The sequence below is a fragment of the Lolium rigidum genome, chromosome 6, assembly GCF_022539505.1.
Source record: "Lolium rigidum isolate FL_2022 chromosome 6, APGP_CSIRO_Lrig_0.1, whole genome shotgun sequence".
NCBI lineage: Eukaryota > Viridiplantae > Streptophyta > Magnoliopsida > Poales > Poaceae > Lolium > Lolium rigidum.
In genome coordinates, this window is record NC_061513.1 from 293,501,813 (window position 1) to 293,573,540 (window position 71,728).

Consider the following 71,728-nt stretch of genomic DNA (forward strand, 5'->3'; position numbering starts at 1 on the left):
ATTACAAATAGGCCTTTGGATCACCTAGCGAAGATTACAAGCATTGAAGAGAGCTGAAGGGGCGCCACCGTCCTCTCCCCTCCATCACCTGAGCCGGGCAGTAGAGCTTGTTATAGTAGATGGACGGGAAGTCGTCATGCTAAAACCCCGAAAGACCAACACAGGAGAGCAGCAACCAACGCCAAAGATGAGAACCGTAGATCGGAAGAACCAAACCTATGACCACACTGATGAACACGAAGACTGACCGAATCCCATGATATCCACCAAACATAAAACTCCACACGCTCTCCGTCAATGCTAGACGCACCACTGGAGCCAGGATAGGGCGGGGAGGACCTTATTATGCCATCAGGATGTAGCTGCCGCATCACCATCCCAAAGAAGACACTTCAAAACCTAAAATAGAAAACGAGAACCGTTCCACGGACGAGAGACCGAGGGCCGCCACACCTCCAAGGCCTAAAAGACCATCAGAAGCGAGGGTCGGCAGCTCAACCGGCGAAGGGCACAAGAACCCTAGCCACTGCCTACGGATCACGAGAACGTGCTATACTTGACCTCTCGTACTGTTTCGCTCTACTTTCAGCCTACAGAAAGTTGATGAATTTTTTTTATGCATAGATGTTGTTTCTAGAATATACGTTTTGACCGTTTATTTATACTGCTAGGTGAAATTCAAATATATAATGGTTTACATGCATGTATGCAAAATTCATGTATGCTACTTAGATGTTTCTCTGTCTAGCTCTGTGTTTTCTTCTAGCCATCACCCTAGCATGTTGTTGCTAGTAAATTTAATTTTATTAAGACATAAAATTCCATTTTTTTACTACGCTGATATTACAATTCAACGGCCTGCTGCTTTTAATTATATGGACCCTAGCATGTTTGAGGCTTGGGTTTTCTTCTTCAACTTCATCTCTTTTTTTTCTCTTTAAAAGATCTCTCTGTTCCGCACGACTCCCCTTCCTGCATGGCAAGCACATTATGTAGCCTCAATGTTCAGTGCCATGTGAGTGAACTCGCCACGGATCCCCCGTCCCCACGAGCCTAATGTTGGCAACCACGGCTTGGATCTGAAAGAGGCAACAGATTGATTAGAGAAAGAACCAAGCTAAAATACAACCTAGAGATGAGATGTTGTTGATGAGGTGAAGAACATACCCGCGGTTGGGGAGAGCTGATGGAGGACTCTGACGCAGCTTCAGGGAGTGTGCCAGGTGTGTTTGTATGACCAATCGAGAGGATATTGGTGTGGCTATATCCATCACTTTCGCGTGGACACAGTGGGGATCAGAGGTAGAAGTGGGAAGAGAGTGTAGTAGTAGGTGATGGGATTTGGTGAGATCTAGGGAGACGTGTGGCAGAAATTGTGGGAAGTGGAGACATGGTCACAGGGAGAAGTGTTCCCTTTATTTAGGAAATGAGATTGAAAAGTGTGCGTAAGAATTTGTTTTACGGGCCTTAAAACAGATGCGACCAACTAAGTGGGCTAGAATTGGAACTCAGCGAGACATTGTTGCCGAGCCACAGCAAGATGTGCTTGACCACTCTCTAGCATTCGGTCAACTTTTATTTTGGGTCGGCCCACTGTGTTATTGGGCCAGCCCACTTGCTTTAAGGTGGACCCCACTTACTAACTAGTCCGACCCTATAACAGGAAAGTGGGCCCCACATGCTTATTTTGGGCCGGCCTACTAACTTATTGGGCCAGCCCACTTGCTTTAAGGTGGACCCCACTTACTAATTGGGCCGTCCCTAAAACAGAAATGTGGAACCCACATGCTTATTGGGCCGACCCACTAATTTATTGGGCCAGTCCACTTGCTTTATGATGGACCCCACTTGTTTAGTGGGCCGGCCCGTTTGCCTGTCGACCGGTCAAACAAAGGCATTTGGCCCGGCCCACATTATTACTGGGTCGGCACATTTATCATGTTGACCGGTCAAACGAAGACATTCGGCCTAGCCCATCTTTTCAGTGGGCCCGCCCAGCTATTCTTTGACCGGTCAAACGAAGGTATTCGGCCCGGCCCACGTGCTTAGCGGGCTAGCCCATTTAAATTTTGACTAGTCAATCTTAGAGGTTAGGCCCGACCCACATACCTAATAGACCAGCCCAGTTATATAGTTGACCGGTCAAACTAAGTCAGCTGGCCTGACCCGCAAACTAAATGGGCCGGCCCGCTTAAGGCGTGGCAGGCCTTGTGTGGGTCTACCATCTAGCACGGGGTTTCAGCCGGTTAACGGCGTTAACCGTCTGCCACGTGTCAGTTTGCATGATGTCAGCAGTCAACGGTCTCCCGAAAACACTTCTATAACAGTCCGATTTTTCGTGGCGGAAGGGCGCCCAAACGCGACGAACCGAAAAAATCGTGGTAGGACTTTGCCTGATGCAGTTTGGACCACAGAACTCATATTGTCGGGTTAGGCCCATAGGTGACGAAAAAGGGGCCATACTTGACGAAAATTGGGCGTTGAGTATCAGAACTTTTCTTGTAGTGAGGCTCTGCCATGGCCAATCCGAGCTCGCCGGCCACAAATCCGTAGCTCCCGCGACAAAACTCGTCTCGCCGAAGTACCACCAACGCTAGATTAGGCCACCTCAAATTCCTTCCTAGTAATCCGAACATCTCCCCTGAAGTTTGGTGGGCAAAAAAATGGAGCTCATCACCAGCCCCCATGAAAACCACCACAGATGAGGGGATGAACCTGCTCACTGGAGCTAGAGGAAAGAGAAGGGAGGGCACCACTCGCCGAACATGGGGAGGAGCAACAACCGGCGTAGCTACGGGGAGGAGAAGCTGGCGGTGGAGGCGGAGATGAATCAGCGGCGGCCTCGCGTGCGAGAGTCGGCGCCTCGGCGGCGGGATGAGTAGTGGCGGCCAAAGGAGATCCATATCGATGAAGGAGAGAGGAACACTAAGCTCACTAGAGCAGGAAAAGGGGAAGGACCATGGTGCTACGCACCAAAACTGTGGCTACAGCCATGGGGATGAGGAGCTGTTCTTGAAGATTTTCTACGCGGTCAGGGAGTACGACAACTACTTCATTGCCAAGCAAGATTGCACAGGTTTGTGGGGCTTCACCTCAATTCAGAAGTGCACTGCTGCAATACGCTGTCTTGCATACGGAGATCCTCAAGATACAGCCAATAACTACTTATGGATGGTAGAGTCGACATGTACAGAGACTCTCTACAGGTTTTGTCGAGCCGTCATAGCGGTATTTGCTAAAGACTATTTGAGAGCACCAAGAGAAGACTATACAGCTCGGGTCCTGCAAAAAATGCAGCAAGATAGTTTTCTGGGATGCTCGGAAGCATTGGCTGTATGCATTGGGGCTGGAAGAATTGCCCTTTTGCTTGGCAGGGGATCTACAAGGAGCATACTGGTGAGTGCAGTGTCATTCTTGAGGCGGTGGCAGACCACGACCTTTGGATTTGGCATGCACTTTTTGGCATGGCAGGAATAAATAATGATATCAACGTGTTGCAGCGCTCTCCGGTGTTTGTCAGGCTAGCTGAGGGAAAAGCTTCTGCCGTGAACTTTGAGGTAAACGGCCACGCATACAACAAGGGGTACTATCTAGCTGATGGTATATACCCGACGCATGCTACATTTGTGAAGACAATTCCCTCTCTAGCAAAGGAGATGGAAGCTTATTTTGCAACATACCAGGAAGCAGCACGCAAGGATGTTGAGTGTGCTTTTGGGGTGCTTCAGCAGCGTTTCGCCATTGTCAGGTACCCTGTTCTCACTTGGTCTGAGTGTCATATGTGGGAGGTGATGAACGCCTGTGTGATCATGCACAACATGATCATTGAGAGCGAGCGCGACAAACCTGTGTAGGATGATCAACCATTTGATTATCAAGAGCCACTTGCTGAGGTAGAGCATGTACCCCAAGAACTTGCTGCTTTTCTTCATATGCACAATGAAATTCGAGATGCAGGTGTCCATGTACAACTTAAAGAGGATCTAGCTGCGCATTTGTGGGCGAGGAGAGGCCAACAATGCATGATTTTATTTCAATTTGTTTGGTTGTATGAATAATTTAAGTACTATTTGTTTGATTGATTGTATGAATAATTTAAGTACTATTTGTTTGATTGCATGAATAATTTAAGTACTATTTGTGTCATTGTATGAATTATTGAATATAGTATGAATAAAATGTTATTGATATGTTGTTTCAAAATATTGTAAAAAGAAAAAAAAATTGGAGACCGTTGTTTGGGAAGCATCAGTGTGGAATACCGTCCCCAAATAGAGGATGCACTGCCGACACCCCTATACAGCGGTGTCGACGATCCTGCCGGCAACTATATGAAGGCGCATGTGAAGATGCTCTAAGATAATAGCACTATGGCAGCCTAACTGTTGCTATACATGGTGATGAGATGGCTTTGTGTTTTTTTTTTTAAACACGGAGCGCCCCGAAGGGCGTAGAAGCTTTCATTCAATCCACTCGGTGGGTGTACAATTTTTTACAAAGGACCCCATGAAATGAGAAAATTTTACATAGGCCCCTGGTATTTGCAGAAAAGACCCCACTAAAAAGTATGCAAACGCAATCGGGTCCTTCTCTTTCCCCTCCGATGAGCTTGAGATCAGCAATGTCGCCGTCGGACTCCAAAGCGGGGACGACACCACTTGCTTCAAAGCCAGCGATGAACGCGACGACGAGACCTCAAAAGGGGCCTCCGGTGGAGGTTGAAGTATAGCCGGACTTCACCGGCGTGGATGACGAACGGCAGAAATGCCGCCGATGTGTTGCTCAAGAAGATTGCTTCTGAAGAACTCCGGCGCCACCTCCTCTTCTCAACCACCTTGCACACCCTTGATTTCGTCGCCACCATGACGCTCGGGACCAGAGAGAATAACAGAGGAGATTGGGTCGAGGGAGCAGCACGGGCGTACCGAAACCGTGACGAAGAAATCGGCCTGCCATCAAACCCGACGAACCTGCCATGGACTCGGTGATGTAGGCGTAGATGATGGCGGCTACGGCATACCCAGAGGAGCTTATTGACGAAGCTGTCCTCAGGTCTTCTTCTCCCTTCGCCCTTCCACCATGGACAAGCTCGGAGAAGACGAAGATCTGGAGTTTGGTTGTTGCTGCAACACAACCAAACCAGACGACGGGGGAGATAGTAGATGGCCACTGCTCCAGGATGCCTCTCCATGGAATCAGCAACAGCGGCTCCTTCCTGTGTCCTCCCTTGACGCCCACTGATACGTCTCCGACGTATCGATAATTTCTTGTGTTCCATGCCACATTATTGATGATACCTACATGTTTTATGCATACTTTATGTCATATTCGTGCATTTTCTGGAACTAACCTATTAACAAGATGCCGAAGTGCCGCTTGCTGTTTTCTGCTGTTTTTGGTTTCGAAATCCTAGTAACGAAATATTCTCGAATCGGACGAAATCAAGACCCGGGTTCCTATTTTCACCGGAAGCATCCGAACACCCGAGAAGGACCGGAGGGGGCCACAGGCCACCCGGACCATAGGCCGGTGCGGCCCAGGCCCTGGCCGCGCCGCCCTATGGTGTGGCCACCCCTTCGACCCTCCTGCGCCGCCTCTTCGCCTATATAAAGCCTCCGTCGCGAAAACCCTGATGCGAAAAACCACGATACGGAAAACCTTCCAGAGCCGCCGCCATCGCGAAGCCAAGATCTGGGGGACAGGAGTCTCGTTCCGGCACCCTGCCGGAGCGGGGAAGTGCCCCCGAAGGCTTCTCCATCGACACCGCTGCCATCTCCACCGCCATCTTCACCACCGCTGCTGCTCACATGAGGAGGGAGTAGTTCTCCATCGAGGCTCGGGGCTGTACCGGTAGCTATGTGGTTCATCTCTCTCCCATGTACATCAATACAATAATCTCATGAGCTGCTTTACATGATTGAGATTCATATGAGTTTTGTATCACCACTATTCTATGGGCTACTCTAGCAATGTTATTAAAGTAGTTTTATTCCTCCTGCACGTGTGCAAAGGTGACAGTGTGTGCACCGTGTTAGTACTTGGTTTATGCTATGATCATGATCTCTTGTAGATTGCGAAGTTAACTATTTCTATGATAATATTGATGTGATCTATTCCTCCTACATATGCATGAAGGTGACAGAGTGTGCATGCTATGCTAGTACTTGGTTTAGTCTTTTGATCTATCTTACACTAAAGGTTACTAAAATATGAGCATTATTGTGGAGCTTGTTAACTCCGGCATTGAGGGTTCGTGTAATCCTACGCAATGTGTTCATCATCCAACAAAAGTGTAGAGTATGCATTTATCTATTCTGTTATGTGATCAATGTTGAGAGTGTCCACTAGTGAAAGTCTAATCCCTAGGCCTTGTTCCTAAATACTGCTATCGCTACTTGTTTACTGTTTTACTGCGTTACTACTGCTGCGTTACTACTGCTTGTTTACTGTCCTGGGCAAAGCACTTTTCTGGGTGCCGTTGCTACTACTTATTCATACCACTCGTATTTCACTATCTCTTCGCCGAACTAGTGCACCTATTAGGTGTGTTGGGGACACAAGAGACTTCTTGCTTTGTGGTTGCGGGGTTGCATGAGAGGGATATCTTTGACCTCTTCCTCCCCGAGATCGATAAACCTTGGGTGATCCACTTAAGGGAAACTTGCTCGCTGTTCTACAAACCTCTCGCTTTTGGAGGCCCAACACTGTCTACAAGAATAGAAGCTCCCGTATACATCAAGCACTTTTCTCGGCGCCGTTGCCGGGGAGGAAAGGTAAAAGGCTCTCATACACCGGTCCCGTGTAAAGTATTTTTCCGGCGCCGTTGTGTGTGTGCTCGAAGCTATTTCCTTTAGATCCTGCAATTGCATCTTTTTGTTTCTTGTTTACACTAGTTTGGCATAATGGACAACAATGAGCTTCTTATTCTATTTCCTGATTTAAAACATGGATTGTTTGATGCGAAAATTAAAAAATCTATGGAATCTTATTTGCATGCTCGGTAGTAATATTAGTATGAACGCTTTGAACACCATTGTTGATAATAATGTAGAAAGTTCTAAGCTTGGGGAAGCTGGTTTTCATGATCTTTTTAGTCCCCCAAGCATTGAGGAGAAAATTTTCTTTGATGATACTTTGCCTCCTATTTCTGATGATTATAATGATAGTGGTCTTTTGGTGCCACTTACTGCGGAGAGCAAATTTTGTTGTGATTATACTATGCCTCCTACACTTGATAATGATAGCTACTTTGTTGAATTTGCTCCCACTACAATTAATAAGAATGACTATGCTTATGTTGGGAGTAGTAATTATTTTATGCATGAGACTCATGATAAGAATTCTTTATGTGATAGTTATATTGTTGAGTTTGCTCATGATGCTACTGAAAGTTATTATGAGAGAGGAAAATATGGTTGTAGAAATTTTCATGTTACTAAAATGCCTCTCTATGTGCTGAAATTTTTGATGCTACACTTGTTTTATCTTCCTATGCTTGTTACTTTACTCTTCATGAACTTGTTTATTTACAAGATTCCTATGCATAGGAAGCATGTTAGACTTAAATGTCTTTTGAATTTGCCTCTTGATGCTCTCTTTTGCTTCAACTACTATTTCTTGCGAGTGCATCATTAAAACTGCTGAGCCCATCTTAATGGCTATAAAGAAAGAACTTCTTGGGAGATAACCCATGTGTTATTTTGCTACAGTACTTTGTTTTATATTTGTGTCTTGGAAGTTGTTTACTACTGTAGCAACCTCTCCTTATCATGTTTTTGTGCCAAGTAAAGTCTCTATGGTAAAGTTGATGCTAGATTTGGATTGTCTGCGCAGAAACAGCATTGCTGTCTGTCACGAATCTGGGTCTAATTCTCTGCAGGTAACTCAGAAAATTATGCCAATTTACGTGAGTGATCCTCAGATATGTACGCAACTTTCATTAGTTTTGAGTTTTTCCATTTGAGCAAGTCTGGTGCCATTTTAAAATTCGTCTTTACGGACTGTTCTGTTTTTGACAGATTCTGCCTTTTATTTCGCATTGCTTCTTTCGCTGTGTTGGGTGGATTTATTTGTTCCATTACCTTCCAGGTAGCTTTGAGCAATGTCCAGAAGTGTTAAGAATGATTGTGTCACCTCTGAACATGTGAGTTTTTGATTATGCACTAACCCTCTAATGGGTTTGCTTAAAGTTTGGTGTGGAAGAAGTTTTCAAGGGTCAAGAGAGGAGGATGATATACTATGATCAAGGAGAGTGAAAGCTCTAAGCTTGGGGATGCACCGGTGGTTCACCCCTGCATATTTCAAGAAGACTCAAGCTTCTAAGCTTGGGGATGCCCAAGGCATCCCCTTCTTCATCGACAACATTATCAGGTTCCTCCTCTGAAACTATATTTTTATTCCGTCACATCTTATGTACTTTACTTGGAGCGTCTGTTTGTTTGTTTCTATTTTTGTTTGTGTTTGAATAAATTGGATTACATCATGCTTGTGTGGGAGAGAGACACGCTCCGCTGGTTCATATGAACACATGTGTTCTTAGCTCATAATATTCATGGCGAAGTTTCCTCTTCGTTAAATTGTTATATGGTTGGAATTGGAAAATGATACGTGTAGTAATTTGCTATAATGTCTTGGGTAATGTGATACTTGGCAATTGTTGTGCTCATGTTTAAGCTCTTGCATCATATACTTTGCACCCATTAATGAAGAAATACATAGAGCATGCTAAAATTTGGTTTGCATAATTGGTCTCTCTAAGGTCTAGATAATTTCTAGTAAGGTGTTTGAACAACAAGGAAGACGATGTATAGTCTTATAATCCTTGTAATATGTCTTTTATGTGAGTTTTGCTGTACTAGTTCAGACTTGTGTTTGTTTCAAATAACCTTGCTAGCCTAAACCTTGTATCGAGAGGGAATACTTCTCATGCATCCAAATACTTGAGCCAACCACTATGCCATTTGTGTCCACCATACCTACCTACTACATGGTATTTCCTGCCATTCCAAAGTAAATTGCTTGAGTGCTACCTTTAAACAATTCCAAATTTATCACCTCTGATTTGTGTCAATGTTTTATAGCTCATGAGGAAGTATGTGGTGTTTATCTTTCAATCTTGTTGGGCAACTTTCACCAATGGACTAGTGGCTTCATCCGCTTATCCAATAATTTTGCAAAAAGAGTCGGCAATGGGATTCCCAGATCCCAAATTAATTAACAAAAATAGACACCCTCCATGGTATGTGATTGTTGGACGGCACCCGAAGGATTCGGTTAGCCATGGCTTGTGTAAGCAAAGGTTGGGAGGAGTGTCATCATAATAAAACTAAAATAAAAAGGCACTCCTTCATGGTATGAGATTGTTGGCGGGCACCCGAGGGTTCGGTTAGCCATGGTTTGTGAAAGAAAGGTTGGAAGGAGTGCCATCCAAAAATAAAATAAAATGGGAGCCGCTCTTTGAAGGTTTGTCTGGCAAGGGGGTTAGAGTACCCGCTACCATTCGTTGACAACAACATACACCTCTCAAAACTTTATTTTTATGCTCTCTTTATGTTTTCAAAATCAAAGCTCTAGCACAAATATAGCAATCGATGATTTCCTCTTTGAAGGACCATTCTTTTTACTTTTATGTTGAGTCAGTTCACCTATCTCTCTCCACCTCAAGAAGCAAACATTTGTGTGAACTATGCATTGATTCTTACATACTTGCTTATTGCATTTGTTATATTGCTTTGCATTAACAATTATCCATGAGATATATATGTTATAAGTTGAAAGCAACCGCTGAAACTTCATCTTCCTTTGTGTTACTTCAATGCCTTTACTTTGAATTATTGCTTTATGAGTTAACACTTATGCAAGACTTATTGATGCTTGTCTTGAAAGTACTATTCATGAAAAGTCTTTGCTTTATGATTCACTTGTTTACTCATGTCATTACCATTGTTTTGATCGCTGCATTCATTACATATGTTTACAATATGATCAAGTTTATGATGGCATGTCACTCAAGAAATTATCTTTGTTATCGTTTTACCTGCTCGAGACGAGCAGAACTAAGCTTGGGGATGCTGATACGTCTCCGACGTATCGATAATTTCTTGTGTTCCATGCCACATTATTGATGATACCTACATGTTTTATGCACACTTTATGTCATATTCGTGCATTTTCTGGAACTAACCTATTAACAAGATGCCGAAGTGCCGCTTGCTCGTTTTCTCGTTGTTTTTGGTTTCAGAAATCCTAGTAACGAAATATTCTCGGAATCGGACGAAATCAAGACCCAGGTTCCTATTTTCACCGGAAGCATCCAGAACACCCGAGAAGGACCGGAGGGGGCCACGAGCCACCTGGACCATAGGCCGGCGCGGCCCAGGCCCTGGCCGCGCCGCCCTATGGTGTGGTCACCCCTTCGACCCTCCCGCGCCGCCTCTTCGCCTATATAAAGCCTCTCGTCGCGAAAACCCCGATGCGAAAACCACGATACGGAAAACCTTCCGCAGCCGCCGCCATCGCGAAGCCAAGATCCGGGGGACAGGAGTCTCCGTTCCGGCACCCTGCCGGAGCGGGGAAGTGCCCCGGAAGGCTTCTCCATCGACACCGCTGCCATCTCCACCGCCATCTTCACCACCGCTGCTGCTCCCATGAGGAGGGAGTAGTTCTCCATCGAGGCTCGGGGCTGTACCGGTAGCTATGTGGTTCATCTCTCTCCCATGTACCTCAATACAATAATCTCATGAGCTGCTTTACATGATTGAGATTCATATGAGTTTTGTATCACCACTATTCTATGGGCTACTCTAGCAATGTTATTAAAGTAGTTTTATTCCTCCCGCACGTGTGCAAAGGTGACAAGTGTGTGCACCGTGTTAGTACTTGGTTTATGCTATGATCATGATCTCTTGTAGATTGCGAAGTTAACTATTGCTATGATAATATTGATGTGATCTATTCCTCCTACATATGCATGAAGGTGACAAGTGTGCATGCTATGCTAGTACTTGGTTTAGTCTTTTGATCTATCTTACACTAAAGGTTACTAAAATATGAGCATTATTGTGGAGCTTGTTAACTCCGGCATTGAGGGTTCGTGTAATCCTACGCAATGTGTTCATCATCCAACAAAAGTGTAGAGTATGCATTTATCTATTCTCGTTATGTGATCAATGTTGAGAGTGTCCACTAGTGAAAGTCTAATCCCTAGGCCTTGTTCCTAAATATCGCTATCGCTACTTGTTTACTGTTTTACCGCGTTACTACCGCTGCGTTACTACTCGCTTGTTTACCGTCCCGGGCAAAGCACTTTTCTCGGTGCCGTTGCTACTACTTATTCATACCACCCGTATTTCACTATCTCTTCGCCGAACTAGTGCACCTATTAGGTGTGTTGGGGACACAAGAGACTTCTTGCTTTGTGGTTGCAGGGTTGCATGAGAGGGATATCTTTGACCTCTTCCTCCCTGAGATCGATAAACCTTGGGTGATCCACTTAAGGGAAACTTGCTGCTGTTCTACAAACCTCTGCTCTTGGAGGCCCAACACTGTCTACAAGAATAGAAGCTCCCGTAGACATCACCCACCACCACGGTGGCTTGAAGGAGAGAGGAACAGGGGAAAACCACCCAGATCCAGAGAGAGGCCGACGAGCTTTATTGATGGGGCCGCTGCAGCACCGTCGCCACCCGCCTCCGTCTCTGACCACCAGAGCACCGCGAGCAGCAGCAGGGCCATAGCAGGCTACGGTGAGCAGCTCGAGCTCCACCGCCTCCACACCCCTGAGGTCATAATGCCAAGATCCACAAGGGTAAAACAAGAAAACACAGAAAACCTAATCCTAGACCTATCCTATCTACTCCGGCGCGTCTCCGCAGCCAACTCCGGCCGGCTATTCCGGTGGAGCGGCCTTGGATTGGCCCGGTCAAACGAGAGAGGCGACCAGGTACTGTAGCAACGCGAGAGCTGGGAAGGGGGAGAATGAACGTAGTTAGATGGCTTTGTGTAGGCCCAGCCATACTCCTCCCGGAACCGCATTTTGCCCACGCGGCACTCGCTCACACTACCCACGCACTCACGTGGTAGGCGGCACCCTTGGGCCCTTCGCCGCCGGCGTCTCCGCCGTGCCCCAAAACGCAGGAAACCCCCAAATCCTCCAACCCTACTACGAACCCCACCTTCCCAGGGCCTACCCAGCACCCTCCACCGCCACCGCCACCGCCCTCCGGTCTCCTTGCCGCGCCATTCCGACCGCGCCGAGGTGAGCTCTCCGGAAAACACGCACTGCATTGCCGCGTAGTTCCTCCGCACGGCATGCTAACACAACCGTAGTTAACCCTCTTCCGCCATGGATTCATCTCGTCTTCAGCTCGGTGCGTCCGTGTCTGGAAGGCGTGGCAGCGCGGGCGCGATGGAGCTCGCGAAGCAGGGGCAGCCGCCGCTGCCTTCGGCTGCGCACCGGCCCTGCCCCGCCCTGTACTGCCCTGACAACTGGGGCGCGCAGCCGCCCAACAGCACCTACCTGATCGTGCCCATGGGCCACCAGCCAGCGCAGCTTGGTGCGCCCACTCCCGGCGCACCTCACCCCGGGGGCCGGCCTCTGAGCAGGGTGTCGTTGAGGCCGCCACAGCAGGTGCTCAATGTTGATTTTCCAGAGATGCTCATGCCGCAGCGGTCGCCGCCCTTGGCCGGCAAGAAGATGGCCGGCAAGCGTTCAGCTCAGAAGGAATCGCCGGCGGAGGATCATTCGCAGGTGCAGCTGCTTGACACAGTAAGATCCAAGTGCAGGGAGACTCTGACGGCTGCCTTGAGTATGGGTTCTGACCGCCAGTTCCGGCAGCAATCTGTGCCTGACGCTGTTGTTGGACCTTCTGAATCCATGCCACAACCCAATCCAAAAAGGGCCAGGATGTCTGATTCTGATGATGTTCATGCTGGGGCTAAGGCATCTCAAATTCGGCCGGAGTCAGGAAGAGCAATTACCACCGGTGGAACAAGTGAAGAAGAGAAGGTCAGGGTTCATCAGGCCCAAAGTTTGGCATCTGAAATTGAAGAGGAGCTGTTCAAATTGTTTGGGGGAGTTAATAAGAAATACAAGGAGAAAGGTAGATCACTTCTGTTCAATCTGAAAGATAAAAGTAACCCTGTGCTGAGGGAGCGGGTCTTGTCTGGGGACATAACACCTAGATGCCTATGTGCAATGAATATCGAAGAACTTGCTTCGAAGGAGCTTTCGGAGTGGCGCATGGCTAAAGCTGAAGAGCTTGCAAACATGGTTGTTCTTCCTGATAGAGAAGTGGACGTTAGACGCTTGGTGAGGAAAACACACAAAGGAGAATTTCAAGTTGAAGTGGAAGAAACTGATGCCATAGAAGTTGGGCTTGGGGGTGGTTCGCTTTCTTATGCTCAAGCCAAATCTGTTGATGAAACAAGCGTACTCAAGGAGATCAAGGAATCGGACAACAGTCTGCAAGATGGAGTTGCCGAGACATGCAACAGTAACACATCAAGAAATTCAGAATATGCAGCAAATGAGAAAAGTGTTCTGATGCAAGAACCAATGGTTGATGATGTGCAGGTCACAGAGAATCTTCCCCAGATCATGACACTGGATGAATTCATGCAGGTACTTGATTCTGAACCACATTCTGAAGATCAGTCCACTGGAGCTCTTCAAGATGATCCTAGTATTGGCAAAGCTGACAAGGCTTTGAAGTCAGGAAGTTTTCCGATAGCTAAAGACAAGGCTGCTGCACTGAAATTCCAATTTCATTCTGATTTGCGATCCCCACAAGACAATTTTGAGTCCAAGTTAGAATCAACTATAAACAAATCATTTTCAATCATGAATACAGTTTTAGAACCAAACAGAGATGTGACAGTCAAATCCCCCCCTGAAAAGGTGGATGATGAAACACCAGATACTGTAAATGGCTCGATTGCTGAATCCACTATGCAGTGTAAGATAACTCCTGATGCCGCGTTCACTTATGACAGTATATGGGAGGGAACAATTCAGCTTAGTTTGACTTCACTCACAAATATTGTTGCTATCTTTAAAAGGTTTGTTCATCACCTTGCTTATAGTAATTATCCGCAATTAATAAATGCTTTTGTGAGATACACTATTAACTACAAGAAGTACTACTCCCTGTCCTAAAATGAGCTGCTTAAGTTTGTCTAGATACGGTTGTATCTAGACATATTTTTAGTTTGTAGATACATCCGTATCAAGAAAAAGTTGAGCAGCTTATTTTGGGACACAGGGAGTGCTTTCTTTTGTTATTTTTTATTTTCAACAAACGACACACTAGTTAATCCTGTGTAGGATCACATGCCCTTGCTTGCATCTCAATGTTTTGGAGGCATCGATATTTAATTATTATGTTGCTTTTCTTTTGCAGTGGTGAAAAGCCATCTACAAATGAGTGGCGCCGCTTTCTTGAGATCAAGGGAAGAGTGAGGCTTAGTGTTTTTAAAGAATTTCTTGAGCAGCTTCCAAACTCCAGGAGCCGTGCTATAATGGTAACTAATTTTCTGCGTATGGTTTCATACATCCTTTTGTCGGTTGGATGACTATGTCGTTTGTTAAAATTGGCAATTCAATACTCTTTCAGTTACTGACACATACATATTCTTGTACATGTTGCCTTGCAAACAGTTGTCTCTATCGCCTTGATAGAATAATTGTGATCTTGAATGTGTTTAACTGTGGTTACATCGTTCCTGCATAAAGTGAATTGTCTGTATCATGTGAACTTACGTGTACATGTTCACAGTCTGGGCACTGGGATGTCATAAAATGCAAGATTATATGCAATCATTTGCTAATGCACTCCGTCAACAAAGTTCAATTAGATAATTTTTGTAGCAAAATAACCATATTATTTTTAGTTTTGACATACTGAACTTGAGAGGCTTTGTATAATATACAGTTAGGATGCGGTTACAAACAGTATGGTACTGAAAGCGATCTGGACAAAAAAACATTCAACAGGAATAAAAGGGAAAGTCTTGATAAGAATATTATGTCCATGTTTAGCATTGCTGTTGAAGTGGAGCATGTAGAGTAATCTTGCATCTGTCCAATGTGGTAGTTAATCTTGACTACTGTGTCTGTACTCAGCACATATTTGAATTCTGTTGCATTTAGCAATTTCTTGTCTTCACGGGATCTCTCTTATTGCTCCGTAATTCGTTCAAATTTGTACATTTGTGTTATTTTGCCACATGCAACAGAACAAGTCTGGCGCTGTCTCCATTTCGAAAATATGCAACAGAACGAGTCATTGTAATATTTGGATCTACTCTCAGTGAACAACTGAACATATCTAAAGACTAAATTGAAAAGGAATAAAATCACACCGATTATAAATTCTGCAAGCATGTGCTACTGGTAAGTTACTGAATACCCGACATGCCTCGGCCACTAAATATTTAGCACCACTTTTCGGAACTGTCCCCTCATTTTTAGGGTCATGGTCTCGTGGACAGCGGCAGATGCCTAACTTCGGTAATTATTATGCTATAAATTAGTTAAAGCTAGCTGCCAAGTTTTTAGAGGTAGAGTTTGTGAGACCACGACCATGAAAATAAGGTTATAACTAACCCCACTTACTACCTTTGTTTCTGAGATATAGGGTTATTCTTTTCGTCCAAGTTACTTTATCATATCCAGTTTTATAAATCTATTCTTTCTGTTTTCATGACGATTTAAAAATAATTATCTAGTCTACTATCCCCTCCTCTCCTGTAGTCTTCCACAAGTCGCCTCCCATATCTATAGTCTCTCATCTAGTCATCTCCACCCAGTTTAGCTGATTTGCCTCAGCAATATTTACCCCTTAAGATTATAATGGGGGCAAAGTGCCGCAGAGAGGATGGAATTAAAGGGATGAGGAGAGACTATAGATTAGAGGGATGACTTAGGGCTTAGTTGAGAGGAAGCGCAGATAATTCTCATTGCGACTACAAAGATTCAAAGCGTAGCTTTATATAGCTTCCTGGGAACAATAAACAAATTTTTTGAAAGGAAAGCAAAAGATTTTCCTGAATTCATGGAGAAAGAAGAAGCAAATGGTTCAAGGTTTTATGCCCGAAGGCAGTAGACCCAAAAAAAGGGGATGAGGAGAGACAATAACTTGGAAACAGTTCTGTCTGTAAGTGACTGAGATCTAACTAATATGTCTTTTTTTTTAAAAAAAAAAAGTCAGGCGTCTAATTTTCTGCAACGATTAACTTGCTGATATCAAACTTTGGTATTGTTCTGTCATACTTTTACATAATACGCATCTTGTCCTCATGTTCTTCCTTTTTGACAAAACACTCTTGTCCTCCCCTCTCTTCGATGTTGCACCAAGCCGTCATGTCTTTGTGTGTACACAACACTAAAGCAACAGCGGCTCCATCTCCTCCCTATCCCTCTTGGCCTCTTCCCATTCAAGAAGCATACCTTCTGCTTTGCCCCTTTCTACCTGAAGCCATTTGAACTTTGCCTCACCCCAGTCCTCAACTTTCTCATCATCCTCAATTCTCTCTTTGTCTTCTACGTGCCATCACAAGTCACAACTCTGTTGAATGCTTTTTCCCCGAGTGGTGCCATGCCGTGTCACTGGCTGCCAGTGCATGGCTATAGTGCTAGCATCCCCTGTTGCAGTACCGTTGTTGGTACCATTACTGAGACCTTCCATGACGTTATTGATGCCAAACAGACATTTGACCCATCGCTGACAGAGTAAGCTGACATATGGACCATGTTAGGGCAGTTCTTCTGAACGAATGGCAAAATGCTCTTTGCATACATCTGTCACGGCTAGCTCATGGAGTTTGGTCAACAGTGACAGTAGGGCAAGGTCATAAAACATAGTGGTATATTCATTTTGGTCCCCTGTGTAATTTCATACTGGAACTGGAATCTGTACGCTGGCATTAAGTGTCTCTCACTTAACATGGTATCGGAGGGTCGAGTCCTGGTACACATATAGGCCCCTTTGGGCCATACCTCAGAGACTTCATGCACGTGTTTGTGTTGGCCCCATGGCACACATGAAAGGGGTGTTGATGTATGTATATGTGGAATGCACTGCCAGTTTGCACTTTTGGTTGCGTTGACTAGTGCCTCTCAGCTAACATTAAAATCATTATTTTCTGAGGATTTGAATAATAAATAACTACTATTTAGACTATGGGTAGATTGACATATTCACATTGTATCAAATTATCGAATAATCTTTTCTTATTTCATACCTTTCTGGTTTACTTGAGTTTTATCCTGAAAGTATTGTTTTTCTCCATTAAATATCTGTCACTTGTTTAATGTTTTACAGGTAACCGAGTTATGTTCAAAGGAGGGCTCGCTTGAGAGTGGTCGGCATCATCTCTTGCAGGTTCCTCCCTACTCTCCTGAAAATATCTCTCTTCTCAAATTTTTTTTTTTCGATCGAGTATTTGCACTTGAGTCAAAGAGTAGCACCGTCATCGAGCTCTTGATTTTCTAACCACCTACGTGGTATTCTCCTGCAGACCATTGACTCGTATACTGCAGATGGGAGAGTAGGATTAGTGAAGCCTGCTGAATGGGTGGAGATGTACCTATGTCCTCAAGGGAAAGCCGCTGAGATACTTGCTGACCACCTGCCAAAGGAGCACTCGGGCAGTTTAACTGTGACTGGAACGTCTATTATCGGACTCGTCGTGTGGCGGAGGCCCCATGTCTCACATAAGGTTCCGCCTAACAGGCAAGATGTCCACAAGAGCCCGGCCACAGTTTCTAGTTCGGTTGTGCCCAGGATTTCCCAGCCACCATCTCGCGCTTCCAATGTTTGTCGCTCCCACCAGGATGATGTAACCTCTGACAGTCCTCCAGGCTTTGGTCGTGGTGTTTTCAAGGATTATAATGGTCTGCCTGAATATAATAGTGTTGGCTTATCAAACTTAGCCTCCAACGCAACAACGCCGCAGACCAACAAAAGCCATCAGCACACTTGTCACTCAGAATATCCAAGAATGAGGGAAATGGTTCGCAAGTATGGTAACGAATCTGTTGCAGCCCAGCCCTGGAATGGCGATGGTTCTAACATACCAGAATGGTATCCAAACTCCCAAAGCAATCTCCAGCAGATGCAGATTCCACAAGCACAGTTCCCTTGTCAGCAGCAGCCACAGTACCATCTCATGTTTCAGTATCACACGACACGAGAATACCAAAGCCCCTTGCCCCAAGCATACGCCCAGCACCAGCATACTGCCATGCCCGTGCAGCACCCTCTGACTTACGGGCACCTGATGCAGCCTGCTCAGCAATGCTACTATGGTGTACCAGATGGCACTGGGCAATCCCAATTCGCTGGTGCTTGGAACCAGGGGCTGATGCCATGGAATCTGCGGTAGTGTCGTGCAATCTGCAAGCGTCCCCCGTTTTATGGGTTGCCTCTCGTCAACTCAGTTCATGCTAATGTCAGTTATTATCATGCTAATAGAGAGATAATTAGTCTGTTGCTGGTTGTATGTATGTGTGTTATACCAGACCTTGTGCACCTACTTATGTTTCAGTTTTTAGGAATTGGAATGTATGCAGCTGCAAATTAGGCGCTAACTTGGCAGCTGCAAGAAGTTGAATGCTGAAATAGCCAACGTATGCTTGCATTGTGCTGACTTTCTGGCTGAAGTGTTCATGTTCAACCATCGATCGCTATATATGCATCGTTCAGTTCGCACATATGTATGCACCAAAGGCTAGTTTGGTTGCTCGCATGTGTTATTCCATGTTTTTCAATTTGACCTGCTTGCCTGTTTTCGCACATCGATTGGATGACACCAATGTCTGATGCAGCACGAGGGCATCATTATGTCAGATTGTTTGGTTGGCCACAAGCTGGATTCTTTTAAAAAAATCCACATGGGTTATTTCTTGCCTATACCGTTGGGGTTTTGATTCTCGGTCGTAGATTTGTAAGTGTAAGAGCATCTCCAGTCACGTCCCCAAACGGCGTCGGATCGAGCGATTTGGGGGACGAGTTTTCGTGCCGTGTTTGGAGGACATCGCTCCCCAGCCGCGTCCCCAAACATCGTCCCCAATCAGAAATTCAAATTGTTTGCATTTAAAAGAGATCGTTTCCGTCGAAGTCGTCGCGATCAGAGTAGCGTCGATCATGAATTGGGCGAGCGATCATATTACAGATCGGTGGTGCAAGCTAAATTAAAAGAAGGGGTTGGGCGACGCCGACGCATCCTGAGTCGACGTAGGCCCGTCGATCACGATGAACTCGTCGTGATCTGCCCGGTGTGCATGCTCCGTCTGCTGTGCAGACGCCGAGGCAGAGGCGGACGCAGGTGTAGTAGCAGATGTTGTCGTACACGCGTCTTCCGGCTCTTGCTCCGGGGTTGGGGTTGCTGCCGCTGCCTAGGCCGCCGCCTCGGACGTCGCCTCGGCCACCGCCATTTTGGCTTCAATGTCGTCGAGGATCTGGCCTTTGAAGAAGTTGTGCGCCGCCCGCTTCCAGGGAGACATTCCTTCTGTCGCTGCTCTCAGCAAGGACATGTCGTCCCTGCGTTTCTTGAGCAACATCTTCTCCTCTTGCCTCTTGAGCAGCGCTGCCCACCTTTCGTCGGTCTTTTTGTCGCGGGATAGCAAGGTCGAGGTTCGACGCCTGCGTCTTCTCGGACGACGCTGCGTCGGCCAAGGCGGTCTTGGCAGCCTTGTTGCCAATAGGGCGCCCTGCCGACGTTGCCAGCGGCGCATCCAGATCAATGGCGTATTTCCCCTTCGACAATGACTGGCACGTCAACCGCCATTTCTCGTTCATTTTGAGCTTGCTATAGCAACGCATCAGCATGAAAGACTTATGCCCTTCTGAGTTCTTCCCGTACAAATCCATGGTTGTTAAACTAACCAAAGGAAACGCAATAATTTCAAAATGTAGGCACTACAGATTATGTAAGAAAAAGTCGCACCATTTGGCTGAAGTCGACGCCGCTCTCGCCTTTGGTCTCCATCTCGTGATGGAACCCATGGAACAAGTTCACCGACGCCTGGATGATGGCCCATCGCGTCGATATTGCCTTTTGGCTCCTCTTCATTGTCAATTTGTTGTAGTCGCTATTGATCAGTTTGCGCTCATCGAACTCGGCCTTGATCCTCGCCCAATACTTTCGTACTTTTGGTTGGTGCTGATGATCGAGTCATGGCTCACCGTCGCCCACGACTCGCACAGACATTGATCCTCCAGAGGCGTCCACTTGGGGGCTCGTGTGCCCGACACCATCTTCCCCACGCCGTCCGCGTCAACCTCCACGAGATCATCGGCATCCTCACCGGCACCCTCGTCCTCCTCTTCGTTGCCGCCCTCTTCGTCCTCGTCGTCGTCGTCCTCCTCGACCCCCTCCCCCTCCTCCTCGTCGTCCTCCTCCCCCTCCTCCTCCTCCTCAGCACCGGCGCCGTCGAATTCGAGCAGGCCCCTGCAGCCAGTGAATGGGGCGCCGTCCAGACCGGGTCCTGGCTCGCGCTGGGGCGCTTGCTCGTACACCGACAAGTAGAAGAGGGAGTTGGGGTTGAAGCCGCCATGCGGCAGCGTATCCTGGTAGTGCGGCGACAAGTTTGGCGTCACGCACTCGGGAGTGGCGGAGGGGCCGTTGTTGTAGAACCTGGATGCCGACGAAGAGAGCACTCCCGGAACGTACACCGGCACCGCCGTACTTCATGGGCTGGCGAGGGTGGCAACGATACACCAGGCCACCGCGTGCTGGTGCGTGTGCGCCGCCCTCCGTCCTTTCCACTCCGCCGTCGACAACTTCCGGCGCAGATAGTCTTGGTGCCACTGATCATCGGTCCAACCTTTCGGCTTCTTCTTCTGGCGCCTTCCGCGGCTTCACGAAGGGCGCCTTCGCCCCTTTCGTCTCATTGCCCGGCGGCTTCTTGGCCGCTTTCTTGGCCGCTTTCTTGGCCATTCTTTTTGGGGCTGTCGTCGGCGCCATGGATGGGGAGAGGGTAGCGGCGGCGGGAGGAACAGAGCAGCGACGACGGGAGGGAGAAATGAATCGGCGGGATAGGAGGTCAAATGTGTTGGGAGGGCAGAAATGCGCGGCGGAAGAGGCGCGATGTGGCGGGAGAGGCACGATTTGGCGGGAGTGGGGGACGAATTTTTCATGTGACGCTGACGCGTCGGTCCCGCACCCCTGCCTCGCTTTTCCTTGTGTCAGGTGTTCTCGAGCGTCCCTGTGTAACGGGGACGGGCTCGGGGCGCCGGACACCGTATCAGACCGCGTCAGACAAAAAGAGCCTTTGGAGAACGCGGTTAGAATTTTTTTTTATCCGACGCGGCCCTAAATTCTTTTGAGGAACGGTTTTGGGAGGCGAGTGGAGATGCTCTAAGGACTTGCGATCACGAATTGATGGGCTAACAACGTTTATCAAAGATTGTAGGCCTCGGGAAAACGAAAACGTTGAGGTGGGCGTGTGGGCCGTTTGGGCTTGTGCAGAAGCATACTACTACTCGTCGAGAAACAGCGGTGGGATCCCCAAGAAAAATAAAAGAGCGGCGGGACGGAAGACCCGAGGCGGCGTTCCGGCTAGTGCCCGCGCCGTCGTCGTCGCTGCAGTTATCTCCGTCTCCGTCTCCGTCTCCGCCTCTGCCGCCTACACAGAGAGCGCCGCTCCTTTGTCTTCTAAAGCACAGAAAGCGAGCGGTGGTGCCTCCACCGTCGCTCCGTCCTGACACCTCGCCGCCGCTCCTTCCTCAGCATCTTCTTGCATAATCAATGGTCCCATCTCTATCCCCCCTGCCGATATTACTTGTTTGATTTGAAATGCTTCGCTGTCGATCAATATCTAGGGCGTCCTTAATTTTGGATATATAGGATTCATATTTGGGGTATACTGTAGAACCTGCAGAGGTGCTTGTTATGCTACCGCTTGTTGTGGGTCGCCATTGGAGTATGCTTGCTGCATCCAGCAATGAGTAGTATACTAGTATGGCTGAAAATTCAAGTGCTTCCATCTGTACCGATGTATGTATTCTGGGCATTGTTAGCATATAATGTCCTGTTGTCACAGCGATGGAGGGGATTTCATGGTTTATTGAATTAAAAAATGATGGTCTTCTCTTCTTCCTCCTTTATTTCGCGCTAGAAATTTCGATTGGGATGTCTCATGCTTGTTCTTGGCCTGTGATGCAATAAAATCCACCGCTTGCGTCATTTTAGTCCACGCAATGAAATCTAGTACTCATCCGCGCATTCTTAATTCATGTCACAGGAATGGGGTAGCGATAGCGATGATGGCGACAAGTTTGAGTGGGAAAGCGATGGTGAGGCTGAGCCCTTGTCAGCTTCAGTGTTGAGTAACCTCGGTGCTTCTGGCCCATCCACACTGGTACTACCTTATAGAGCAATGTGTCTTTTCAGCATATTAGCTTGTTTTGTTGTGCTTACAGTCTGGTATTTGTCCATGCAACTGTCTTCAGGGTGCTACTGGGTGGGTCCACGGGGAGGCGCCATCTTCTACTTTAGTCGAGGATTATGTGGGAAAGGGTTTCCCAAAGGAGATGGTCTTGAAGGGCATCAAGGCAATTGGTAATGCCAAATGTAATCAATTTCATTTCATTGTATTGTTTGTGTTTTCACCATTTGTTTCAACCGAAGCTTCTGCTCTCAGGAAACAATGATGTGAATGCGTTGCATGAGCTACTTCTCACATACAAGGTAATTTTTCCATGTGCTTATGTTACTGAGTTTTTTGTCTGATGCTTTTGTTTCATCGTGGCAAAGGGTTGCTAATTGGATATGTGAAATGCAGGCACTATATGATTCTCCTTTGGTGAGGAATTGCTCGACTTCTGGCTGCACCCCCTACAACGTTGAAGATGACGATGATCTTTGTTTTGGAAATTGGGATGACGACGATGATGACCCTGATGGTTCTATTGCTTTGGTACATGATTATGTATCTTTAACTTGATACTTCACTATGCTATGATTATATGTGTGTTCATATGTGAATTTTTTCCAGTGTTCACTTCTTTAAGTATTACTTTGTACGAGTGAAGCATTCAACATTATACTCTCCATTAAGTAAACATTGTCCCACTGGTTCAAAATCATCACCAATAGAGAGCTGATAGTATGAGTTGTTTAGCTACCATACACACAAAATGGATGTATGCCACGACTAAGTCTGACCAAAAAGCATCGGTGATATCTTTGTCATATATTGCTTGAGTGAATTATCTCTTGTTTAGCGTTTATATCTGTATCTCTTATGATTGCTCTTCTGCGTGCCATTCAAACATGAGCACCTCTTCACATAATGTTTGATCTTCTTTGTTTGTTTTACTCTCAACCTTTCATTGATGTAGTGTAGTATTGTATATTGAGGTTTCATCACCTGATCTTAATTTACGTATAATTCTGTGAACGTTGAAGTTTTGTCATGTAAGAGTGTAATATTTAGCAAGTGAGATCGAATACTATAAAAGCAACACCTCCTACACAGTAATCAAACAAACATGAACATAGACTACATAGTAGCAAATGAGCTTATAATTATCCTGACCTGTCTTTCATGATGATGAAAAAAGAAGTATTAGCTATGTCCAGGCTGCATTCATTTCCTCTCTAGTTCTTATGCGTTTGAATTTTAGTTTTTGAAAGTGGCATATCCTTTATATTCCAATGAGAAAGTCATAGATAGTTTAGGTAGTTGTGTTAGTTGTGCTCCTGTATTAATTTATTCTCGAACAATACTAGAATAACAGGATGATTTCCTAAATCATCTCATTGATTAGATTCTTGGTTAACACATTTTTCTCTCGTTTCTTAGGTAGTCTATACTATTCATTTCTTTATCGCTAATGAGATGTACCCCAACTCTTATTTTCTTAGAATCATAGACATCACCGGCTCACTGCAATTTTATTTCACTATCAATACATTGCATTCTAGTTAATCTCTACCTTTGCTATGATTTAATGCAGGATTTCCAACGTGAGATGTTAGAGAAGGACAAGAAGATTAAGTCCTTAGTGGACGTGGGCATTCCTGAAGATGAAGCCAATATGATTATTACCAAATGTGGTAATGCATCTGTTTTTATTAAATTGTTGCTTTAATGACCTTTGTTTGATGAACAGTGCACCTTATGTTATGTATTTTTGTTTAAACTTTCCTAGGTGTGGGTGCCTCCTTTTTTGTATTAGTTGATTCCAAGAACTTCCCTAACCATGAGGTATGGTGTTGTTTGATTTTACAATGAACAACAAAACTCTTTGAACATTTTTTTTAATGCAACAAAAATGAAATTTATGTATTATTTTGTAGGTTACAAATATGTCTTTCAAGTCCTTAGGAGGGAGAAAGAAAGCAAGATTGAGAGAGGAGAGCAAGAAAAAAAGGAAGCGTTATGGAGGTGGAGAACAAGGAAATCAACGCCCGGTGCATGTTAGCCATGATGAGAGAATGGTTTTTCCAAATCCAATGGTTGGCTTTAACTTGCCTAATGACATGGTACGGTCATTTAATAGGAGACTCCCTGAACAAGCTATTGGACCACCTTTCTTCTACTATGAGAATGTGGCCCTAGCCCCTAAAGGCGCTTGGGAAAAAATTTCGAAAACCTTATATGGTCTTGAGCCAGAGTTTGTGGATTCCAAGTACTTTTGTGCTGCTGCGAGGAAAAGAGGTTACATCCATAATCTCCCTATTGAGAATAGGGCGCCTCTCCTTATGGAACCTCCAATGACTATATTTGAGGCCTTCTCTCATTTTAATGAGTGGTGGCCTTCGTGGGACTCGAGAAGGAAACTCAACTGCTTGACAACATGTGTTCCAAGCGCTAAGCTAACCGAACGGATTGAATATGCTCTTGCACGTGCAGACAAACCACCATCTTTAAAGGTCCAGAAGTACGTTATGGATGAGTGCAAGAGGTTCAATCTTGTGTGGGTTGGCAAAAACAAGGTTGCTCCTTTGGAGGCTAATGAGATGGAAAAACTACTTGGTTTCCCAAAGGACCACACGAGGGGAGTCGGCATAACGGAGAGGTACAAATCTCTCGGCAACTCATTCCAAGTTGATACAGTTGCTTACCACTTGTCAGTGTTGAGGGACATGTTTCCTAACGGTATGAGCGTACTATCCTTATTCACCGGTATTGGAGGAGCAGAGGTAGCTCTACATAGGCTTGGAATTCACATGAGGACCGTGGTTTCTGTAGAGATATCCGAGGTGAACAGGATGATCTTTAGAAGTTGGTGGAATCAGACTCAGACAGGCAGGCTGATTGAGATTCTAGACGTGGAGACTCTCACCAATGATATAGTCGAGTCACTGACTAGAAAAATTGGCGGCTTTGACCTAGTGATTGGGGGCAGCCCATGCAACAATCTTGCTGGTAAAAACCGGTTCCATCGTCATGGTTTAGAGGGTGAGCATTCTGTTTTGTTCTACCACTACTTCAGAATCTTGGATGTTGTGAAGTCAGTCATGGCGGGGATTTAGTATCATCACTCTAGCGTATGTTTGTTCACTCATTGCTTATCTTCAGTGACTGAAACTTCAAGTTTTAAACACCGAGTTGATGTGGAGGACTTTTATCTAGGAGGAAGGTCGCAGTTGGCTATATGAATTACTGTTGCTAACTAATTTAATTTATGAAATGTTCATCTTTGTTCAAAGACAGTCCATTTGCACGTTTTTTTCTTGTTGGAGTCAAATCTTCATTAACACAAAGTGTGAGTTTTGGATGATGAATGCCAACATGAATATGTGGTCCTATTGTTTCACTGATTTTCGATAAAGGATGCTTTATTACTTTTGGTAAGCAATTACATCCAGCCTCTGCATAACCAGGATGCACACAGCCGTTTATGTATCTGGAATCAAAGTATATAACAAAAAGGCGAAATACATATCGAAGCGATGAATCATATAACGCCTAAGATGAGGGTGGTGCAACAATCCGCAGACTATGCTGCCACCCATGTAGGGAAAAAGTATCCCTCGCCGTAGCCTCCAACCGTGTACAGACCTCCGTAAATAGGTCTCGGTTCTCCACCCGCTGAAGAGGTAACCACGAACGGAGAATACATGTACATCTGTAGATGACCTGCAACAAAGAACAATTTTTATCATTAAAAATCTTGTCATTTCTACTTAGCCAAAGCGCCCAGATAACTGCAAGCGCCCCCACCCTAAGAAGCAACTTAAACCTTGAGCCAACACCATGAAGCCAGTTGCCAAAGACATTGGCTACACTAGTCGGGGGATACGAGGGTAGACGCTACTTGGATGATCGACCAAATAGAACGCGCAAAATGGCACTTGGAAAAAAAGGTGTTTAATAGTTTCATCATGATGACGGAAAACACACCTTGAACTTCCGTGCCAATTTCGCTTCACAAGATTATCTTTAGTAAGAATAACTCCTCGACGAAGGTACCATCCAAAAATTTTGATTTTTAATGGTATCTTCATCTTCCGCATTTTCTTATTATTATCAACTGGTGTATCAGAGTGAAGGATCGCATTGTATAACGATTTAACCGAGAACTTGCCATCTACATGAAGATTCCATCTAAATTCGTCCGGTTCGGGTGATAGATGAATATCTCCCAGTCGGTGAATTAGATCATTCCATGCTAATAGTCTTTGTCCAAGTAAAATCCGTCTGAACGTCACATTCGGGGGTGAGGTAGCCATTACCGCAGCAATGGTATCACCTTTGCGACGAACAATACTATACGGAGCGGGATACTCGTTCACTTAAGGGAGCATTGTCTAACCAAACATCTTCCCAGAAACGTATCTGTTCTCCGTTCTTAATCGAGAAAGTACCATGGCGAAAGAAAACATTCTTTGTCGCCATGAGACCAGCCCAGAAGTGAGAATCCCCAGGTTTCCAAACCACTTGGGATAAAGTCTTCGAGCCAATATACTTTCTCCGAAGGATAGTTTGCCATATCCCCTCCTCGGTAAGAAGCTTAAAAAGCCATTTACCCGGCGAGAGCTGAATTCTTAACCTCTAGGTCGTGAACTCCAAGTCCGCCTTGATCTTTGGGACTACAAACTATACTCCATTTCACCAGTCGGTATTTCTTTTTCTCACTATCCCCTTGCCAAAAGAATCTGGATCGATAATAATCGAGTTTATGCAGAATTCCTTTCGGCAAAAGAAAGAATGATAACATATACAGTACCATATTGGTGAGTACCGAATTAATGAGTACCAATCTTCCTCCCGGGGACAACAATTTACCTTTCCAACTACTAAGGCGTTTTTGTAGTCTTTCTTCCACAATTTTCCATTCAGCAATTGTAAGTCTCCGATAATGAATCGGAATACCCAAATAGCGAATAGGAAATTGGCCTTGCCCACAACCAAACAACTCTGTATATAGAGCCATATCATTTTGGGCATCACCGAAGCAGAATAATTCACTTTTATGGAAATTGATTTTCAATCCCGACAACTGCTCGAACGCTGACAAAATTAATTTCAGATTACGAGCCTTTTCGAGATCATGATCCATAAAAAGAATTGTGTCATCGGCATATTGAAGGATAGATAACCCCCCATCAACCAGATGTGGGATCACACCTTCAATTTGACCATCAGACTTGGCACGCTCTATGAGTATCGCCGACATATCCGCTACAATGTTAAACAACATCGGTGATAGCGGATCTCCTTGGCGTAACCCTTTTCGTGTTTGGAAATAGTGACCGGTGTCATCGTTAACCCGAATTGCCACACTACCTCCATACACAAAATCATAAATTAGAGCCCGCCACTCAGGAGAAAAACCTTTCATCCTGAGTGTCTGCTGAAGAAAAGACCACTTGACCTTATCATACGCCTTTTCGAAATCTAATTTTAAAATAACCCCATTTAATTTCTTAGTATGTATCTCATGTATTGTCTCATGCAAAACTGCCACTCCATCTAGGATGTTTCTTCCTTGCATGAAAGCAGTTTGCGATGGTTGAACTACATGATCCGCAACCGTATTAAGTCTAATGGTGGCCACTTTCGTGAAAATTTTGAAACTGACGTTTAAAAGGCAAATAGGTCTATATTGTTGAATCCTTTCTGCCTCATTAACCTTCGGTAACAAAATTACTTCACCAAAATTTAGACGAAATAGTTCTAGTTGTCCTGTGTGAAGATCACTGAACAAATCTAGAAGATCCGACTTAATGGTATCCCAAAAGGTTTGATAAAACTCTGCTGGAAAACCATCTGGACCCGGTGCTTTATTACATTCCATTTGGAAAATTGCCTTCTGAACCTCATCCTCAGTATAAGGTGCGGTTAGCAGGCCATTCTCCACAATAGAAACTTGGGGTATATCATCCGTTAAGTCCTCGTTAAGAGAGAAGGAGCTTTCCTCCGGAGGACCAAACAGGTCTTTATAGTAATTAGTAATGTAAGATTTAAGTTGCTCGTGACCTTGAATCACCCCTTCATCTTGAATAAGAGAGTGAATACGCTTTTTCCGATGTCTTCCATTGGCTAGACCATGGAAATATCGCGTATTAGAATCACCCTCTAAAATGAACTGGGCTTTGGATCGTTGATACCATTTGAGTTCCTCTTCGCGGAGAAGACTCGCCATCTGCGCATTGGATTGATTTTTAAGTTCAATCTCTGGCGTGGACAGCGGTCTCACTTCCGCTACTGCCTCTAGTTCATCGATCACTTTCGATAGCCGAGCCTTCTCTTTTTTCAGAATACCAACCATATGGGCAGCCCAACCAGAGAGATGTTTGCGCATTGCCCGCATCTTATTGTTCCATCTCAATATTGGAGAGCTACCCCCGACTGGTCTTTCCCAAACCTTGTTAACCATCTCATGAAATCCATCTCGGTGTAACCAGCCAAGTTCAAATTTGAACGGCTTCTTACAAACAGGACGGGGATTTCCAGGTGGTTAGGAGGATAGGAGCATGGTCGGACAATTTTTCAATACGTTCTAGAGCACGGACGGACACCATAGGGTATTTATGTTCCCATTCAGTATCCATCAAAACGCGATCTAGTTTCTCGTATGTGGGTTCGGAGCAAGCTGTTGGCCCAAGTAAACTGTCTACCTGACATGAACACCTCTCTTAAGTCCAAGCTATCGATGACAGCATTAAACAAGAAAGGCCAATGTCCATCGAAAAGGCCTTTACTTTTCTCATGAGGAAATCTCAGCAAATTGAAGTCCCCTCCAATTAATATCGGATGCGGGTTATCTTTTGCAAGATTTACCAACTCACGTAGAAAGTCAGCCTTAAAAGCGTCCTGAGCAGCACCATACACAGCGACCAGACTCCAAATGAAACCGTCCGCTTTGTTCCGAATATCGAGTTTAATATGATACTCTCCATCCGAACTAGCTAAAACAGTCATGGTGTCTATACGGACGCCAAGCAAAATGCCCCCAGACCTACCACGAGGCGGACGAGAAAACCACTGAAAGTTAATCCCGCCTGACAAACGGTCGAGGAAACTCTGTGAGAATTTTCGCCTACCCGTCTCAGATATAGCAATAAAATCTAAATCAAAATCTCTACAACCATCAGCAATGTGAGAATGTTTAGCCAAGTCACCAAGACCTCTGCTATTCCGAAACATGCCATTCATCGAGAAACTTTTTTAGATTTAATAGTTTTGCCATATCTACGAGATTTCTTCCCAGCCGACGATCGAGAACCACGTGCAGAAGCATCTAGATCATAAACAGAACTAAGCTCTGAGTGTTCCAAATCGACTTCTGTAACATTCCCAATTGTTTCACTGATGACATGTTAGTTTACAAAACTTCGCAATGATGGTATACTTGCACACTGTTATCCCTAAAAGTATGTGATGTTCAGCATTTTGGATCTTCTGGAGTGTTATATATATGGGCTCCATCATTTACTTTGGCTTTACAAAGCATCTTTCAATGAATCCCAATTTGGACAATTAAAGTTGGGAAGATCTGACATTTGGACCTTGTTCTATTGTTTCCTGTGAAGTTTCTCTTGGCTAAAAAAGACGTGAAGTCTGTAGCAAACTCCAGAATGCAGTTATGTTTTGCTAGTGATTTCAAGTCTCTGATTGCTAGCTACTTGTAAAGCAAAGTGGTATAGCTGGCTTTCCTGTGGATGATTCTGTACACTGAAAACTGAGAACTTCTGGCTGCTCGGGTCTCTTTTTTTGTTCTGCATGTTTTTCCTCTGCACTTGTCTATAGAAACATTACTTGATTCAGCCATTGTCTATTGAAACATCACTTGATTCAGTAAGCAATTTAGGCTTGCTCACCACAAAATTAGCTGCAAAAGAGATTCAATGTGCCAAATAAAGTCGAAATCCTCTGGCAAACAGCTGCTTGACATCACAATTTAGATAGGTTGGTCATAAGATATATCTATTTGAGTTACAAGCTACGCCAGAATTTTTTCAATGCGGATCTTGAGTGACACCTCCTTGGACGCCCCATCAGCCCCGTCCAGCAGCGAGGTCGGCGGCACGGTCAAGACGCACGGCAGCTTCTCCACTGAGACCTCTCCGGGCCTGTCGCTGCTTGTCACCGTCTCCATGGCCACCATGCTCGTGCTGCCCGCGCGCAGCGCGGCCGTGTACCGCGGCGCGCAGTCCGCCGCTCTGACGCACACCACCGACACTGCAGTGACCGCACCGAGCGCGCCCAAGATGAGCGCGAAGACGCGGCCGTCCTCCTCGGCCAGGAGCAGCCGGCGCGGCTCCGACAAGGGCACGCGGAGCCGGACGGCCTTGCCGTACGCGACGCCTTGCGCGGGCCAGGAGTGGTCGGCGGCGAGGTGCCGTAGGAGCCGGGGCGGCGGGGCCGCGAATGTGCAGTCCGGCTCCGCGCAGAAGCAGGGCGCGTGGTGGCAGGCCCCGCGGTGGGCGCGCAGGTCCGGGTAGGCGAAGAAGCCGTGGCAGCCGCTGTGCGGGCACTTGAACTTGGATACCGAGATGATGTCCTCCACCACCGCGTTCCGGGCTTCGAAGCTGCCGCCGGCGCCATCGCGCTTGCACTTGCGGCACTGCCGGGCGCGGCAGCCGCCGCAGGCAAGGTGCCCGTTCTTGCACTGCACACACGTATATCAAATCTGTGGATCGATGCAGAATAGCTAGCTCGAACGGGATCGAAGACAAAAATGTGGATGGATGCAGACTACCTGGAAGACGGGAGGGCTGAGGAGGCGGGAGCAGATGGGGCAGCGGAACCAGTTGATGTCCACCTGCACGATGGCCACCCCCCTGGCCCTCGACGGCGACGAACCTCCGGCTGCGGCTGCGGCTTCAAGACGAAGGACATCTTGCATCCCCTGGCTGTAGATTGCATCCAACCGCGCCTTCTTCGCCGCGCTCTGCTCCATTGTCTCGCTACGATGTGGAAGAAGAGTAAGATTCCCGGGAGAGGAAAACAGCAGGAGTCAATTCTTGATTGACAGCAGTACCCGACGCGGCGTGAATGTGAATCAAGCTTGCACTTGCACCCCCCACCGGCTGGCGCAGCATCCGACGTGTAGCGCCTCGTGCTGGCAACGTGGCGGGATGAGGAATAAACACTCTACTTCCTCCTACCCAAAATATGTGCATTTTTTTTTTGCACATAGAAGGGGTCTAGAAGACCCAGAAGAACCTCAAATATCATAAGTGGTGGGTATAGAATTACAAGCAGACCCTTTTGCATCACTCGCCCTAAAGAACCAGATATTTGAAGATAAGGCCTGCCATCTTACAAAAAACATCCTAGGACTTAAGATGAACACGCAATCGAGTCCCTGGGCGTCACCACCACGAATCGCCGGCGTCCTCCAAGCGTCGCCGCCGAGGAACAGGACGCAGATGCCCGAACACCCAAGTCTGGCGAAGATCCGTCGCTGCTGGACGCCTTGGAGCCACCGGGCACGCACCACTTGGTAGCAGCAACGCACTGAGCTCCAGTAGGAAGGAAGCCGCAGGGCCTCTAGACCGGAGGTTGTTGATTCGAGGCCGCCATGCCGGCCATGGATAGCAGAGGCAAGAATACCTCTAACTGTGAAGCTCCAGAAGAAGTAGAACCACCGCCACCGCGTCTCCATCGATCTGCAAAGGACCGAGCCATCAAGGATTGCTCCGCCTTCTCCACCACCATGGTGGCTAGGGAGAGCAAGATCCAGGACGGATCTGTCCAAATCGAGAGAGAAAGCCGAGAGATTTATTGCAGGGTTGTGGGAGCGCCGCCGCCCTCCCCCTCCGGCTCCGACCATCGGAGCGCCACGTCGAGCAGCCAGACTGCCACATGCCACCAGGAGCCTCTCCATCTCCACCGTGAGCAGACCCCCATGGGAAAATCGCGCCTACCTGGCAAGTCGTCGAGCACCTTGTGTGCGCGGAGGTGGGACGGATTTGACGCCATGTTCTGGGACGCGATGGCGAAGCGGCGGCGGCGCAACAACCGGTGGGAGCGCCAGCCGCGGCGACGATCCCGGCTCTCAGAAGAGATCAGACGCCCAAACTGCCGGCAAATCCAGCAGCGACGGAGGGGTGGGAGGCGCGGGAAGGAAGGAGCAACGAGAAAAAAGGCGTGAATCAATGGTTTATGCAAATACTCGCCGACATGTGGGAGCCCGCCTCGCCTTTCGTTGTTTCCGGCATGCCCGGTGCATCCCCTGTGGGACTGGGACGGCCTCGGGGCACCGGACACCGTATCGGGGCGCGTCGGACAAAAAACGGGTTTGAGGGACGCGGCTGGAATGATTTTTTTGTCCGGCGCGCCCCAAATAGCTTTGGGGGACGCTTTGGGGGACGCGGCTGGAGATGCTCTAATGTTGGCAACCATAGCTTGGATCTGAAAGAGGCAAGAGCTTGATTAGAGAAAGAACCAATATAAACTACAACCTAGAGTTGAGATGTTGTCGATGAGATGAAGAACAGACCCACGGTGGGGGAGAGCTGAGGGAGGACTCCGGCGCAACTTGGGAGTGTGCCAGATGTGTTTGTATGACCAATGGAGAGGACATTTGTGTGGCTATATCCATCACTTTCGCGTGGACACGAGAATTACATGTAACCGATTGTGCCACCATGTAACATAAAAAAATCCCTACAAACTTGTGTTCCCTACCGATAATGGAGGTTCTGCCATGGCCAATCCGAGCTCGCCGGCCACCAATCCGTAGCTCCCGTGACAAAATTCGTCTCGCCTACTACCGACGCTAGATTAGGCCACCTCAAATCCCTTCTGAGTATTCCCCACATCTCCCCTGAAGTTTGGTGGGCAAAACAATGGAGCTCATCACCTGCCCTCATGAAAGCCACCACACAGGAGGGTTGAACCTACTCACCGGAGATAGAGGAAAGAGAAGGGAGGGCACCCCTCGCCGGACAGGGGGAGGAGCAGCAGCCGGCGTGGCTACGGGGAGGAGAAGCCAGCGGCAGAGGCAGAGATGAACCAGCGGCGGTCTCGTGTGCGAGAGTCAGCGCCACGGCGGTGGGATGAGTAGTGGAGGCCGAAGGAGATCCAAATCGAGGAAGGAGAGAGGAACACTGAGCTAACTAGAGCAGGAAAAGGGGAAGTACCATGGCGCTACGCACCGAAACTGTGGCGACAGCCATGGGGATGAGGGTCCCGGAGGAGCTTGAGTCGAGGCAATGGCTCACGGCAGGGGACGCTGGAGGTGGGGCTCGTGGGAGCTGTGGTGCGGGTGTGAGATAACGATGAAAAAAAACCCACGGTTGCGTCCCCTCCTAGACCGGCTGGAGGAATAGAGTTCTCATACTAAGTGTACTTGGAGATTTTAAAAAGGCAATAGCTCGGCTATAAAACCGTAAAAAAAAAATGATATGACAAACCGTGCAATTAGGTTTACTACAACTTAGCACATGGATCATATTATGTCCATTCGTACTCGCTACTTCATAGAAAGGTGCATTCATGCATGTTCAACAAAATCAGGAAATTTTCTTAATTTGGATTTTCAGGTGCAGCTTTTTTGACGCCCCATCACCATGAACACCGGCCATCAGATACGTTGACGGTACGGACATAACCCAAGGCAGCTTCTCCACGGAAACCTCGCCGGGCCTGTCAGTGCTCGTCACCGTCTCCATTGGCATCCTGATTATGCTGCCCGTGGCCGCGCCTGGCAGCGGCGGGCCGCTGGCGCGCAGCTCGGCCGTGTAACACGGCTGGGACGGGCCGCCCGCCTTCCTGACGCACACCACCGACACGACGGTGACTGCGCCTAGCGCGCCGATGACCACAACGAACACACCGCCGTCCTCCTTGGCGTGCAGCAGGCGTCGCGGCTCCGACAGGGGCGCGCGGAGCCGGAGGACTTGGCCGTAGACGAGAGGGCGCGCGGGCCATAAGTGGTCGACGACGAGGTGCCGGAGGAGCGTGTCGGGCGGCGCCGCAAAGGTGCACCCTGGCTCGGCGCAGAAGCAGGGCGCGTGGAGGCACGCCTCGCGGTGGGCGCGCAGGTCGCGGAAGGGGAAGAAGCGGTGGCAGCCGGTGAAGGGGCACTTGAAGTTGGACACGGAGATGATGTGCTCCACCACCTTGTTCCGGGTGTCGAATGTGCCGCCGCCGCCGCCCTTGCACCTCTGGCACTTTCCGGCGCGGCAGCGGTCGCAGGCCAGGTGCCCCTCCTTGCACTGCATGACGAGATGATGAAATCGATCTGATCTGCTGATGTTGAAGAAGACCAACAAAAAAAAAGGTGAGGTGGTAGAGGATTTGTACCTGAAAGACGGGCGGGGTGAGGACGAAGGAGCAGTCGGGGCAGTGGAACCAGTTGATGTCCATCTCCACGATGGCTACATCCCTCTCTCTCGACGACGGCGAGCCGCCTTTTTCTCCCCCGGTCGCGGTTTCAAGGCGAAGGACGTCTTGCCTCCTCTGGCGGTTGATTGCATCCACCCTAGCCTTCTGCGCCGCGCCCTGCATCTGCTCCTCTGGCGGACTTCTTGGGGAAAAATACTAGCTAGGTCGCTAGGAGGTGGAGGAAAAGTAGGGTTTGCAAGAGAGGAAAGCCCGGCTATATGAAGCAGCCTGCAGCAGTAATCAATGCTTGATTGGCGGCGGCGTGAATCGAGGTGCCACAGGCTGGGCAACACCCGACGCGTCGCATCGCGCGGCGCGCTACTATAACTGAACCGTGCTGGCCTAATGAGAAATTTCCTGAAAAATCTCTATATATCTACTCCCTCATTTAGTGTGCATTTTAAACCAAAATTTTATTCCATACTAATCGCACCTGCACAAGCACGTTGTCTAATTATACACATCATTGTTCCTTTAGAAAAAAATTACATAGATAACCAATGTACTTATTTATTTATCTAGGACAGAACAGTAGAGTGTGTGCAATTTTGGAGCTCAGGCTACATGGAGCGCTTTTTTCAAAAAAAAATTAAAATGGCATTTCATAGTTTCAAAAAATTATGAACAAAAATCATAGAGGTAGACAATAATGTACTTTACCACAGTGAAAAAAATAATAAGAAAGACTCAGTATTTTGGGTTGTGAGAAATTCACAAATCAGTGGATCAGCAAAAGTGAACACAGATTTTGAAACCTCCAATAATTTTATCAGAATCTGTTATTTTTTTAGTCTCTAATATAACGTATTTCGTCCAGAGATTTTGCACAGTGGCAGACTACATAATTGGCTACATAATATAGATTTTTTCAGAATTTTTTGAAACTTTTAAATATTGAATTCAAATTTTGTAAAACAAATATGAGCCATGTAAGCTCGGGCTACACTTGGAGTTTCCGAGAACATTAGTAACTCATCATCGGATATGAATTGAGCTGTTGCATTATTCCTAGTAGCTTCTAATTAAAGAGATGGTATGGAAGTTATTTTGCCTATAACACTAAAGGAAGTGTTATAAAGTTTCAAATGATATAGAATTACTGACTGCATTGAGGCAAATATCCTTCAATAGATCTTAACTATGAAAAATTACAGTTAAAGTGAGATTTGATTATGCTCAAAGTGCACACCTTATGACCATGAACATAATGGTAGTAAACACATTGTCCTCAGAATCACGGTACATCATACTTAATCTATTCTTAGTAGTACACTACTGTATTCAATTGTTGTAAACTACTCAAAACTTACGGGGCATGTTCCAAATTTTAATATTGCTATTTTTTTGATAAAGAGAATATATTAATATTTGGAAATATCAAATACATTCAACTTCTACACCAACGCAATACCCTAATGGTAGTACGGATGCACACAACCAAAAAAAAAAACTAATACATAAAAGCCGTGCTACATCATTTTAGTCCTAGCAACAACAATACAACCATCACCAAGAAAACCGTGCACAAGCACCGTCATCGTTCGAGCAAAGATCTAGGTTTTCACCCTGGAGATAGTCACTGCTCTGAAAAAATGCCTTCAACAAGGTTGTTGCCAGGCACAACCAATTATCATCAGACCTTGAATTTTCACTCTAAGAGGTAAAACCCTGAACTTCACCTATGTTGTCGCCTCCACTTTCATACTGTTGTTGCGGTGGCCGCAACACCAAGGAAATCCCTCAACATCACAAAGAGTTACCACCATTGCTAGTCCTCATATACGGCTTTCATTATTCTCTGCCTCTACCTTCACCATGGACTAAAATGTCACCAGATGACAACACAGGACAAAGCTTCGCGCCACTCCCTTTAAAATCAAACAGTCGGAATAATTGTATTGGTGCGCACGACCAAATACCACCCTATCCACCAACAAACTACCGGCAATATGTACACTGTGACATACGCCGGCGAAGCCTTCCAGAACTGAACACTCCGGCCAGATCAAGAAGAACATGCCTCAGGCAGGCCTTCATCCTCGCAGAAGAGAAAAAGACTACCACCTTTATTAAAAAGACGTGCCGGTAGCCCTCACACCACCAGCAAACAGCGGAGAAGACGACGAACGGTCAGGTTGTCGAACAGGAAAGTAGCGAAGCCACCCGAGGCCGCCAAGCCCAAAACGGATCACAGGGAGCGACCAAAGCCGTGTCCCAACCAGACACGAGAGGGCAGCCACATGTCTGGGATCGGCGGCGCCGCCTCCAGCCAAGATGGAGCCCGCTAGAGCCGCAGGGCTAGCGTCCCTCCACATCGACCCTCCGCCGCAACACCACCTCGCCTGCCCGACGCCATCCCCCACCTCCTGGAGGAATAGAAGGATGCGCCCGAACTACCTGATCTCCGCCTTCGAGAGGACTGGCGCCGCCACCGCCGCCGGTGTTGACGGCCAGACGGGGACGATATTGGGGGAGCTCGAGGTGAGACGATGGGGGAGCCTCCGGGGTCTCCTAGGTGGGAGTGACGCCGGATGCAGGCGCAGCGATAAGGCTAGAGGCGCAAGCCAGCACACCATTTGTCCTCTTTGTAATTTTTCAAAAATTTAATTGATATTGATGCAACAAGAGTATATAAGCAGCTGATGTTTTGAACCATAGTTGTCTGCATGTAAAATCACGGGGAAACACTATGATGGGTAAATGTCAAAAGGGAGAAAAACAATATACCCGTGTGGAGAACATGATATTGAGCATAAACAATATAATATACAATTTTGTATAAGACATCATCTCATGCTAAGAATCTAAGATGCACACTCCCCCGATTCGGCGTATGCGATACACTGATTTCTTTAGGAAAAAGGCAAATGCAAATTACAGGCACAAAAAATGATACATGCACCTTCTTCAGAGTAAATATATGTATAACTCTATGTAAATTCATACATGATTGCAAGCTCTTTATTATCTATCTCTGTTTTTCTCATATATATGAGGCATTTCCTCATGTTGCAATAATATAACAGCTCCTACTACTTCCGTGAAAAAAGGACTTACACGAACATGCAAATCAGAATGGATACTCTCTTCGGCTCCGTTAAATCTGAGGAGCCTCCGCAGCTCAATTTCACCCACTCCGGGATAATGACCTGCAACTTCTTCGGCGATGTAAGCGCACTTGAGGAGTGGAGAGGATCCAAAAATGTTCTAAATATAATAACAATGACATTAAAGTTCTTAGGAAGGCTGTTTAATTTCTACCAAAAGAACTGATACACACAGATGCAAGCATGATAGATTGCAACAGAACTGATACGCACATCAGAGGCCAACTTGAAGGCAATAATTTTGATCGGATGAAACATTGCAAAATCAAGTATAGAGAAACAACTAAAACAGGCAAACTATCCAGCATATACCTATATACTATTCAAACAAATGAGTTGCTATCACTGTAATGTCAAAATTGGTATATTCTGATCAATGTTCTTTTCTCAAGTTATAGATAGTGAACAAAAAAGGCTGCATCATCTACCTAAAAAGTTCAGTTGCAACCTTAATTATTTGCAAGTGAACAAACGTCTGTTGCAATCTATCATTATACAATGCAATCAGACAGTTTAAGACCTAACGAAAAGTACCTTCAACTAGCAAATCAGTTAAAATATTTGATTACGATGCAACAGAACACAAACGCGACATCTTTTTTTGACATGACAAACCGTACAATTTGGTCGAATATACAACTTGATCTCATAAACCGTACAGCAGACTACAACTGCCCCAAATCGACCATATGACAATCTATTCGAATTACTACTTGCTAAAAAAATCAGGGAATTTTCTTAATCTGGATCATCAGGGACACCTCTTTGGACGCCCCATCAACGCCGGCCATCAGATACGTCGACGGTACGGCCAGAACCCAGGGCAGCTTGTCGACGGCGACCTCGCCGGGCCTGTCGCTGCTCGTTACCGTCTCCATGGGCGACGTGATTGTGCGTCCCGCGGCCCCGCCTGGCAGCGGCGGGCCACTGGCGCCCAGCACCGCTGTGTAACGCGGCTGGGACGGGCCGCCCACCTTCCTGACGCACACCACCGAGACGGCGGTGACCGCGCCGAGCGCGCCCACGACGAGAACGAACACGCAGTCGTCCTCCACGGCGAGCAGCAGCCGGCGCTGCTTCGATAGGGGCCAGGTGATCCAGTTGTCCTTGCCGTAGGTGAAGCGGTACGCGGGCCAGGAGTGCTCGACGTCGAGGTGGATGCAGAGCCTGGGCGGCGGCGCCTCAAAGTTGCACCCAGGCTCCGCGCAGAAGCAGGGCGCGAGGTGGCACCCGTCGCGGTGGGCGAGAAGGTCTGGGTAGGAGAAAAACTCGTGGCAGCCGATGTGGGGGCACTTGAACTTGGACACGGAGATAATGTCCTCCACCACCATGTTCCGGGCGAGGAATCTTTTGCCGCCGCCCTTGCACTTCCGGCAGTTCCCAGCGCGGCAGCCACCGCAGGCCAGGTGCCCCCTCTTGCACTGCAGGCACGCACGGGTGCGCGAAGAAATGAAGAAATCTGATCTGATGTTGAAGAAGGTCAAGAAAAGTTGTCGAGAATTTATACCTGAAAGACGGGAGGGCTGAGGAGGCGGAAGCAGATGGGGCAGCTGAACCAGTTGATGTCCACTTCCACGATGGACACACCCCTCCCTCTCGACGGCGACGAGCCGCCTTTTTCTCCTCGGCTCGCGGTTTCAAGGCGAAGGACGTCTGGCCTCCCCTGGCGGTAGATTGCATCAACGCTCGCCTTCTTCGCCGCGCCCTGCATCTGCCTCATTGTCGTCTCCCACGAAGGACTTCTCGGGGAAAAATACTAGCTCGGTACGAGGTGGAAGAAGAGTAGGGTTTGCAGGAGAGGAAAGCCGGGCTATATGAAGCGGCATGCAGCAGTAGTCAATGCTTGATTGGCGGCGGCGTGAATCGAGGTACCACCAGCCCACCGGCTGGGTAACACGCGCTATAATTGCACCGTGCTGGTGTATACCTGCCAAAATATCTCAATCTCTATATCTACTTCCTGTGTTATGATTTAGTCTACATTCTGCACTAGAATTTTATTCCATACTAGTTAAATGCCCGTGCGTTGCTACGGTCTTTCGAGTACCTTTTCTATAATTTAAACGTAAAGCATGTGAACATTTGTGCTTTCTAACGCCAGTACCATCTATCCGAGAGAGCATGCAGTTTAGGTTCCTAAAATTACAATACATTGCCATTGAACAATGAGCATTAGCTATTGTATCTTGTCAAATAAATCGAGCACAATATATACTTAGTTTTCCTGCAAAGCTATGGTCGTGAATCTATTTCTTATTTCCTTCTCTCCCTCCTCTACGCCTCCAAGTACACGATTCCTCCTTGCCCCAGAATTGATGTATCAATATACTTAGTTTTCCTGCAAAGAATCAAGTGTGCTCGTTGAGTATTCCAAAATTGATGTATCAATATAGCTGGTGTACCATGTCTAATAAAGGAGATCTAAGTTCTATCTTAACTAAATGTTCATATACTCATAGGAAACACATTTTCCCGGTTCTGTTCATAAAGCCTTGATATGCTCTCTACCATACTGACATTGCTAAACCACACCAAGGACAATTTTTCAAGAAAGTGAAATAAACAAAGTTGCATAATTGTGCCCAGCGGAAACAAAACAAAAAACCCAAGAGTGCATATCTTCAGTAATTAGGTAAAAACGATAGACCAGCTTAATGGTGCCATTTTTAAAATTTTAAGATAAAATTACTAATTGACAGATCTAGAGCTTGACCAGCATAAGTGCTATAAAGATAAACCACGAAATGAGATGTCTACAAATTTATGCAAGACAAGTAATAGCACCATATTCTTTACATAAAGGTTATTTTAAGCTGAGACTTGTTGATTTCTCCAATGATATTTTCTTTTGCACCAAAGGGGAGAAGATTGATTTCAGTTTGGTTTAGTCAACCTTCACTGAGAAAGAACAACATTTCATTTTTATCTTTGAAAATAACATGTTTTAGTTGAATGACTTCAAAGATAATTCAGATGTCATGCATGATGGAATCTATAACTCCCCGTAGCCTAAAAAATAATGACATGTTGATAATAAGAACATGGTGAATTTCTGACTTAATATATATATAAACATGCAGATAATATTGTGTAAAGACAAGAAAAACAAAAGGTTAAATTTTATTTTCAAAGGTTGTAAAATAATAGCACACAAGTGTCAAAAGATATTCACTTAAATTTGCATGTATCGAGCATAGTAAAAAAAACCTTGTGTGTCTAGTTAGAAAATATTAAATTGTATCAAACAAATATATCGAATTATCGATTGGTTGAAGCTCCACTTACCCCTTCCAGAGTGAAATTTGATATCATAGCAACGAGGAAAGCCAGACCATCATCAAGATTATTTGCCCTCATGCAGTGATCTCTGAAGTAAACCCAACATAAAAGGACAGGTCCTAGTGAGGGAAGTTAACCAAATGATATACCTTAAGGTAGAGAAATGTGTACCTCCTTAGCAAAGAAAGGTGCTCAACAAATTGATAAACATTTTCTCTAGCCCCTCTCATGTGGCTGGGCCTGTATTAAGCCCCTCAGTTTCTCAATTTAAACTTGGTTGATTGTTTCGTAGTGAGGATATAGAATGCATTAAGACTAAATGAGAAACCGTAGTAGATGTAATGGATCTCTACATTTTAGAAATATAGATCTCAGTTGCTGATAAATGTGTACATAAGAAACAATGAAGAACATATTGAAATTGAATATAACTACATCAATACAATAGTCAAGATTATCAGTACAACTTGGTTTTCTTAGTATTATTACTATTAGGACCCTAGGTGGGAACATCAGCATCACTGACTCAAGTGCCCAGCAACCAATATATATACATTTTCTCGATAGGATCCATAGTGATTGATGAGGCTAATTCCTTGCCTCATTATTGTTATCGAAACCGTGATGTCCTCTCTTTAGTGACTTTTCTCTCTTAGTTCCAACTGCAAGAAAACTCGGGCAACCAAAGAAATATAAATTCATTTTTTCTTACCACTCAGTGCAGTTTCAGGAAATAAACTTTTTTGAAGACAATGTACACAGATATTGGTTGAGAGTTGTTCTAAATATGATCTACAAAAAAGGTACACAAAAAATTGAGACAATTTCTAACCTGGAGTTTCGCTGGGACCAATCAACGACCACTGCTCCTTACTTTGAACCATTTCCATGAAGAAATCAGGAATACAGAGTGTAGAAAAGATTCCTGGCACGATTATCCTCCTGTAAATTGCACATAATGAGACCAAGATGGGATGATAAAATATAATAGCACGACTATGGACGGAGGTGCGACTGTTTTTTGGGAGTTAAAATCGTTTGGATGCCAGGATTTTGGAAACTCACAGAGCAGCATAGCGTGCATGGTGAGGCTCCGGTGGGCGGCAGCGTGGTCCTCCTCAGCGAGGCGCGTTTACAAGTGCTTGAGGTCAACATAGGCATGTCCCCTTGTTCTCCCCGCACCAGGGCTTGATGTCAGCCTTTTGCTTGATGACCAAAAGCTCGCCACGAGCAGAGCGAGAGATAGTGAACCTCCATAGTGTGGGGGTTGAGGCACCGACATATATAGCTTCCATTCGCGAGTATGGGAGTACCGAAGATGTTAAACTTTATTGTTCCAATAATAAATTGGAGCAATAGAAATAGTTAGGAGTTTTTTTCTATGCAGAGAAGTACATACCACACAATCGTGCCACATCTACCACTCTTGATGAGCACTTCATGTTACCTCTGATTGAACACCATTATCTCTCTCAACACAAGTCATCACAGAGATTGATTAATTGACAACCCATGCAGTATAAACAAATACATAATCAATAAGACATCATGATGTTCTCTATGCACAAATTCTCGATCATCTCCTCCTTTGATGTGCTGAACTGCATGCCATTTGATATTGAAACTGAACTGAAACATTGATCACACGCTGGAACCATTAAGAGTATCTAAAAACTTCAGTACAGTTTGCAGTTGATTATAAATGGCTATCTGATAGATCTGGGATTTAGCGTGCAAACATGTGATCTTAAAAAAGAGATACGCCCATGTATATATCCAATATGTAGGCAATATAAGCTTGATCGATATGCAGATAAATGGTTTAGTTCTTCCTCCACATATCTACACATGCAGATAATCCCAGATAATCCAAATAAAATTCTTTTGCATTTAACACTGAACCATATAGAAATCATTGATGGCATACCATACAACACCGAACGATTCTGTTCCTCGATGACGCGATTACTACGCCGTGGCGATCTCCTTCCGTCTGCGCCCCTCTGGCCAGCCGCAGCCGTCGCGCCGCCTTGGTCGTCCCCGTTGGCCACCGGGGCCAAGCCCGGAGCTCCGCTGCCTGCCCTGATCTCTCTCCTCTGCCCTCGGCTCGCTCTTCCTCTACCTCAGCTACTTTCCGTAGTGCGGCTGACCACCGGAGCGAGCGCGGCCATCGCGGTCGGTCGGCGTTCGCGTATGCTCCGGCAGTCCCGCGCGCGTCCCTCATCTGTGTGGTGCTCTAAGGCCACCGCCAGGACGGGAGGCACCTGAGTGTCGAAGTACCAGCTGGATATGACCCGAGGGAACTCCAACTGCCGTCCGGCTATGGCCGCCGTCGAGGGAGCTTTGACTTCCGTCCCGCTATGGACGCTGCCCAGCGAGCACGGGCCAGATGGGTGCCGGAAATCGCCGCTATTGCCTCCCTTGGTGCGCTCCAGCTGCGGCCGGGGAAGCTCCGACCTCCATCCCACCATAGCCGCCGCCGAGGGAGCTCCGACCTCCATCCCGCCATGAACGCTGCCCAATGAGCTGCAGCATCCCTCCCACTCTGGGATGCCTCCTAGCGAGCTCCGGTACCCGCCAGCTACGCGGATGGCTTTGACGCCGGCCTACTTCTTGCACGATTTGATGGCCAGCACCCGATTTGACAGCCAGCGGCCGATTTGTGGCTTCGTCGATCAGGGGGAGGTGAGGAAGTCCACCCATGATACAGCGATTCAATCTCCGCTTTGTCTCTTCTCCGAGCCAGTAAATTGTTGAAGGAAGATATGGGGAATTGGAACGCTGGGGAGATGCGTCAGGAAGGAAGTGGAGCGATTGATCTAGATTTCCTTATTTACTCACAGAGGGAGAGAGTTGTTAGGGGGCTAATTTGGAAAAAATACCCACGCGCGATTATCCTTAATTCCTGCGCTGGAAAATTTACGGCTTATGCTGTGTGAGATGGAGGGAGCATTGATTACCAATTGATGTCGTGATATGATTAGCGCTAAAGAGGGCGACCTACCTTAAATGTAGATCGGACGATTGGAAAGGAAGATTGGACGGATAGATTTTAAGCGGATGTTTTGAGATTTAACCGAACGGTCAGGATGTTCCCAATCTCCTCACCAAACGTGTTGTATGACGTACGACCAACTGAAATATAATAGTAAAGATTAATCTACATTTTATTTTTTACTAAATAAAAACACTAAAATTGTAGAGGTTTGATACACTACGGAAAAAACAGGGGCTGCCGTGCAGCAAATCTTTACCGTGAGCCCACGCACGGCAAAGATTCTTTGCCGTGCGCACAGAGCAAAACTCACGGCAAAGAAAAGGAGCACGACAACATCTGAAAGGAGCGCATGGCAAAGAAACATTGTACGGCAAAGTCTAAAGATAGCGCACGTCAAAGAAATAGCCACGGCAATGACCCAACACACCGCACGGCAAAGGCGTTGGGCATTGTCGTGCCTCACCATTTGCCGTGCGCGGAGCTGGGATGCACGGCAACGTAGCCTTTGTTGTGCGTTTTACCTTTGCCGTACATCACATGACATTTTCTTTGTTTTTCTTTCTATTTTATTTCATCTAATACTTATATTTTTTATTAGTTTTACTTTTTGATGACTATTTATTAGTGTTAATTAAGACAATGTGTATATACCCATACTATTTGCGACACAAAAGTACTCGATCTCCATCTTCATCCCCCCACATATATCAGGGTTTTGGAGCAATCCATGCTTCGGAAAATCTGCTAAGTGTTATAGCCCAAATGTGAGGAAGGTCACACCGGTGAGCTATTTTTACACTGTTACACCTTCCTCCACACTTTCACACATATCATAGGTCCACTTGTAAGATTTGGTGGGATTTCGGTGCTCGGGCGGTCATTCTCCCCCTCCTCCCCCCAAAATAGCGGTATGTGTGCCCTGACGGGTCTATCCCCTAGATTTCTCCACGCGAGGTTCCACCAATGTACTTTTAAATTGTTTTAGGTTTGTTTAGGTCATATAGACATTCAAAAACAAGCTTGGGAACCTTTGGCACATGGTAGCCTCTGGCATACCCGCAGCTAGCCATTAGCACACGAAGTGCCTTGATCTACTGGTTAGGGTAACGTTAGGTTTAGGGTTTAAGGATTTAGGGGTAGGGCTAGGGTTTAGGGTCAAGGTTAGGATTTAGGGTTAGGGTTAGGTTTAGGGTTAGGGTTAGGGTTTATGATTTAGGGTTTTGCAGCTCTCGTGTCAGCAGCTGAAGTTGCGTTACTCGAAGCCTCCCCAGTTTAGGGTTTACGAGAGCTATTTTCACACCATTACACCTTCCACCATACTTTCACACATAGCATAGGTCCACATGCAAGATTTTGTGGGATTCCGGTGCTCCGGCGGTCATTCTCCCCCTCCCCCCCCCAAAAATAGCGGTATGTGTGCCCCGGCAGGTCTACCCTCCTAGATTTCTCCGTACGAGATTCCACCAATGCACTTTTTCATTGTTTTAGGTTTGTTTAGGACATATTCGGTTCGAGTCTCAATCGTTTGGCTTCCTTCTTCATAACTTGAATCTGTAATTGATTTGTCATGTCAAATGATAGTAAATGTTGTCTGGTCGTAGGAATATTGGGGAACAAGCCTGATGCATCCGATGATCGAGAATCAGTTAATTGCCTGAGCAAATGCGAGTAAACCTACTTCAAACTCCAGTCCTGGACACGAATTTGGATAACTGGTGTAATTTAGCCCGAGCTACGGAGGTCTTATCGAGTTCTGAATTCCAGTGAAAATTTTTAAGGTACCAGATGCATCTGTCAAGATTTTTCATCATATTGACGACATGGAGAATTCTAGCAGAGCACAGTCTTGGGCGATACTAGGGCTCATCAGATGGATCCTGGTGGTCTTATCTTCATACTAGAAAGCACGGCTTCCGGACATGTTATCACGATGGACGCGGTCCAGAAATTTTATTATCGGATGCCTTGTTTGGCCGATGCAGTACCCGAAGTTGGAGGGTTGTGTTTCCTTGAATGCATATACTCTCGCGATGGGAGTAAAGGACGAGGTAATGTTCGAAGTGTTTACGACTTGAACATGTACTCGATACTTTAACGTCTTGTATTTCCCTTTATTGTTGAATTGTCGAATCTCATTTTAATCGGATGCTCTCCCGATGGGAGTAGGCCCCGAGGCTATGCTTGAGTGTTTATAGTCGAGTATAGGCTCAAACCTGCAATAAAACATATCACCCTTAATCTTATTGCGAAATTCTTACCTGTCTAGTTGAATATTCCTTTTGGGGCGCGCGTTCAGCGCTCCCAACGGGAGTAGCCCCTGAGGCTATGCTCGAGTACTTGTAGTTGAGAATAGGCTCGAAGCCTTTCTTCAGAACTTTTTGATTCAGAATCTTTAGCTTATTTATCAGGTGCACGATCAGCGCTCCCCATGGGAGTATCCCCGAGGCTATGCTCGAGTGCTTGTAGTCGAGGATACGCTCAACTATCATGTGTATGCCCGATGATTTTCATCAACCCGAGTCTTCAACTTATTCTGCACTTGTGAATTTTAGAACATTCTCATGACATCATTGCTGACGATGATGGCATGTTTGGGTGCGTCCGTAGAGATGCTTGACATGACCAGATGTTGGTGGAACCCTCATCTGATGAAGAACGTGGCATGTATTGGAAGTACCGGTCTTCTATCTGTTGCCAATACCGCTTTCCGGTTTGATCGGTGCCGGTCATGCCATCAGGTGAGACCGAATCCCATGCCTTGAACAACGCCTATCCCTCGATCTCAGTGTAGGTTGTTGTTCTCAGCGTCTTCGACTTCGTCGGTGTAGCCCAATCGATCAACACTGCAACATCTTCTTGGCTTGGTGGCATCTCCTCGCTCTCTTCGTTGGTGTCGTTGCCCGCGCTGAGCTTGCCGTTCTTGTAGTCCTCAATGTTCTCATCGTAATCATCTCCGAGCGGCGTGGTGTCCAGCTCAACGGAGCATGTGAACGAAAGACATCGGAGTGACGGTCTCGTTCGCCCTACATATGCCGAATCTAAATATGTGATCGACGGCATCACTACGGTGATCAACAATCGGAAGTTTACCTTGAGGGATCGCGGTCGAACACCACACCGGCGGTGTCGCTGCCAGTGGCAAAAGAGATTGGTGCAGCCGGAGCGCTTGCCACAGTCAGAGCCAGAAAAGAATCCTTCTTGGCCGGCTACTTCCCCGGCTTCATGCATGGCTTTCCCTTGCCCCGCGGGGTGGCGTGAGCCGGAGCTGGAGTGGGCGACGACGGGAGCGGTAGCCAGACCTCCCACGTTCACAACATGGCTTCCCCACCGATTGCGCTTGCCCTCGTAGCTGCCGCTACTGGGGGCAAGTGGGAGCTAGTCGGCGTTGGTGCTTTGAGCGGCAGGAGCGGTCGATTCATCCCGAGCGAGCTGGGTAGCAGCCTCCGTCGGTGTAGGAGCGTCCATCCCGGCGCTAGGGATGCGCAGCGAGCGGCAGACAGAGATGGCGAGATCTCCGGCGGCGGCAACTACACGGGAAGTAGGATTGGGGAGGAGTGGTTCGCACCAAGGCCTCACAACGATAAGTATATGCCCCCGTATTGGCGCTCGAAACCGGCCATCTACAGGTTGGAAGGCTGTGTTTACCGACCCCCTCAAACTTTTTTACGGTTTTTGTGAGTGTGAGGGTTCTAGGTCAAAAAATTTGTCCTAAATCGTATGCGACCGAAAATTTAAGAAAAAATGTGCTACAAGACACAGTTATTTTACTTTTTTTTGAAACGAAGCAAAAGCTTTTCCTTTCATTGATATAGGAGAAAAAGAGTTGGCCCGTTTATGAGGAAAACTGGCCGAAAAACCGTTACACGCCAGCCCCGAGGCTGCGCTCCACACGGGTCGACGACCAGCCAGGTCGACACCACACCTCAACGCAACAGGAGGAGGCGAAAGACCGGAGCCACCGCTCCAACTACCACATCGGCCCCAAAGCCGTGCCCCGCCTGGCCGAAGACAAACCCGCCTCCACCGAACCACCAAAACACTCCACTAGTCCCTCTGACCGGTGGACATCCAAAACGTGGCCCCAAGAGGCAAAGCGACGCAAAAGCGCCGCCCACGCCCGATCCAGCGAGGGATCTAGGGTTTCCCCCGGGAGCCCAAACGGAGAACAAGAAACACGCCGCCCACACAGTTATTTTACATCATTTGCTAAAACACATCGCTCATATGGAAGACGAAATGCCAAATAAAACACAAAATCTTTGCTTGGTTGTTGATGATGGATCGGCTAAATAGTCGTGATATGCTAGCCACGAGGCAATGCCCGATTGCTCGTACAAACTGCGTTGTATGTGCACAACAAAGAGAGGACCGGGATCATCTATTCTTCGATTGCGTTTTCAGTAAAAGCTGCTGGACTGCTATGGGCATTAACTAGAGCATGGCTCTTCCTTTGACTAGTCGATTTTCAGCCGAAAAGTGCTTTTGTCTCCCGAACTCTTTATTAAAAAAATCTGAAAATAATTCTGGAGATTATTAGTGATACATGTTACAATCATGCAAAATCTGAACCCCAAATTCTTTTTATTTCGTGCTAGACAGAAATAACAAAATCTGATATGTTTTTTGAGATTTGAAAATGATTACTCAGATCTCCACTTTTGTTATTTTTGTGTAGCTTAAAATATAAAGTATTTGAACTTGATATTTTACAAGTTTGTGAGATACATTATTGGCTATATGCAGATTTTTTTCAGAATTTTGTGAACCTCAAAAATATAATTTATTTATTTATTTGAGAAACGAGATCACTCGTGCTCGTGTGCACCAAATCTCTCCATTGGAATGGTAATTTTTCATGGAATATGTTATCCTAGGAGCGTGGAACATCAACGAAATAAAAAATACTTTGATAACATGGATTGATAACATGGTGCATCCATTGCTGGTTAGCCCAGCTAAATGTAGATCCGGTGAATGGATCGTAGCGGACAAGAGGGTGGTGAATGATCGCTACACAAATTTTAAGTCTTTTTCAGATTCTAGGCGATGCGGAAGGTAAAGGTGATAGCTTTAGTGGTGGAGATGTTCCTAGTATGATCATAGGCTAGTGCAACAAGCAAAGGAACCAAGCATAATAACAGAGTTAAGGAGCGGGACAACCGGGGGGCGCGGAGACGAGGTGAGGTTTGTTTCCCGCAGTTCCTCCCACAAAAGGGAGTACGTCTGCGTTGAGGAGGTGCTAGCCTCACACAAGAGGCTAGGTGGCCACACCACGAAGGAAGGCCTCACCTTCTTCCTCGAGAGAGCTCCACAAAGGGGCTCCCCCTTCTCCACTAAGGCACTGGTCGAGGCGGTGATTCCTTCACAAGGTTGAGGCGAGCTCCACAACACTAGGAGGCTCCCAACACCCTATGGGGCTAGCACAACTCCAAGCTAGCCTCCATAGGAGCACTTCCTCCAAGATCCCACCATAGGAACCCTAACTCCAAGATCCACAAAGGACTAGCACGAATTGGTGAAATCTCTCTCGGTAGAACTATAGATCGGTGCCTTCTCCACCACTCCTCAAAGTTTGGGCAAGATTGGTTGGATGGGTGGGGAGATCCTCAAGGTTTAAGCTCAGCAACAATGGATGAGAGAGAGAGAAGAGGTAAAAATGAGCTGGAGAAGAAGGGGCCTTTTTATAGGGTCCCTCCGATCCAACCGTTATGTGCAGTTTCCGCCTAAGCGGTACTACCGCTTTGGCAAGCGGTAGTACCGCTCTGGATTCGAAATCCCCCACAGATGTAGCCACGTGGACTCACAGCGGTAGTACCGCTTGCGGTACCGCTTGAGGTACCGCAAAGACCTCTGTGAGTTATTAGACCACGCGCGGTACTTAAGCGGTACCACAACGTTGGTGCCATAACTTGCGTTACGGTACCTAAGCGGTACCGAGGCGGTACTACCGCTCTCAAGCGGTACTACCGCTCAAGGTACCGCAGAGGTACCGCAAGGCTGTCTGTGGGACTTTTCAGTGCAAATCTCCAGAGCGGTACGGCAGGGCGATACCAATAGGGTAGCGGTACTACCGCTCCTGGTACCGGTAGTACCGGTCAGGCAGAAACTACTTTTTCCTCTTTTCCTCTCCAACCATGTCACCTCGCGATACACACACAAAACCAGAAAACCTATAAGCTATTTAAGCCCAACTTTAACATAAAATTAACTAATAAAATATAATTTATTTGTCACAAAAATAATACTGTTGAAAACTTCTTTCAAATATGATTCCAATGGTATAATTATGTAGCATATAATTTGTATTTAATAAGAGGTAGTACAATGAGATTACAATTTTCCATTGCCAAAAGCAAATGGTGATTTCCAAAGATAATTCCTGTAATGAGAACTTTGCCTAACTTAGAAATGCCAAAGTAATGATGCAGACTAAGGATATCATATCAGAAAATCCAAAATGTTGTCACAGGTAACATGGGTGCCAGAACTGCAGCAATACTAATGTGTAGCAAAAAAAAAATGATGTGTCATCAGTTAAACAATAATTAGATCACATGTGAAATTCATCATTCAGAACTCACACGTAAACTTCGTTGATTGAACAAACATACATTACAATGATGATGCTACATCGTCGCCATAACTGACTTGACGGCATCCAAAATTCTGCTGTAGTGGTAGAATAGACTAGACTGCTTGCCGTCTAAACCAGTACGGTCGAACCGGTTTTTACCAGCAAGATTGTTGCATGGGCTGCCCCCAATCACTAGGTCAAATCCGCCAAATTTTCTAGTCAGTGACTCAACTATATCATCGGTGAGACTCTGCACGTCTTTAATCTCAATCAGCTGGCCCGTTTGTGTCTCCTTCCACCACCATCTGAAAATCCTTCTGTTCAATTTGGATATCTCAACAGAAACCACTATTCTCATGTGGATTCCAAGCCTATGTAGAGCTACCTCTGCCCCTCCAATACCGGTGAATAAGGATAATATCTTAATACCATCAGGAAACATGTCCCTCAGAACTGACAGATGGTAAGCAACTGTATCAACTTGGAATGAGTTGCCGAGAGATTTGTACCTTGCCTTTATGCCAACTCCCCTTGTGTGGCCATTTGGGAAACCAAGTAGTTTTTCCATCTCATCAGCATCCAAATGAATAACCTTGTTTTTGCCAACCCACACAAGATTATATCTCCTGCACCTGTCCATAATATATTTTTTAACCATAGCAGATGGTGGATTGTCAGCGCGTGCAAGAACACGTTCGATCTGTGCTGCCATCTTTGGGCCTTGGACACATGTTGTCAAGCAGTTGAGCTTCCTTCTCTTGTCCCAGGAAGGCCACCACGCGTTACATTGAGGAAAGGCCTCAAATATAGTCTTTGGAGGGGCTGGATGGAGAGGTGCCCTATTCTTAGTTGGGAGATTATGGATGTAACCTCTTTTCCTGGCAGCAGCACATAGGTACTTGGAGTCCACAAACTCTGGCCTAACACCATACAAGGTTTTCGAAATAGTTCCCCATACACCTTTAGGGGCTAGAGCCACATTCTCGTAGTAGAAGAAAGGTGGTCCAATAGCTTGTTTAGGAAGTCTTCTGTTAACTGACCGTACTATGCCATTAGGCAAGTTAAAACCAACCATTGGATTTGGAAGAGTCACTGGCTCGTCGTGGCTACTAACAACTGGGGGTTTACTTCCTTGTTCTCGATCTCCACAACGCTTCCTCTTTTTCTTGCTCTCTTCCTTGAATCTTTCTTTCATTTTCCCTCCAGAGGAATTGAAGGACATATTTGTAACCTAAAAAATTATAATAAACTTTATTTTCCTTGTATTGAAAAAAGGTGAAAGAGTTTTCGTGTTCATTGTAAAGTCAGACCACAACGTACCTCATGGTGAGAAAAGTTACTGGAATCATCAACTAATAGAAAAAAGGACACACCCACACCTAGGAAAATTTAAACAAAAGTATATAATGTAATTTGCATTTTCATCTGGTAATAATCATAAAATAGATGCATTACCACATCTAGTGATAATCATATTAGCTTCATCTTCATGAAAGCCCACGTTCACTAAGGACTTGATATTCTTGTCCTTCTGTAACAACTCTTGTTTGAAATCCTGCATTAAATCATAGAGAATGTAGAGATTAAGTATAATTATTATATCACACTATCGTAAACTAAATGGGCAGTGTATTGTGATGTCTGTGATGCTAGTAAAAAGAAGGTTGGGGAAAAACTCATTAGTGATCAAGAAATGAATAGCAGAGACTGCCCAAGAATCAAGAAAAAATATATTAATCAAGAATTAAAAGAATGAGAAAATGTAGGAACTCTTCAGTGTTGTTTGAGAATGAAATTAATACAAGAATGAAATTGATACAAGAGCACAACTGACAAAACTACTTATAGTAGCCATATGATTTTCACGTTGCGTTATAGCACATGCCAACTTGCAAATAATATTTAGATGCATATGAACCAAATAATAAGTGAGTGTGGCTTGGACAGAACTAATACATCTTTATGAGAAAATCACACCATTGCTCATTGAACTATTCCGTGATGAGTGAGTTGGTCACATATGTCTCAAAATGTGAAAGCCGATCACCAAACTCTCATTTATTAGGTATTTGGTCACGAATTAGCCCCCTGGCAGTTTTTCTATCCACGTGGCGTGTTGACTCGGTCCAAGGGATAAACAACAAGATGTTATTTGCATAGAACATCCTACCATAGTACTCATCTGGTCCATGATCGTTCAAGTTCACACGAGAAAAGGAGCTCCATGCACACTCTCAAGCTAACGTCGTTGTTGTGCCATCGCGTCCATTGCAGACCACCCAAATCCGCTCCTACTAGCCCTCGTCTCCACCGCATCTTTCCGCTTCTCAATTCCATCAGAATTGATCTCGTGTATGGAATCACCGCCACCATGCATCGTCGTCTTCCATGACGTCGACCATGATGAATTCACACAATTGCAGACCCTAGGTACTCTTCATCAGTCCCAAGAGATCCAAAGAGTCGACCTGATCCTTACAAAGCCCTCGTCGAGCACCGACGCATGGTTCAGCTGCCTCCCCGTCTCGTCCTGCTACAACCACCGTCTCGCCAGCCATGGAGTCGTCTCCGCCGCTCCTCTGGTCTCCGTGCAATCCACGACGATGTGGCCACATTCATTTTTGCGCATGCAGATCCTATTGCTCAACACCTTGTTTCCCAAGCGGACTCCGCTTTGCGCGAAGCTTGCCAGAGGTTAACCGAGATCAAGCTGACCAACAGTCCCCACCCTTGCCTAGTGCATCAGGAGGTGTTGGTTTTATCTTATTCAATCTCCCTTATTAAATATTACAGTCTTACGTGAAACAACTTCAACATATCATGAATACTATGTAAATCAAAATCAAGTTTTCAAACCTTACAATTCAATTATACACCATATTGGTGAAAGGCTTACAACGAATACTAAACATTATGTCAAGAGGTGCTCAAAACCTTACAACGAATATTAAACATTATGTCAAGAGGTCCATCGTTTGAGTGGAGTCCAGAATAGAAATCATAAGAGGATACAGATACACACTAAACAAGAGACACTTCACTGAAGCAAGAGATGTCCAAGATCTCACCAATGCTTTCTGCTCTGACGTAAACAGTCCTGGCATACCTCCTTCTTGTGCGTGCTGGTTGAACAAGTAGCTTTTTATTTCTAACATACATCAACTTATTATTGGTCATCGTTTTAAACAAGTGGGACAATGCTACTTTAATAACAAAAAAATGTAAAAATTGGAGCGTAATATCCCAACTGTAATACTAGCGCTTTCATCCATACCAACTAATACTAACAAAAATAGACAAAGAAAATATTGCACATATCATCACACATATACTCATAGAATTATAAATTATAAAGTTGAGAAGAGACATAATAATCTACCTCGGCAATAGAACCATCAGAGTTGGCTTCTCTCACACCAGCGTGATTGTCGTCGTCATCCCAGTTATCCAAATCAAGATTATCTTCATCTTCAATACTGTGTGGGGTGCAGCCAGAAGTAGAGTAGTTACCCAGCAATGGGTAATCACCTAGTGCCTAAATTAGCATGAACAATTGTAACACAACTCTTGTGATTATGCAACAAGATAAATAAACCCAATGACAGAAGCACATGCATGTACAAGATACCTTGTATGTGAGAAGTAGCTGGCACAATGCATTTTCATCATTGTTTCCTGAGAGCACAAATATCAGTTGAATTGAAACAAAAGGTGTAAACACAAACAATACAACGAAATGAAATTGGGCGCTTTTAGTATTACCAATCACTTTGATGGCTTTCAAAACCATTTCCTTTGGAAAACCCTTTCCCACATATTGCTCGACTAAAGAAGAAGATGGTGCTTCCGCATGGATCCACCCATTAGCATCCTGTAGACAGTTGCACAATCAAACACCAGATTAATAAAGAGGTAGTATGCTGAAAGAGAAATTGTTCTAGAGGTACTACTCGACGTACCAGCATGTACATGCCAGGAGTATCGAGGTTACTCAACGCCAGCGCCGACAAGGGATCAGCCTCACATTCGCTTTCCCAAGAGTCATAGCTATCGCTACTCCAGTCCTGTGACATCAATTAAGCAGTGGGACATTGCTGATGTAATAACGGAACATGTATTATTTTTGGAGAGTAATAACCCAACTATAATGCTAGAGCTTTCATTCGTACCAACTATACTTAAAAAAATCAACCAACCACCAACCACCAAGCCTTTCAGTTCCAAACAAGTTGGGGTAGGCTAGAGTTGAAAATCCATAAGGTCTCGAAGCCAAGTCATGGTTCCGGAACGTGGATAGCTAACTTCCACGCACCCCTGTCCATGGCTAAATCTTTGTCGATATTCCAAACCTTCAGGTCTCTCTTAACGGACTCCTCCCATGTCAAGTTTGGTCTACCACGACCCCTCTTAACATTCTCAGCACGCTTTATCCGTCCGCTATGCACTGGCGCTTCCGGAGGTCTCCGTTGGATATGTCCAAACCATCTGAGCCAATGTTGGACCAGCTTCTCTTCAATCGGTGCTACCCGAACTCTCTCCCGTATATCGTCATTCCGTACCCGATCCTTTCTTGTGTGGCCACATATCCATCTCAACATGCGCATCTCTGCTACACTTAACTGTTGGATATGTCGTCTCTTCATTGGCCAACACTCCGCGCCATACAACATCGCAGGTCGGATAGCTGTCCTATAAAACTTGCCTTTTAACTTTTGTGGCACTCTCTTGTCACATAGTACGTCAAAAGCTTGGCGCCACTTCATCCAACCAGCCTTGATTCGGTGGCCCATATCATCACACATATACCCATAGAATTCTAAAGTATCAAGTTGAAGTAACATAATAAACTACCTCGGCAATAGAACCATAAGAGTTGCCTTCCCTCACACCAGCACGGTCGTCTTCAATATTGTAAGGGGTGCAGCCAGAAGTAGAGCAGTTACCCAACAATGGGTAATCACCTTGTGCCTGAATTCACATGAGAATTGTAACACAGCCCTTGCAATCATGCAACACGATAAATAAACTGAATGAAAGAAGCACATGGAAAAAATACCTTGTATGTGAGAAGTAGCTCGTGCAATGCATTTGCATCATTGTTTCCTGGGAGCGGAAATATCGGTAGAAACAAAAAGTGCAAACAGAAACAATACAATGAAATTAAATTGGTTGTTTTTAGTATTACCAATCACTTTGATGGCTTTCAAGACCATTTCCTTTGGGAAACCCTTTCCCACAAATTCCTCAATTAAAAAAGAAGATGGCACTTCCCCATAGACCCACCCATTCGCATCCTGTAGACAGTTGCACAGTCAAACACCAGATTAAGAAAAAATGTAATATGATGAAAGTGAAATTATTCTACCAGGTACTACTCGACGTACCAGGGTGTTATCGGGGTTACTCAAGGCAAGCGCCGATAAGGGCTCAGCGTCACCATCGCTTTCCCAAGCATCATCACTATCGCTACTCCAGTCCTGTGACATGAATTAAGCACGCACGGATCAATATTTCATCACAAGACAATGAGAACCACTGAGATCGCAATCCAAATCTCTAGCACCAAATCAGCAGGGCATTCCATCACAGAAGGTAGAGTGGATAAAAGAGGAAGATGACCGTCGTCTTATTTATTTAGCAAAATCATCGATCCCCTCCATCCCCATCACGACAACACATTAAGCAAATACCCAAAATATATACACATCTGTGACACAGATGTAAGCACTTCAATTTTCAGTGATACTACTCGATCGTTGCTTCAGGGAAGGATGCAGCAAGCATAGCAAGCGCTAGCAGTGCAAGTACAGTACCCCGCGGCAACAGGACAGCTTGAAAACATCAGACCTTTTTTTTTTCCTGCCATGGCTTTCTTAAATTTCTGAAGCTGTCCGGTTTGAAAAGGGAAAAAATAACATGCTCTGTAAAAACATTGTAAAACTCGCGTGATCCTAAAAAAATCAAAAGATAGGAGGCCCTAAATTTCAGCAGGGACGCATTCAAAAAATAACATCGGCGGGAGGGAGAGCTTACCGCCATCGATTATGCAAGAAGATGCTGAGGAAGGGGCGACGGCAAGGCGCCAGGAACGAGCGACGGCCGAGCCTCGTCTTCTCGGATCCGTCTCTTATTTTAGACGACAAGGAGCAGCGCTCTTTACGCGGAGGCGGAGGCGGAGGCGGCGATGACGGCGCAGGCACTCGCAGGAATACTCCGTGGCGCCGCGTTTTTTAGGGATCCCGCCACTCTCTCGTGCGGCTACGTTAGATCAAGCTGGTTCGTCTCCTCTCGTGGGCCTTGGCTTGGAGCTCCCTCCTGCGCCGCCCAAACGGCCCAAACAGTGCACACTGAGGTTCGTTTTCTCGAGGGCCTAGACACTTCTAAGATAATTAGAAAAAATCACCACATTTCTCTCTAATGATCATTTAACCACTCTACGATTAATAGGTAAAAACATATAGCACTTTTCTCTCTAACGATCATTATTGTTAGTTAACAGTATAATGGAACCACCTAGGAGCCTCCACAGCAATTTGGACTCGTCAACCGTCCGATCACACCAACGCACGTTCAGGATTAGATAGCCGGCTATACGTAACTGGGCTGCTACGCTGCAGGTCGACCTGGATGCCCCCGTATTAACTGGGCTGACAATCTGTGAAATATGTTGGATGGGCCGATGAGATATGTGTGCGAGGCCCGTGTGCTTTTCTGGTTTCTCTTCGTCTGTTTGGGAAGGCGGAGTGACGGAAGGGGAGGCATGGAGGTGCTGCCACAGTTTATTGGGTTTATTGATGGCACCTTCCGTTTCCTTTCCTCACGGCGATTAATGGCACCTTTCGTTTCCTTCCGTTTCATGCTTGTGTCTCCAATTCCTCATAGAAGTTGCGCATATTTATTTCCCTTTCTTCTCGCCATCGACCTCATTGTTCACCATGTTCTTAGCTTAGAATAATCAAGGAGTGCGGGCTGATTAAGACCGTGGAGGGTGTGTACAAGCTGCAACAGCCATCCAGATCCCCGGCCTGTCATAATGTTGAGTTACTTCATTCCATGGAAGACGAAGCCTCTGTTATCAACCAGCAGGAGTCGTAGAACTAGCCTACCAACGTGACGGTCACGGACACTATTCAAGAGAGCACAGAGCCATCTCCCTTCATAGATTCTTCTTCTTCAGTAGTACAATCTAGATGTCTGCCTGCCTATGGGGATTGGAGTTACAGTAAGTATTGATTTATTCTTTATAAAGCTTGGCTCAATCTCCTTTGTAAAATCTAGCTTCTAGCTCTAACGTACTAATACATATTGTCCGGATATGTCTGATTCTCTGCTCAAATGATTTTCATGTCTTATCTTCTAGGAGTATTATTTTTTCTTCAGTTCAGATGAATACATTTTGCAAAAATGCTACTTCATGGAACGCTGCATCAGATGATTCTTTTGAAGAATGTTGGTGAGCTTATTCGGAGCACCTCCCTTACTACTCACATACCTGCATCAGATGATTCTTTTGAAGAATGTTGGTGAGCTTAATTGTACTACTGTTGATGATTACTAATAGATCGGTGGATTTCTCGCAAAAAATGATATTATTTTTTCTTTGGAATTCCTGCTGTTACGACTTAAATTTGGAAAATAGATACTTGCTAACCGATAATATACTTGAGAATGTTTGTACGCACTGTAGTAGCTTGAAATTTGAATTTATTTGACCTATGAGATTTCTATTTTTTTTGTTTGCTTTGACATTAGTCGATTTACATGTGGAAATAAATGAATATTTGGCTGACGTATTATTTGTATCAGACTACTTCAGTGCGTACGTATTGGTCGATACGTACATTACACGTGCAATATTACTAGTACGCTGAAATCATCAATCACTGGCGCATCATCACTTGCAAGCTCTCAGAAAATGCAAGCTCCAAAGGAAATATTTAGAATTTGTTACGAATAGTTAGTATCCTGCAACAATACAATTATATTAAACTATATTAAGGAAAGGAATGCGTTAGCCATTAGCTCAGCGCATCACCAATGCAAGGCGCTAATGTAGACGCTTGATCTGAAAAAAAGTGATCTATTAATCCCGGCGTCCGCAGAGCTCCAACACTTGTCTCCGATATGAGGCGCTTATTTTTCTCTAACTAACACGAGACGAAGGATAAATTTGATGAAGCGCCGGGCGCAACCTTTCGCGTCGCTTCTCCTGGACAAGCGCCCATCGCCAGGATCATGCATAACAATTGCCGATGGGCCGGGAGAAAAATCCTGGTGCCCGTATCCAAGCGTCTGCGTTGTACATGCTCTCAATCGAGTTATTAATTTAGTACTTTCTACGGCCTAAAATAATTGTGGCGGATAGCATCAGCTCAATCCGATTGGCTGCACAACGATGTTGTCGTCCCCCGCGTCATCGGCATCAGGGGGCGAGGCATGGAAGGACTGGGAGGCCCACGAGCCGCTCGAGGCGGAGCACTCCAATGAGCGCTACATGAGATGCTCCGGACGTAGCACGGGAGCTCGTTAAGGAGAGGAGCGGGCCGCATTCGAGTAGTACCAGGCAGCCACGGCAACCAGACCTGGACCATCGACCACACTGACGGTATTCGGCGTGCCGGTTATCGAGCTCAGCTACAACAACGATTACTCGGGGAAGAAAGCGATCAATGAGATCTTCAGTAGCACCGACGAAGAATCTTAGACTAGATTTAGATTAATCTATCCGATTAGTGTATCTAGTTCAATCTGAATGCAATACGTATAATTTTGGGACAAATTGATGAATTTGAATTTCAGGAATATGGTTAGATATAGAGGATTAGCTAGAAACGACTAAAGTTTAGAGGAGTCTTTAATTACTCCTGTAAATTATAGCCTTATAGGATCCCTTACAGAGTTTTGAACATATAGATCCCTTACAGAGTTTTGAAACATATAGAGAGAGCGGGATGTCTCGTGAGTCGTGAGTAAGCATTTTCCCGAAATACAGTAGTTCCCCCAAACTGAGACGCTTCTTTTATTGTCATCTATATATAATCGATCCTCGTTGCTTGTTCAGCTAGGGGCATTTAACCAACAGGACAACAGCAGTTGGACTTGTCGTTGCACATGGCTCCGGGGACCGGCGGCTTGCCGGCGCCGGCGCAGAACTGCTTGCACTTGCTGTCGGTGCAGCCTGGGAAATATCTGGAGTAGCACGGCGCGGGCACCGGAAGAGCACCAGGCTTACGATCCATCTGCATGGACACCCATAGGAAAGATAGAAATATGGAGTAGTCGTGTTAGTACCAAATGCAAGAATAATCTTTGCTGGAAGCCATAGACTACAGCATACATCGTTTCCACGCAAGGTAAAGATTGTATTTAATTGCATCAGTCAGCCGATTAATCACAAAGGCCTATCGATGGACAGGGAGAAGAGAAACGACGCAACGAGGATTTGCCTCTCGGACTGATCGCTAGCTTAATCCCACGGAGGCTGGGATACTTTTTTTACCTGCTTAGCATCGCCATCACCCGCAGTCAGCTGCGCTTCCACCACCATGGCGGCGAGAATGAGGAGGAGGAAGAAGACAAGAGTCTTCTTGGTGGATGTCGCCATGGAGATGATGATGATGATGCACGGAGGAGAGGAGCAGCTATATATAGCACCTAAGGAAGGCAGCAGGAGTGTTGGGCTCAGCCAAGTGAGGACATGCCTTTTGAACCTGCCTGGTGCAGCTAGCACACCGCTCCCGTGGGTGGCAGGCAGGTTACGATACCGTGTACGCATGCACGAACAGAATGGAAGCACACATGAGTCCAGCGCCCACACGTAGTCAAATCGATGCAGGAGTCCGTGCTTGTTTGAACACGAATACCACTACGGGAGAGCCGCCGTGTGCCGACGGCCAGGCCATGTGCCGACGGCCAAATGTCGGGGCCGTCGGCACAGAAGCGCTCGTCGACCGGCGACGGAGCTGACCGTCGGCGCACAGTCACCGTCGGCACATCGCGCGCGACACCGACGGTCACCGTCGGCGCTAAATGGACCGTCGGCACACGAAGCTGGTGCCCGAAGGTCACCGTCGGCACTGTGACGGCCGTCGGTACATGCGCTGACACGGTGGGCCCAGCCGTTAACTGTCACGGAGCCGTCTGCACTGTGCCGACGGTAGCCCTCGGCGCAACGGTGGCCGTCGGCACATAGACTGACAGGTGGGTCTTTCTAATGCTGTGCCGACGGTGACCCTCGGCGCAACGGTGGCCGTCGGCACATAGACTGATATGCACATTTTGTTTTTCCATTTTTTTGCATCAAAGAGATAATTATTACCCATATAATTATTAATCCCAATCATTTTTTTTCTTTATTTATTTCTCATCGCTATTTTGTCTAGGCTGTGCCGACGGTGGCCCACGGCGCAACCGCGGCCAACCGGGTCCCATCTCCTGCTGTGCCGACGGTGGCCCACGGCACAACCTCGGCCGTCGGCACAGCAAATGATGCCCCACCTTTTTTAACATTTTTTACTACATATAATTGTTAATCCCAATCATTTTTATTTGTTTATTTCTTTCTTTCTGCTAGTTTGGCGAACCCCTTTGCGGGAAACCTATATATGTATAAGGGCGGTATAAGGGCACAAAAGTGATATACTTAAGAACTTAAGACCCAGACACGATACAAAACACTTAAATAACTAGACTCACACACATACCAAAGCGCTTACGGAACTAGACCCACACACGAACCGAAACGGTTAAAGAACTACACCCACACACAAGGAACCAAAACACTTAAAGAACTAGACCCACACACAAACCAAAGCATTTAAAGAACTACACCCACACACGAACAAAACACTTAACACCGGGTCGACACATGACCCGCTAGACACTCGGACTCGGACACACACACATATTAATCGAAGTCGAAATCTTCATCCTCGCCGGGGGTGTCCTCGCGAAGCGGTGGTTGTGAGGTTCCACGACCACCGTTCATCATTCTCCCCCATGTCGACGCCTCTCCTTTGGCGTACTCGCTTCAACCTCGGCCTTCTCTCGCCGCTTTCCCGCCCTCCTCTCTCTCTCCGTACGCCTGCTTGTCCTTCCGAATGCGCGCATTGCCTCGACGTCTCCGGGATGGTCTCGCGCGCCACTGTGCCATGAACTGCTCGTCCGCCTCGGTGGTATCAATCCGCCGCTGGCCAGCCCTGTACCGCCGCGCTTCACCCTGTGAGCGAAGTAGCGGCTCAGTAGAGAGACTCTGAGCTTCCGTTAGAGACCTGACCTCCGGGAAGTTCATTTCGTGGCGTGGCCGGCCAAACCTCCAAGCCGCAACATCGTATGCGCGGGCAGCAGCCTCCTTCGTGTAGAAGGTGCCGAGCCACACACGCGTACCACCGGCGGTGATTTCGGCCGCGAAATGTCCCGCAGGCCGCGAGGCGAACGCCGATGAAGCCCGTGTTGCTACGGCGACGAGGAGCCATCTCGGCGGCGGCTCAGCTCGAAGGATTTTGTGGTTCTTTTGGATGAGAGAAGCGATGAAGGGAGAAATGTTGCTGGTGTTGTTAGTGGAGAAGACATGGCTATATATAGGCCGGCAAGGGGCTGAAACGACGGGAAAACTTGGCGGGAGGGAATGGGCGGGAAAGGGTGGGCGGGAAAACTTGGCGGGAAATCATGGCGGGAAAAAAAGGCGGGAGAGAAGGAGCGGGAAATGGTGGGCGGGAAAAAAGGGCGGGAGAGAAGCAGCGTGAAAGGGTGGGCAGGAAAAAAAGGCGGGAGAGAAGGAGTGGGAAAGGGTGGGCGGGAAAAAAGGGCGGGAGAGAAGCAGCGTGAAATCGAGCATCGGGTCTAGGGAATGGCCCCAAAACTTGTGTGTGTCCACATGGCAAGCACAAAAGTGATTTGTGATGGTTCTACATCCAATGCTACCCCCCCCGGGTGTGTCCGGCCTCTCGGACAGGGGGTTCCTACACTTAGGCAGATTCTGCATGTATAGGGGGGAACTCCCTCGGAGGTGAACCGTAGAGAACCTTGGGATCATATGGGATGATCCTTGTTTCCACATGTACCTATGACCTAACCAAGCTCAAATGGAGGCACACGCCCACCGGGGGACCCCCGATGGGATGCGATCAAAGGGGTAGACGGCGCGGTCAACAGAACTAGGGTTTCGTCAGAAATCGAGCATCGGACCTAGGGAATGGCCCCAAAATTTGTGTGTGTCCACATGGCATGCACACAAGTGATTTGAGATGGTTCTATATCCAATGCTACCCCCTCCGGGTGTGCCCGGCTTCTCGGACATGGGGTTCCTACACTTAGGCAGATTCTGCATGTATAGGGGGGAACTCCCTCGGAGGTGAACCGTAGAGAACCTTGGGATCATAGGGGATGGTACTTGTTTCCACATGTACCTATGACCTAAGCAAGCTCAAACGTAGGCATACGCCCACCGGGGGACCCCCGATGGGATGTAGTCAAAGGGGTAGACGGCGCGGTCAACAGAACTAGGGTTTCGTCAGAAATCGAGCATCGGACCTAGGGAATGGCCCCAAAAGTTGTGTGTGTCCACATGGCATGCACACAAGTGATTTGAGATGGTTCTATATCCAATGCTACCCCCTCCGGTGTGCCCGGCTTCGCGGACATGGGGTTCCTACACTTAGGCGGATTCTCGCATGTATAGGGGGAACTCCCTGGAGGTGAACCGGAGAGAACCTTGGGATCATAGGGTATGATACTTGTTTCCACATGTACCTATGACCTAACCAAGCTCAAATGGAGGCACACGCCCACCGGGGACCCCGATGGGATGCGATCAAAGGGGTAGACGGCGCGGTCAACGGAACTAGGGTTTCGTCGAAATCGAGCATCGGGTCTAGGGAATGGCCCCAAAACTTGTGTGTGTCCACATGGCATGCACACAAGTGATTTGAGATGGTTCTATATCCAATGCTACCCCTCCGGGTGTGCCCGGCTTCTCGGACATGGGGTTCCTACACTTAGGCGGATCTCGCATGTATAGGGGGAACTCCTCGGAGGTGAACCGGAGAGAACCTTGGGATCATAGGGGATGGTACTTGTTTCCACATGTACCTATGACCTAACCAAGCTCAAACGTAGGCATACGCCCACCGGGGAACCCCGATGGGATGCAGTCAAAGGGGTAGACGACGCGGTCAACAGAACTAGAGTTTCGTCAGAAATCGAGCATCGGACCTAGGGAATTGCCCCAAAAGTTGTGTGTGTCCACATGGCATGCACAAAAGTGATTTGAGATGGTTCTATATCCAATGCTACCCCCTCCGGGTGTGCCCGGCTTCCCGGACATGGGGTTCCTACACTTAGGCAGATTCTGCATGTATAGGGGGGAACTCCCTCGGAGGTGAACCGTAGAGAACCTTGGGATCATAGGGTATGATACTTGTTTCCACATGTACCTATGACCTAAGCAAGCTCAAATGGAGGCACACGCCCACCGGGGACCCCGATGGGATGCGATCAAAGGGGTAGACGGCGCGGTCAACAGAACTAGGGTTTCGTCAGAAATCGAGCATCGGACCTAGGGAATGGCCCCAAAACTTGTGTGTGTCCACATGGCAAGCACAAAAGTGATTTGTGATGGTTCTACATCCAATGCTACCCCCCCCCGGGTGTGTCCGGCTTCTCGGACATGGGGTTCCTACACTTAGGCGAGTCTCGCATGTATAGGGGGAACTCCCTCGGAGGTGAACCGTAGAGAACCTTGGGATCATATGTGATGATCCTTGTTTCCACATGTACCTATGACCTAACCAAGCTCACATGGAGGCACACGCCCACCGGGGACCCCGATGGGATGCGATCAAAGGGGTAGACGGCGCGGTCAACAGAACTAGGGTTTCGTCAGAAATCGAGCATCGGACCTAGGGAATGGCCCCAAAACTTGTGTGTGTCCACATGGCATGCACAAAAGTGATTTGAGATGGTTCTATATCCAATGCTACCCCTCCGGGTGTGCCCGGCTTCTCGGACATGGGGTTCCTACACTTAGGCGAGTCTCGCATGTATAGGGGGGAACTCCCTCGGAGGTGAACCGGAGAGAACCTTGGGATCATAGGGTATGATACTTGTTTCCACATGTACCTATGACCTAACCAAGCTCAAATGGAGGCACACGCCCACCGGGGGACCCCCGATGGGATGCAGTCAAAGGGGTAGACGGCGCGGTCAACAGAACTAGGGTTTCGTCAGAAATCGAGCATCGGGTCTAGGGAATGGCCCCAAAACTTGTGTGTGTCCACATGGCATGCACACAAGTGATTTGAGATGGTTCTATATCCAATGCTACCCCCTCCGGGTGTGCCCGGCTTCTCGGACATGGGGTTCCTACACTTAGGCAGATTCTGCATGTATAGGGGGGAACTCCTCGGAGGTGAACCGGAGAGAACCTTGGGATCATAGGGGATGGTACTTGTTTCCACATGTACCTATGACCTAACCAAGCTCAAACGTAGGCATACGCCCACCGGGGGAACCCCGATGGGATGCGATCAAAGGGGTAGACGACGCGGTCAACAGAACTAGGGTTTCGTCAGAAATCGAGCATCGGGTCTAGGGAATGGCCCCAAAACTTGTGTGTGTCCACATGGCAAGCACAAAAGTGATTTGTGATGGTTCTACATCCAATGCTACCCCCCCCGGGTGTGTCCGGCCTCTCGGACAGGGGGTTCCTACACTTAGGCAGATTCTGCATGTATAGGGGGGAACTCCCTCGGAGGTGAACCGTAGAGAACCTTGGGATCATATGGGATGATCCTTGTTTCCACATGTACCTATGACCTAACCAAGCTCAAATGGAGGCACACGCCCACCGGGGACCCCCGATGGGATGCGATCAAAGGGGTAGACGGCGCGGTCAACGGAACTAGGGTTTCTTCGGAAATCGAGCATCGGACCTAGGGAATGGCCCCAAAACTTGTGTGTGTCCACATGGCATGCACACAAGTGATTTGAGATGGTTCTATATCCAATGCTACCCCTCCGGGTGTGCCCGCTTCTCGGACATGGGGTTCCTACACTTAGGCAGATTCTGCATGTATAGGGGGGAACTCCCTCGGAGGTGAACCGGAGAGAACCTTGGGATCATAGGGTATGATACTTGTTTCCACATGTACCTATGACCTAACCAAGCTCACATGGAGGCACACGCCCACCGGGGACCCCGATGGGATGCGATCAAAGGGGTAGACGGCGCGGTCAACGGAACTAGGGTTTCTTCGGAAATCGAGCATCGGACCTAGGGAATGGCCCCAAAACTTGTGTGTGTCCACATGGCATGCACACAAGTGATTTGAGATGGTTCTATATCCAATGCTACCCCTCCGGGTGTGCCCGGCTTCTCGGACATGGGGTTCCTACACTTAGGCGGATTCCGCATGTATAGGTGGGAACTCCTCGGAGGTGAACCGGAGAGAACCTTGGGATCATAGGGGATGGTACTTGTTTCCACATGTACCTATGACCTAACCAAGCTCAAACGTAGGCATACGCCCACCGGGGAACCCCGATGGGATGCGATCAAAGGGGTAGACGGCGCGGTCAACGGAACTAGGGTTTCGTCGTAAATCGAGCATCGGACCTAGGGAATGGCCCCAAAACTTGTGTGTGTCCACATGGCATGCACACAAGTGATTTGAGATGGTTCTATATCCAATGCTACCCCCTCCGGTGTGCCCGGCTTCTCGGACATGGGGTTCCTACACTTAGGCAGTTCCGCATGTATAGGGGGAACTCCTCGGAGGTGAACCGGAGAGAACCTTGGGATCATAGGGGATGGTACTTGTTTCCACATGTACCTATGACCTAACCAAGCTCAAACGTAGGCATACGCCCACCGGGGGAACCCCGATGGGATGCAGTCAAAGGGGTAGACGACGCGGTCAACAGAACTAGGGTTTCGTCAGAAATCGAGCATCGGACCTAGGGAATGGCCCCAAAAGTTGTGTGTGTCCACATGGCATGCACAAAAGTGATTTGAGATGGTTCTATATCCAATGCTACCCCCTCCGGGTGTGCCCGGCTTCCCGGACATGGGTTCCTACACTTAGGCAGATTCTGCATGTATAGGGGGGAACTCCCTCGGAGGTGAACCGTAGAGAACCTTGGGATCATAGGGTATGATCCTTGTTTCCACATGTACCTATGACCTAACCAAGCTCAAATGGAGGCACACGCCCACCGGGGGACCCCCGATGGGATGCGATCAAAGGGGTAGACGGCGCGGTCAACAGAACTAGGGTTTCGTCAGAAATCGAGCATCGGATCTAGGGAATGGCCCCAAAACTTGTGTGTGTCCACATGGCAAGCACAAAAGTGATTTGTGATGGTTCTACATCCAATGCTACCCCCCCCGGGTGTGTCCGGCTTCTCGGACAGGGGGTTCCTACACTTAGGCGGATCTCGCATGTATAGGGGGAACTCCCTCGGAGGTGAACCGTAGAGAACCTTGGGATCATATGTGATGATCCTTGTTTCCACATGTACCTATGACCTAACCAAGCTCACATGGAGGCACACGCCCACCGGGGACCCCCGATGGGATGCGATCAAAGGGGTAGACGGCGCGGTCAACGGAACTAGGGTTTCTTCGGAAATCGAGCATCGGACCTAGGGAATGGCCCCAAAACTTGTGTGTGTCCACATGGCATGCACACAAGTGATTTGAGATGGTTCTATATCCAATGCTACCCCTCCGGGTGTGCCCGGCTTCTCGGACATGGGGTTCCTACACTTAGGCGGATTCCGCATGTATAGGGGGAACTCCCTCGGAGGTGAACCGGAGAGAACCTTGGGATCATAGGGGATGGTACTTGTTTCCACATGTACCTATGACCTAACCAAGCTCAAACGTAGGCATACGCCCACCGGGGGAACCCCGATGGGATGCAGTCAAAGGGGTAGACGACGCGGTCAACAGAACTAGGGTTTCGTCAGAAATCGAGCATCGGGTCTAGGGAATGGCCCCAAAACTTGTGTGTGTCCACATGGCAAGCACAAAAGTGATTTGTGATGGTTCTACATCCAATGCTACCCCCCGGGTGTGTCCGGCCTCTCGGACAGGGGGTTCCTACACTTAGGCGGATTCCGCATGTATAGGGGGAACTCCTCGGAGGTGAACCGTAGAGAACCTTGGGATCATATGGGATGATCCTTGTTTCCACATGTACCTATGACCTAACCAAGCTCAAATGGAGGCACACGCCCACCGGGGGACCCCGATGGGATGCAGTCAAAGGGGTAGACGGCGCGGTCAACAGAACTAGGGTTTCTTCAGAAATCGAGCATCGGACCTAGGGAATGGCCCCAAAACTTGTGTGTGTCCACATGGCATGCACACAAGTGATTTGAGATGGTTCTATATCCAATGCTACCCCCTCCGGGTGTGCCCGGCTTCTCGGACATGGGGTTCCTACACTTAGGCGGATTCTGCATGTATAGGGGGGAACTCCCTCGGAGGTGAACCGGAGAGAACCTTGGGATCATAGGGTATGATACTTGTTTCCACATGTACCTATGACCTAACCAAGCTCACATGGAGGCACACGCCCACCGGGGGACCCCCGATGGGATGCAGTCAAAGGGGTAGACGGCGCGGTCAACAGAACTAGGGTTTCTTCAGAAATCGAGCATCGGACCTAGGGAATGGCCCCAAAACTTGTGTGTGTCCACATGGCATGCACACAAGTGATTTGAGATGGTTCTATATCCAATGCTACCCCCTCCGGGTGTGCCCGGCTTCTCGGACATGGGGTTCCTACACTTAGGCGAGTCTCGCATGTATAGGGGGAACTCCCTCGGAGGTGAACCGGAGAGAACCTTGGGATCATAGGGGATGGTACTTGTTTCCACATGTACCTATGACCTAACCAAGCTCAAACGTAGGCATACGCCCACCGGGGGAACCCCGATGGGATGCAGTCAAAGGGGTAGACGGCGCGGTCAACAGAACTAGGGTTTCGTCAGAAATCGAGCATCGGACCTAGGGAATGGCCCCAAAACTTGTGTGTGTCCACATGGCATGCACACAAGTGATTTGAGATGGTTCTATATCCAATGCTACCCCCTCCGGGTGTGCCCGGCTTCTCGGACATGGGGTTCCTACACTTAGGCAGATTCTGCATGTATAGGGGGGAACTCCCTCGGAGGTGAACCGGAGAGAACCTTGGGATCATAGGGGATGGTACTTGTTTCCACATGTACCTATGACCTAACCAAGCTCAAACGTAGGCATACGCCCACCGGGGGAACCCCGATGGGATGCAGTCAAAGGGGTAGACGACGCGGTCAACAGAACTAGGGTTTCGTCAGAAATCGAGCATCGGACCTAGGGAATGGCCCCAAAAGTTGTGTGTGTCCACATGGCATGCACAAAAGTGATTTGAGATGGTTCTATATCCAATGCTACCCCCTCCGGGTGTGCCCGGCTTCCCGGACATGGGTTCCTACACTTAGGCAGATTCTGCATGTATAGGGGGGAACTCCCTCGGAGGTGAACCGTAGAGAACCTTGGGATCATAGGGTATGATCCTTGTTTCCACATGTACCTATGACCTAACCAAGCTCAAATGGAGGCACACGCCCACCGGGGGACCCCCGATGGGATGCAGTCAAAGGGGTAGACGGCGCGGTCAACAGAACTAGGGTTTCGTCAGAAATCGAGCATCGGACCTAGGGAATGGCCCCAAAACTTGTGTGTGTCCACATGGCAAGCACAAAAGTGATTTGTGATGGTTCTACATCCAATGCTACCCCCCCCCGGGTGTGTCCGGCTTCTCGGACATGGGGTTCCTACACTTAGGCAGATTCTGCATGTATAGGGGGGAACTCCCTCGGAGGTGAACCGTAGAGAACCTTGGGATCATATGTGATGATCCTTGTTTCCACATGTACCTATGACCTAACCAAGCTCACATGGAGGCACACGCCCACCGGGGGACCCCCGATGGGATGCGATCAAAGGGGTAGACGGCGCGGTCAACGGAACTAGGGTTTCTTCGGAAATCGAGCATCGGACCTAGGGAATGGCCCCAAAACTTGTGTGTGTCCACATGGCATGCACACAAGTGATTTGAGATGGTTCTATATCCAATGCTACCCCCTCCGGGTGTGCCGGCTTCTCGGACATGGGGTTCCTACACTTAGGCGGATTCCGCATGTATAGGGGGAACTCCTCGGAGGTGAACCGGAGAGAACCTTGGGATCATAGGGGATGGTACTTGTTTCCACATGTACCTATGACCTAACCAAGCTCAAACGTAGGCATACGCCCACCGGGGAACCCCGATGGGATGCGATCAAAGGGGTAGACGGCGCGGTCAACGGAACTAGGGTTTCGTCGAAATCGAGCATCGGACCTAGGGAATGGCCCCAAAAGTTGTGTGTGTCCACATGGCATGCACAAAAGTGATTTGAGATGGTTCTATATCCAATGCTACCCCCTCCGGGTGTGCCCGGCTTCCCGGACATGGGGTTCCTACACTAGAGGACCAACAAATACGAGAACTCGATATCAATTAGAGTCGTTTGCGTCTTTGGTAACTATTTATCTCCAGTTGTGTTTGTGTGTTGGTTTCATTCGTTTTATCTCGATGTTGGGATTTATCATTATTCCATGAATGAAATGCATAGTTGCCCCCTTGATTAAGTAGGGCACCCCCTCAAACACCAAGATGGGGCAAAAGTGGGGATGTTCTAAGGCATTCTTTTTTCTCAGCATTATTGTAGCAACATCAGTCATGCCAGAACAAAAGATAAAAAAAATAAAAAAAATAAAAAAAAATAAAAAAAATAAAAAAAATAAAAAAAAGTGTGCCGACGGTCACCGTCGGCACAACCTGGCCGTCGGCACACAAACCCACTTAAGTGGGGGTCAACGCGGGCCGCCTCTCCCGGATCGACGCCCCGCCCACGCCCAACGCCACCGCCCCCGCGCGTGCCGCCGCCGCCCGCCCGCGCCGCCGCCGTCCTCCCGGCCGCCGCCATCCTCCCGGCCGCCGCCGTCCCCCGCACCCTCTCCCCGGCCCGCGCCCACGCCCGCGCCCCGCGCGCGCCGCCGCCGCCCGCCCGCGCGCGCCGCCGTCCTCCCGGCCGCCGCCGTCCCCCGCACCCTCCCCGGCCCGCGCCCACGCCCTACCCCCGCGCCGCCGCCGTCCTCCCGGCCGCCGCCGCCGCGCCGCCGCGCGCGCCGCCGTCCCCCGCGGCCCGCCGGTGCCGCGCCGCCGCGGTCCCCCCGCAGCCCGCCGGTGCCGCCGCCGCGCGCGTCCCCCGCAGCCCGCCGGTGCCGCCGCCGCGCCGTCCCCCCGCAGCCCGCCGGTGCCGCCGCCGTCCCCCCGCAGCAACCCGGTGCCGGCCATGGTAAGGTTTTTTTTTTCTTTTTAGTATTTGCAATTAGCTAGGTAATTGTAAATTGTAAATTTGCAAATTGAAATAGAATTGAAATAGAATTGTAATAGAATTGTAATTGTAAATTTGCAAATTGAAATAGAATTTGCAAATTGAAATTGAAATGAAGTAAAGAATTTGGAAATTGAAATTGAAATTTTAATGTAAATTGAAATGAAAATGAAGGAATAGAAATGGAAATTGAAATTTGCATTGACAAATTTTTATTATTTTAACTAGGTCCGGTGAGTGAGCATCCCGCGTGACGATCCCGGATCTTGCGGCGCATCTCTACGGCCGTCGACATCGTCGGTTGTTCGACTACTTCCTCTACGGCCGAGGGTGAGCTGAATTGCCGACTCCCCTTCGCATTTTTTATGTCATTAGATTTCATTTCTCCGTCGAGTCGCGTAACCTAGGTGTCAATTCCCGTCCGCAAGCGTTACGCGGATAAATATGCATTAGTGGTCAGCATATTTTGAACCGTAACGCTTGTGGCATTTACGGGACAGTCGCCGGACCCGTAGTTGGGTACGTTTTCCATGTTCTGCTCGGGTGCG

The 71,728-nt window shown here is 47.3% G+C and overlaps 3 protein-coding genes and 1 long non-coding RNA gene across 6 annotated transcripts; 2 read left to right on the forward strand and 2 right to left on the reverse strand.

Moving 5' to 3' along the window:
• The first annotated feature begins 12,343 nt into the window (after nt 1-12,343).
• LOC124664385 (death-inducer obliterator 1-like) lies at nt 12,344-18,384 on the forward strand. The gene is made up of 4 exons (XM_047201919.1): nt 12,344-14,058; nt 14,400-14,520; nt 17,322-17,381; nt 17,518-18,384. The coding sequence occupies exons 1-4, from the start codon at nt 12,344-12,346 to the stop codon at nt 18,382-18,384; spliced, it is 2,763 nt and encodes a 920-aa protein (XP_047057875.1).
• Nucleotides 18,385-21,963: 3,579 nt separating this feature from the next.
• LOC124664386 (DNA (cytosine-5)-methyltransferase DRM2-like) lies at nt 21,964-25,493 on the forward strand. The gene is made up of 8 exons (XM_047201920.1): nt 21,964-21,999; nt 22,247-22,363; nt 22,455-22,563; nt 22,646-22,692; nt 22,787-22,921; nt 23,964-24,063; nt 24,159-24,214; nt 24,307-25,493. The coding sequence occupies exons 1-8, from the start codon at nt 21,964-21,966 to the stop codon at nt 25,483-25,485; spliced, it is 1,779 nt and encodes a 592-aa protein (XP_047057876.1). The 3' UTR covers nt 25,486-25,493.
• A 14,490-nt stretch (nt 25,494-39,983) lies between these two features.
• Nucleotides 39,984-42,397, reverse strand: LOC124666599. Of its 3 annotated transcripts, none has more exons than XR_006990943.1 (4): nt 42,247-42,397; nt 42,014-42,123; nt 41,188-41,269; nt 39,984-40,240 (listed from the first exon to the last, which is right to left on the reverse strand). It is a non-coding gene; the product is annotated as an uncharacterized LOC124666599 (long non-coding RNA). The 3 variants fall into 3 exon arrangements; XR_006990944.1 differs by having other exon boundaries at nt 41,188-41,843; XR_006990942.1 differs by having other exon boundaries at nt 41,188-42,123.
• Nucleotides 42,398-50,805: 8,408 nt separating this feature from the next.
• LOC124664387 (DNA (cytosine-5)-methyltransferase DRM2-like) lies at nt 50,806-56,792 on the reverse strand. The gene is made up of 8 exons (XM_047201921.1): nt 56,787-56,792; nt 56,138-56,230; nt 54,516-54,624; nt 54,382-54,428; nt 54,133-54,288; nt 52,209-52,308; nt 52,074-52,132; nt 50,806-51,984 (listed from the first exon to the last, which is right to left on the reverse strand). Exons 1-8 carry the CDS (start codon nt 56,790-56,792, stop codon nt 50,806-50,808), a joined length of 1,749 nt encoding a protein of 582 aa, XP_047057877.1.
• Between the last annotated feature and the right edge of the window lie 14,936 nt (nt 56,793-71,728).

Excerpts from the sequence above, each read along its gene's own strand:
- LOC124664385 (XM_047201919.1), top strand. The coding sequence starts at position 12,344 with ATGGATTCATCTCGTCTTCAGCTCGGTGCGTCCGTGTCTGGAAGGCGT. Across the intron at positions 14,059-14,399 it reads ATTGTTGCTATCTTTAAAAG|TGGTGAAAAGCCATCTACAA; the intron begins GTTTGTTCATCA and ends TTTCTTTTGCAG. Across the intron at positions 14,521-17,321 it reads CCAGGAGCCGTGCTATAATG|GTAACCGAGTTATGTTCAAA; the intron begins GTAACTAATTTT and ends AATGTTTTACAG.
- LOC124664386 (XM_047201920.1), top strand. The coding sequence starts at position 21,964 with ATGGCTGAAAATTCAAGTGCTTCCATCTGTACCGAT. Across the intron at positions 22,364-22,454 it reads CTTCTGGCCCATCCACACTG|GGTGCTACTGGGTGGGTCCA; the intron begins GTACTACCTTAT and ends AACTGTCTTCAG. Across the intron at positions 22,564-22,645 it reads GAAGGGCATCAAGGCAATTG|GAAACAATGATGTGAATGCG; the intron begins GTAATGCCAAAT and ends TTCTGCTCTCAG.
- LOC124664387 (XM_047201921.1), bottom strand. Across the intron at positions 54,625-56,137 it reads GTAACCCCGATAACACCCTG|GATGCTAATGGGTGGATCCA; the intron begins GTACGTCGAGTA and ends AACTGTCTACAG. Across the intron at positions 52,309-54,132 it reads CTGATGGTTCTATTGCCGAG|GATTTCAAACAAGAGTTGTT; the intron begins GTAGATTATTAT and ends GATTTAATGCAG.